Consider the following 72,089-nt stretch of genomic DNA (forward strand, 5'->3'; position numbering starts at 1 on the left):
AGCATTTATTGCCATTGCCCCTCATTCTGCTGTGTACATATACTGCTCCTGCTGTTATTCTCAAGTTTGTGCACAAGTTTTCCTTCCTCAACTAGAAAGTTAAACTAAGAAAGAAACCAAGAGAAACCATGGGCCATGCCTTTTGTATTTAGTAAGCAAGCTCAGAATTTATACTTAAGTATATGAGAGCTTAATAATAATGAGTTCCCCATACCTCGATACCCAATGTAGATTACAGCCTTTGCTCTGGAACCAATGAATCTTGTCATGTTAACTTAAGAAGGACAAGGGTAAATCTCTTGCCCCTCCATACCAAAAATATAAATCTTTTATATTTACGAATTAAAAAAGAAAACTGAGCTGAGGCCAGTGGTCTTAGGAAACCCTGAAATGCAAAAAAGCTTCATAGAAGCTTGGAATGGCTGATACATTAAGAAAGAAAAAAAAATTTAATGCCTTAAAAGTCATTGTTGATGATGTAGAGTAGATATAATTCTTGCTACGTTCCTAAAGACTAGAGAATATATTTCCAAAATATGTAAACAGTTTTTATGCTTTCCCTTAAAATATTATAATCAGCAGCATATCATACAAATTCACTAAAAAGGAGTCAGAACTACTGAGGTTACTCCACCAGTTGGGGATTAGTTTATTGCTGAGTGTTAAAGAAACTTGTATAGCAAAGGACTGAGTTATTGGGTTTTCTGTTTGGGGACCACTTAGCTCTTATAGTTTAAACTGAAGCTGACATTTTAAGTGAATTTATTAGTCTCACTTCATTCCAGGACCAGATGGTAGTCCAGCTCACACACATGGACACCTTGGGTTATATAACTTAATCCAAAAGGGACATATAAGTATAACATCTCTTTCTCAGATGGTGAGCTTTCTAAGGCCAGTTCCTTAATTTGATGTCATATTCTTGCTTGCAACTGAAACTTCCTCTTATACCACCCAGGAATCAAATATGTTTTACCAGTAAAATATCATTCTGCAAATTGTACATTATAGCCTTCAGGGTGAGATTAAGATACTGAGTTTCTGGTAACCTGTGATAAAAAGAAATGTTCACATATTGAGGTATGGGCAAGTCATTCTGGCTTATACATGAGTTAACCTGCATTTTATGCTAACTAAAATAGCCTGTTTGTGGCCTATCAAACATACATTGTACATCTGCTTTAATTATTAAAGAAAAGTGTGCATTGACCAGAAGTAAAGAATGTCCATGTTAAAAATAAAGATTAAATGCCTCCCTTCCTGGGATGCCAATGCTGGTACTCCTTCCAAACTAAGACTCCCTTCCCAGGTGCCAAGGCCATACTGACTAGCTGTGCATGAGCTGATCTGTTTTTTTTAAACCTTGAAGGAATGTATCCCTGACTTGCTTGATGTTCTTTGTTCTCACAAGACATAAAACTGTACTGAAAACCAGGCTTCTCTAGAGCAGTTTCTCAAAGTAATCTGGGAAGCTGGCTTCCAAGCTACAGTCCTCAGTTTGGCTCAAATAAAACTTTTTTCTATTCCTATTGTAAAAAAAAAAAAGGAAAGAAGACCAGCCCTCCAAGGCTCTGCAGAGGGTTTTCCAGCTTACTCAGTCCTAGAACTAAATATTTAAAGTAAGAATGAAGTTCTCCCAGAGGGCTAAGAAAATCAAGTTAACAAGATTATATAGTAGAGAATAAATTAGGAAAGATTAAGAGGAAATACTATAGTTGGTAGCTTTTTTAATACAAATTTTCATTTCATTCATTCTAAGATACACAATTAATGATATCTTATAATTGCTAGTAGCCAGGCTATTGTCATACTATAATTGCCATTACCTCATACAAACCAAATTGGTTATTTTTCCTGGTGGTATAACTATCAGCCAGCAAACTATTTAAGGATGATTTGATGAAGAAATGCGAATCCTGACTGTTAACTGAAAATCTTCCCTTGATATTGGCTCATAAGATCCAGAGAGTTTACATGTTGCATCAAGGTTTACAGAATAGGTGTCATTGGAAGAGAATTTCAGAAACAGCAGAGGAATATTCTTAAGAAATGCTGTGCTACCAACATTCTTAATGGCACAGATGATGATATTGTTGGAAAAGCACTAACGTCAATGCCTCCAAGTCAAAAAGTATTTCTGAAGAGATGTTATGTGAAAGCATCTTAAGAATAAACAATTTAGTTGGCATATGTTCTTTTTACCTATGCTAAATAATGACATGTGATAAAAAATACATCTTTAGATATAAAAGAACTATTTTAATGACTATAAAATAAAAATTCTAGGTTATAAGAGAGCATTACTACATAGTTCAATTGGTAGGGTTTCTCTGTTGTAGTACATAAAACAATGGATCTTCTTCCAATTGACTTCGTCTTAGATTAAATGATATACAATATCTTCAGATTATTGGGCACAAAAGCAAGATTCAAGCCAGAAGACCCCCTTAGGAATTCTTTCCCTTTCATCCAAAGCATGCAACCCTCTAAAAAGGTTTTTCTGCCCTCTGGTTGTCCTTGTGTAAGGGAGTCTGAGACTGTTGATGGGATTACAGAAGAAAAAATATCCTTACAATAGGGCTAAAGGCATCACAATGAACATCTCAAAAATGTAGTCTCCTGAACACATCACCTCAGATTTTATAAATCCAAGTGCCGAAAAGTGTCTTATCACTTTAATTACATTATATAATTTTAGAGATCACATCTATCATTATATCACAACTGGAAGTTTTGTTGAGAAAAATGCATTTAGCACCATAGCCATATTTTGTTCAAACTGTGCAGCACTGCACGGTTCTGTGAATGATGTTCCTTTTATCATTAAGTTGTACCATTTTATAAAGTGTTCTCAAGCAGCTACTATTTTCCACTTGAGAACTGAAAGCATCTACACTCATACGTCTTACTGTTTTCATCAACAGGACTTTACTATTCCAGGAATATAAATGTTTATTTGCCCAGAATATAGAAGTTGCAAATCACTTTATTTTTCATTCCAAGATCTTCCTGAAATACCCATCAAATCTTCAATAGAAAGAACCAAAAGAAAATTTATAGCCCAAAACTCTTTGAAACCCTTATTTCAAAATCTTTGCTATACACAACAGAACTAAACAATTATATTATGATTCTTACCCAATCACAACCAAGTTCCTGCACTGAAAGACCTGCCTTAAACCAGAGTTCAAAAATCTCACAAATATCTCAATTTTGTCCTCCTCAATCTGAGATACTAACAAGGTTCTCTCAAAGTAGTGTTCTCTTTTCCAAAGTAAGAATAAACTCAGCTTTGGTTTATCAACCATTTGATGATATTTTGGTGGAGCTGCCATTCAACACAATATTTTATATGAATTCTCAATAGATTTAGGATTCAGGAACTTGGGTCTAACTTGTAAAGATTTTGCTTTCTTCAGCAAACCCATACCAGTAGTAGTGGAAGCAGTACTTACTAGTAAAATAAACATAGTTCTGCCTTGCGTCTTCCGCATATGATTGAGGAAGAAAATTAAATGAATTTATTACAATATATAAAGGCAACTTAAAAATTTGTTTCCAGTAATTTCTTGGACTAAAGATTCCAAAATCCTCCTGAAGTATATCACCAAAAAAAATGCCAGGAAAATAAAACTTTTGAAATAAGAAGAGCATACAAGGAAGTAAGAGAAATCACATCTCATTAAGGTGAAACCACTGCTCCAGGAATGAGAACTGTCCCATACCCTAAGGACATCATCAGAGCCTGGTGGTCTGGTGGTCAGAGGGCTTGGGTAGGTGGTAGAGAGGTCTGGAGTACTGCCAACTAAGCCTTGGATCTGGGTAGAGCAGAGAACCAGACTAATGACAACCCTACATAAAGCTGAGGCTGAAGGAGAGCCACACCCTAGAAAAAATAATGAAAAAGAAGAAAAACTGTACAACAGAGATAGAAAGAAAAGAAAGTCAACCATTTCTTCAAAATCCAAAAAACAAAGCCACCCACCATGGCATAAATGTACACTATGTGCTATGCAGAAACCCAGGGTGAGAATTTTAGTTAAAAATGGACACCAGTTGATGGTACCCCTGGGTATTCCATAGGAACAAGGGCAATTCCTTTCTAAATAAAATTACCTTTCACCCAAACCTCACAGGATTCCCAGAGGTGGTTACAATAAGCATATGCTCACATTAAAAAAAAAAATCAGAAGTAATCCAAAGTAATAAACTATGTTCAGTGAAAATCAGTTGTAACACCAAAGCATATCCATAAAGATCTGAGATATTAGATAAAGAGCATAAAGTAACTATGTATAAACAAATATGTGTAAGGAATAATAAATGTGTGTAAGGAAATCAAATATATGTAAGGAAATATGTGCAAGGAAGTCAAAGGGATTGAAGCAAAACTATAAAAATGACAAAGAAGATTTGAAAAATAAAGAATTTCTAGAAGTGAAAAATATAGTAATTACAATTTAAAACAACACAAATGTAAAGCAGAAGAATAGACAAAGTTGAAAAGGGAATCAGTGAGTTGGATGATACATCTGAAAAAATTATATGGAAAATATGAAGTTAAAAAACATGGAGAAAAGTGTAAGAAAGTCTTAATATATCTATTCTGAGCTCTAGAGGTAAATTATAGGGAAAATGGGGAAGGGCAATACTCAAAAAGATGATGGCTGAGTTTTCTCCCAAAGTTTTGAAAGACATGATTCCTCAGGTAAAGGAAGTCCAATGAATGTCAAATAGAATAAACACTAATATAACTATACTGAGAAGAGGGAAGAAAGCACAAGACACAGTATAAGAGAGTTCAATCCTGTGTCACCATAATATCCAGTAAGTAGATATTCCCTAAAATTCATGGATTATAACATGGCAGGATACACACATTATTTATAACAATAGAGATGCACAAATTCCAGGAGAAGCAATTAGAAAATAGAGTTAAATAATTGCCTCTGGGAAAGAGGATATGGGAGCAATAAAAAGGTATGAAACAGAAATAGTACATACGTAAACCTTTCCCTTTTCACTATAAAGCTTTCCCAGTCACCTGATAGCCTTTGAGTATCTACCAAACACAAGCAATGGTCGATGACTCCTTTGCTATGGCAAACACTGAATAAATGACCTCTCTTCATTCTCATTTGGGTGGTCTTCCTTTATTTCCACAATGTATATGGTTCATCTTACAATGGGATTCTATGTCACTGGTAAAAATAATGGAGTAGATTTGTGTTCACATACATGTAAAACTCTCCAAGATATATTATTTTTTTAATGTAAGTTTCAGAACATTGTATTATATACTCTCTTTTGGGTAATAAAAATGACATATACATTGCTAATAGTAGATAATATTGGAGAGCCACCTGGGGGTGGGTAAAGTGTCCTTTACTTTTTAATTTTTTACCTCTCCATACTGCATGAATTTTCTACTCATATAGATGTTCTCTTGCAACATCAGTTTTATTTCTAACATAGGTCAGTTTTATTTCTTTTAATAATATATTAGGACTATTCCTAGATGGCGGAAGTTTTTCTCTTTTAGCTTTATACATCCCTAGAAGTTTCCTAGGCTTCTTGGAATGTTTCATTTAGAATTCCAGGGAGCCAAACAACCTTTTCAAACATGAGAGTCTCTGCAATTAAGATATAGGCAAAGATATCCTAGAATTTAAAAACTTGAAGGTAGTTAAGGTCTTAAATGTTTCTATTTGTAGGACGAGATAAAGGCATCTCAAACTGATAACCTGATCAATCTTTGTTTGATGGTGTAGGAAAATGTGTTACATGTAAAGCTACTCATCCTTTAGAGCACAACCTTCTGTTATCTGATTCTGATTCTAAGGAAGCTCTTGATCTTTCATTGCCTTTAGTAGATAACTGATGGTGATGCAAATAATTCTTGTCTATAGACATGCAAACAAATTCTCTCATTTGAAGAGACAACTCTCCCCACATCCAAAAGAGATCCAGTTTTGCAAAGATTTGCAATTCATTTCAGTATTTCTGATTCATAAATATCTCTGCTATTTTACTTTTTCTTTGAACTAGTTGTATCTTCTGCCTGGGACCCTCATTAATAATGAGATAAATAAAAATCTTTAACATGTGTTCATTTTATATCTGTATGAGAGTCAAGATTTTAACTTTTTAGAATGTTTTCAATGACCTGTGCTACCAATTGATGGTGAAAAGAAACAAATGTTTTCTCTGGACACTGCCATTAAACATTGAGAGCCTGGGTTATGATTCCATATACAAGTGGAAATATAACTTATCTGAATCTCATTTTGTACCTTCTCTATCAACTGAGAATAACATTTCCCTCAGGAATTCTTGTAGTGATTAAACGAGATAAAATTCATTCAATGAGAGAATTGAATGAGGCTGATATTAGAGCAGCATTGCTTACAGATAAAGAGCATTTGCTGACAAGATGACTCCTGGTGGGTCCCCAAATAGTTTTAGGATGGGGGTGGGCTATGTCATGCCATAAAGACCAAACATGCAATTGGAGGGTTGGGCCTTTCAGCCAGATAACTTCTGACCAACCTCCAGGGAGGAAAAAGAGCTAGAGGTTGAGTTCAATTGTGTGGCTAATTATTTCATCAATCACACCTAGATAATGAAATCCAGATAAAAACTCTAGACATCAGAGCTTGGCTGAGCTTCCTGATTGGTGATATACATGTGCCAGGATGGTGATATGTCATGATGACATGGAAGTTTTATGTTTGGGACCCTCCAGACCTTGTCCTGTGCATCTCTTCATTTCACTGGTCCACTTTATTTGTATCTTTATAATAAAGTTGCAGTCATAAGTATAGTGCTTTCCTGAGTTCTGTGAAACCCCAGATTTGTAGCCATTTGTCAAAAGCATGAGTAGCCTGAGAATCCCCAGAGCTTGCAGCTGGTAAATAAAGTAAAGGCAGTCTGTTTAAAGATTGTGCCCTTAACCTGTGAAGTCTGCACTAACTCTGGGTAGTTAGTGTAGAAATGTACACACTTACCCTTTCTATGGCTCTCAATTTTCCCACATATGAAGTGGAAGTAATGATGCTACTTACCACTCATATTGTTGCTATGAGGTTCAAATGTGTTAACATTTGTAAAGCATGTTAAATTATGCCTGGCAACTACTAAGCATTATATAGATGGGTTTTTTAAAAATAATAATAATAACCTTTAATGTCCTTTCTAATATTAGCATTCTATAACTCTATGTCTGTCAGTATAATTGTTAAAGTATGTGCTATAACACAGCTCTATAAACACCAGACATAAATTAGGAAATGTTTTTTAAAGATATACTAGAAAGAGGGACCTTCAAGATGGCAGAGGAGTAAGAGGTGTAGATCACCATCCTCCCCACAAGTACATCTACATGTGGAACAACTCCTAAAGAAAACCAACGGAATTCTGACAGAAGACCTCAGACTCCCCAAAAGGCAAACAACTCCCCACGTACATAGGTAGAGCAAAAGAAAAAAGTAAAAACAGAGAAAAAAGAATAGGAACAGGACCTGCACATCTGGGAGGGAGTTGCAAAGGAGGAAAAGTTTCCACACACTAGGAAACCCCTTCACTGGTGGAGATGGGGGGTGGGCGGGGGGGGGAGCTTCAGAGCCACCGAGGAGAGCGCAGCAACAGGGGTGCAGAGGGCAAAGTGGAGAGATTCCCACACAGAGAATTGGTGCCAACCAGCACTCACCAGCCTGAGAGACTTGTCTGCTCACCTGCCAAGGTGGGGGAGGGCTGGGAGCTGAGGCTCCAGCTTTGGAGTTCAGATCCCAGAGAGAGGACAGGGGTTGGCTGCATGAAAACAGCCTGAAGGGGGCTAGTGCACCACAGCTAGCCGGGACACAGTCCAGGAAAAAGTCTGGAACTGCCTAAAAGGCAAGAGACCATTGTTTTGGGGTGTATGAGGGGAGGGGATCCAGAGCAATGCCTAAACAAGCTCCAGAGATGGGTGCGAGCTGCTGCTACCAGCGCAGACACCAGAGACGGGCATGAAATGCTAAGGCTGCTGCTGCAGCCACCAAGAAGCCTGTGTGCAAGCACAGGTCACTATCCATGCCTCCCCTCCAAGGAGTCTGTGCAGCCCGCCACTGCCAGGGTCCCGTGATCCAGGGACAACTTCACTGGGAGAACACAGGGCGTACCTCATGCTGTTGCAACATCACACTGGCCTCTGCTGCTGCAGGCTCGCCCCGCATTCCGTACACCTCCCTCCCCCCAGCCTGAGTGAGCCACAGCCCCTAATCAGCTGCTCCTTTAACCCCGTCCTGTCTGGGCAGGAACAGATGCCCTCAGGTGACTTACACGCAGAGGTGGGGCCAATCCAAAGCTGAACCCCAGGAGCTGTGCGAACAAAGAAGAGAAAGGGAAATTTCTCCCAGCAACCTCAGGAGCAGCGGATTAAATCTCCACAATCACTTGATGTACCCTGCATCTGTGGAATACCTGAATAGACGACTCATTCCAAAATTGAGGCGGTGAACTCTGGGAGCAACTGTAGACTTAGGGTTGGCTTTCTGCATCTAATTTGTTCCTGGTTTTATGTTTTAGTTTAGTATTTAGAGCTTATTATCATTGATAGATTTGTTTATTGGTTTGGTTGCTTTCTTCCTTTTTTTTAATATATATTTTTTTCCTTTTTCTCTTTTTGTGAGTGTGTATGAGTATTCTTTTTTGTGTGATTTTCTCTATATAGCTTTGCTTTTGTCCAAGGGGTCTGTCCATCCATCTTTTTGTGTTTTTTTCATAAACTTTTTAGTGCTTGTTATAATGGGTGGATTTGTTTTAAGGTTTGCTTGCTCTCTTCTTTCTTTTTTTTAATTACTTTTTTATTTCCTTATCTTTAATACTTTTTAAATTTTTTATTTCAATAACTTTATTTGATTTGATTTTTATTTTATTTTAATTTATTCTTCCCTTTCTTTCTTTCTTTCTTTCTTTCTTTCTTTCTTTCCTTCCTTCTTTCTTTCATTCTCCCTTTTCTTCTGAGCCAAGTGGCTGACAGGGTCTCGGCCTGGGGTCAGGCTTGAGCCTCTGAGGTGGGAGAGCCGAGTTCAGCACATTGGTCCACCAGAGACCTCCAGGCCCCACATAATATCAATTGATGAAAGCTCTCCCAGAGATCTCCATCTCAACAATTACACTCAGCTCCACTCAACAACCAGCAAGCTACAGTGCTGGACACCCTATGCCAAACAACTAACAAGACAGGAATACAACCCCACCCATTAGCAGAGAGGCAGCCTAAAATCATAAGAAGGTCACAGACACCCAAAACATAACAACAGACGTAGTCCTGCCCACCAGAAAGACAAGATCCTGCCTCATCAACCAGGACACAAGCACCAGTCCCCTTAACCAAGAAGCCTACACAACCCACTGAAACAACCTTACCCACTGGGGGCAGACACCAAAAACAATGGGAACTATGAACTTTCAGCCTGAGAAAAGGAGACCCCAAACACAGTAAGTTAAGGAAAATGAGAAGACAGAGAAATACACAGCAGATGAATGAGTAAGGTAAAAATCCAGCAGCCCTAAAAAATGAAGAGGAAATAGGCAGGCTACCTGAAAAAGAATTCAGACTAATGATAGTAAAGATGATCCAAAATCTTGGAAATAGAATGGAGAATATACAAGAAACGTTTAAAAAGGACTTAGAGGGGCTTCCCTGGTGGTGCAGTGGTTGAGAATCTGCCTGCCAATGCAGGGGACACGGGCTCGAGCCCTGGTCCGGGAAGATCCCACGTGCCGTGGAGCAACTGGGCCCATGAGCCACAGCTACTGAGCCTGCGCGTCTGGAGCCTGTGGTCCGCAACAAGAGAGGCCGCGATAGTGAGAGGCCCACGCACCACGATGAAGAGTGGCCCCCGCTTGCCGCAACTAGAGAAAGCCCTCGTACAGAAATGAAGGCCCAACACAGCCAAAAATAAATTAATTAATTAAAAAAAAAAGGACTTAGAAGAGCTAAAGTGCAAACGAATAATGATGAACAGCACAATAAATGAAATTTAAAATTCTCTAGAAGGATTCAATAGCAGATAACTGAGGCAGAAGAACGGATGAGTGACCTGAAAGATAAAATAGTGGAAATAACTACCACAGAGCAGAATAAAGAAAAAAGAATGAAAAGAATTGAGGACAGTCTCAGAGACCTCTGGAAAACATTAAACACAATAACATTCGAATTATAGGGGTCCCAGAAGAAGAAGAGAAAAAGAAAGGGATGAGAAAATATTTGAAAAGATTATAGTTGAAAACTTCCCTAATATGGGAAAGGAAATAGTCAATCAAGTCCAGGAAGCACAGAGAGTCCTAAACACGGTAAATACAAGGGGAAATATAAGACACATATTAATCAAACTATCAAAAATTAAATACAAAGAAAAAATATTAAAAGCAGCAAGGAAAATGCAACAAATAGCATACAAGGGAATCCCCATAAGATTAACAGCTGATTTTTCACAGAAGCTCTGCAAGCCAGAAGGGAGTGGCAGGGCACATTTAAAGTGATAAAAGGGAAAAAACTACAACCAAGATTACTCTACCAGCAAGGATCTCATTCACATTCGACAGAGAAATTAAAACCTTTACAGGCAAGCAAAATCTAGAGAATTCAGGACAACCAAACCAGCTTTAAAACAAATGCTAAAGGAACTTCTCTAGGCAGGAAACATAAGAGAAGGAAAAGAACTACAATAACAAACCAGAAACAATTAAGAAAATGGTAAAAGGAACATACATATTGATAACTACCTCAAACGTAAATGGATTAAATGTTCTAACCAAAAGACATAGAGTGCTGAATGGATACAAAAACAAGACCCATATATATGCTGTCTACAAGAGACCCACTTCAGACCTAGGGACACATACAGACTGAAAGTGAGGGGATGGAAAACGGTATTCCACGCAAATGGAAATCAAAAGACAGCTGGAATAGCAATTCACATATCAGAAAAAACAGAGTTTAAAACGACTATTACAAGAGGCAAAGAAGGACACTACATAATGATCAACGGATCAGTCCAAGAAGAAGATATAACAATTGTAAATTTTTATGAACCCAACATAGAAGCACCTCAATACATAAGGCACATGCTAACAGCAATAAAAGGGGAAATTGACACTAACACATTAATTAACACCTCACTTTCACCAGTGGACAGATCATTCAAAATGAAAATAAATGAGGAAACACAAGCTATAAATGACACATTAAACAAGATGGACTTAATTGATATTTATAGGAAATTCTATTCAAAAACAACAGAACACACTTTCTTCTCAAGTGTTCATGGAACATTCTCCAGGATGAATCATATCTTGGGTCACAAATTAAGCCTTGGTAAAATTAGGAAAACTGAAATCCTATCAAATATCTTTTCCGATCACAATCTTATGAGACTAGATATCAATTACAGGAAAAGATCTGTAAAAGATAAAACACATGGAGGCTAAACAGCACACTACTAAATAATCAAGAAATCACTGAAGTAATCAAAGAGGAAATCAAAAAGTACCTAGAAACAAATGACAATGAAAACACGACCACACAAAACCTCTGAGATGCAGCAAAAGCTGTTCTAAGAGGGAAATTTATAGCAATACAATCCTACCCCAAGAAACAAGAAAAATCTGAAATAAAGCACATAAACTTACACCTAAAGCAACTAGAGAAAGAAGAACAAAAAAACCCCAAAGTTAGCAGAAGGAAAGAAATCATAAAGATCAGATCAGAAATAAATGAAAAAGAAACGAAGGAAATGATAGCATACATGAATAAAACTAAAAGCTCGTTCTTTGAGAAGATAAACAAAATTGATAAACCATTAGCCAGACTCATCAAGAAAAAAAGGGAGAAGACTCAAATCAAAGAAAATAGAAATGAAAAAGGAGAAGTAACAACTGACACTGCAGAAATACAAAGGATCATGGGAGATGAGTACTAGCAACTATATGCCAATAAAATGGAAAACCTGGAAGAAATGGACAAATTCTTAGCAAACCACAACCTACCAAGACTGAACCAGGAAGAAATAGAAAATATGAACAGACCAATCAAAAGCACTGAAATTGAAACTGTGATTAAAAATCTTCCAGCAAACAAAAACCCAGGACCAGATGGCTTCACAGATGAATTCAATCAGACATTTAGAGAAGAGCTAACACCTATCCCTCTCAAACGCTTCCAAAATATAGCAGAGTGAGGAACACTCCCTAACTCATTCTACGAGGCCACCCTCACCCTGACACCAAAACCAGACAAAGATGCCATAAAGAAATTAAACTACAGGCCAATATCACTGATGAACATAGATGCAAAAATCCTCAACAAAATACTAGCAAACAGAATCTAACAGCACATTAAAAGGATCATACACCATGATCAAGTGGGTTTATCCCAGGAATGCAAGCACTCTTCAACATATGCAAATCAATCAATGTGATACACTATATTAACAAACTGATGGATAAAAACCATATGATCATCTCAATAGATGCAGAAAAAGCTTTTGAGAAAATTCAACACAGATTATGATTAAAAACCCTCGAGAAAGTAGACATAGAGGGAACTTACCTCAACATAAGATAGGCCATATATGACAAACCGATAGCCAGCATCATTCTCAATGGTGAAAAACTGGAACTATTTCCTCTAACTTAAGAAACAAGACAAGGTTGTCCAGTCTCACTTCTATTATTCTACATAGTTTTGGAAGTTTTAGCCTCAGCAATCAGAGAAGAAAAAGAAATAAATGGAATCCAAATTAGAAAGGAAGAAGCAAAGCTGTCACTGTTTGCAGATGAAATGATAATATACATAGAGAACCCTAAAGATGTTACCAGAAAACTAATAGAGCTAATCAATGAATTTGGTAAAGTAGCAGGATACAAAATTAATGCACAGAAATATCTTGCATTCCTATACAGAAATGAAAAATCTGAAACAGAAATTAAGGAAACACTCCCATTTACCATTGCAACAAAAAGAATAAAATATCTAGGAATAAACTTACCTAAGGAGACAAAAGACCTGTATGCAGAAAACTATAAGACACTGATGAAAGAAATTAAAGATGATACAAACAGATGAAGAGATATACCATGTTCTTGGATTGGAAGGATCAACATTGTGAAAATGACTCTACTACCCAAAGCAATCTACAGATTCAATGCAATCCCTATCAAACTACCAATGGCATTTTTCGCAGAACTAGAACATAAAATTTCACAATTTGTATGGAAACACAAAAGACCCCGAATAGCCAAAGCAATCTTGAGAAAGAAAAACGGAGCTGAAGGAATCAGGCTCCCTGACTTCAGACTATACTACAAAGTGACAGTAATCAAGGCAGTATGGTACTGGCACAAAAACAGAAATATAGATAAGTGGAACAAAATAGAAAGCCCAGAGATAAACTCATGCACGTATGGTCACCTTATCTTTGATAATGGAGGCAAGAATATACAATGGAGAAAAGACAGTCCCTTCAATAAGTGGTGCTGGGAAAACTGGAGAGCTATATGTAAGAGAATGAATTTAGAACACTCCCAGACACCATACACAAAAATAAACTCAAATGGATTAAAGACCTAATTGTAAGGCCAGATACTATAAAACTCTTAGAGGAAAACATAGGCAGAACACTCTATGACATAAATCACAGCAAGATCCATTTTGACCCACCTCCTAAAGAAATGGAAATAAAATAAAAAATAAACAAATGGGACCTAATGAAACTTAAAACATTTTGCACACCAAAGGAAACCATAAAGAAGATGAACAGACAAGCTTCAGAATGGGAGAAAATATTTTCAAAAAAAGCAACTGACAAAGGATTAATCTCCAAAATATACAAGCAGCTCATGCAGCTCAATATAAAAAAAAATAAACAACCCAATCCAAAAATAGGCAAAAGGCCTAAATAGACATTTCTACAAAGAAAATATACAGATTGCCAACAAACATGAAAGGATGATCAACATCACTAATCATTAGAGAAATGCAAATCAAAGATGCAATGAGAACGTTACCAGGGAGAGTTTCAACATGGCGTAAGAGTAAGACGTGGAGATCACTTTCCTCCCCACAAATACATCAGAAATACATCTACATGTGGAACAACTCCTACAGAACACCTACTGAATGCTAGCAGAAGACCTCAGACCTCCCAAAAGGCAAGAAACTCCCCACGTACCTGGGTAGGGCAGAAGAAAAAAGAAAAAACAGAGACAAAAGAATAGGGAGGGGACCTGCACCACTGGGAGGGAGCTGTGAAGGAGGAAGTGTTTCCACACAGTAGGAAGCCCCTTCACAGGCGGAGACTGCTGGTGGAGGATGGGGGGAGCTTTGGAGCCATGGAGGAGAACACAGCAACAGGGGTGCGGAGGGGAAAGCGGAGAGATTCCCGCACAGAGGATCGGTGCTGACCAGCACTCACCAGCCCAAGAGGCTTGTCTGCTCACCCGCCGGGGTGGGTGGGGGTTGGGAGCTGAGGCTCGGGCTTCGAAGGTCGGATCCCAGGAAGAGGACTGGGGTTGGCTGCGTGAACACAGCCTGAAGGGGGCTAGTGATCCACAGCTAGCCGAGAGGGAGTCCAGGAAAAAGTCTGGACCTGCCTAAGAGGCAAGAGACAATTGTTTCGGGGTATGCGAGGAGAGGGGATTAAGAGCACCGCCTAAAGGAGCTCCAGAGACAGGCGCGAGCCGCGGCTATCAGCACGGACCGCAGAGACGGGCATGAGATGCTAAGGCTGCTGCTGCCGCCACAGAGAAGGCTGTGTGCAAGCGCAAGTCACTCTCCACACCTCCCCTGGATGGAGCCTGTGCAACCCGCCACTGCCAGGGTCCCGTGATCCAGGGATAACTTCCCCGGGAGAACACACGGCGCCACAGGCTGGTGCAACGTCACGCCGGCCTCTGCCGCCCCAGGCTCGTCCCGCATCTGTACCCCTCCCTCCCCCCGGCCGGAGTGAGCCAGAGCCCCCTAATCAGCTGTTCCTTTAACCCGGTCCTGTCTGGGCAGGAACAGACGCCCTCAGGCGACCTACACGCAGAGGCAGGTCCAAATCCAAAGCTGAACCCCGGGAGATGTGCGAACAAAGAAGAGAAAGGGAAATCTCTCCCAGCAGCCTCAGGAGCAGCGGATTAACTCTCCACAATCAACTTGATGTACCCTGCATCTGTGGAATACCTGAATAGACATTGAATCATCCCAAATTGAGGAGGTGGACTTTGGGAGTAACGATATATATTTTTTTCCCTTTTTGTCCGTTTATGACTGTGTATGTGTATGCTTCTCTGTGTGATTTTGTCTTCATAGCTTTGCTTTTACCATTTGTCCTAGGGTTCTGTCTGTCCTTTTTTTTTTTTTTTTAATTACTTTAAAAACTTTTTTTCTTAATAATTTTTTTTTTATTTTAAAAACTTTTTAATTTATTTTATTTTATTTTATCTTCTTTCTTTCTTTCTTTTTTTCCTCCCTTTTATTCTGAGCCGTGTGGAAGACAGGCTGTTGGTGCTCCAGCCAGGCATCAGGGCTGTGCCACTAAGGTGGGATAGCCAAGTTCAGGACACTGGTCCACAAGAGACCTCCCAGCTCCATGTAATATCAAATGGCAAAAATCTCCCAGATATCTCCATCTCAATGCAAAGACCCAACTCCACTCAAAAACCAGCAAGCTACAGTGCTGGACACCCTATGCCAAACAACTAGCAAGACAGGAACAAAACCCCATCCATTAGCACAGAGGCTGCCTAAAATCATGATAAGGCCACAGAGAGCCTAAAACACACCATCAGATGTGAACCTGCCCACCAGAAAAAAAGGATCCAGCCTCATCCACCATAGCACAGGCATTAGTCCCCTCCACCAGGAAGCCTACATGACCCACTGAAACAACCTAAGCCTCTGGGGACAGACACCAAAAACAACGGGAACTATGAACCTGCAGCCTGTGAAAAGGAGACCCCAAACACAGTAAGTTAAGAAAAATGAGAAGACAGAGAAACACACAGCAGATGAAAGAGCAAGGTGAAAACTCACCAGACCTAACAAATGAAGAGGAAATAGGCAGTCTACCTGAAAAAGAATTCAGAGTAATGATAGTAATGATGATCCAAAATCTTGGAAATAGAATGGAGAAAATACAAGAAACGTTTAACAAGGACTTAGAAGAACTAAAGAGCAAACAAACAGTGATGAACAACACAATAAATGAAATTATAAATTCTCCAGGAGGGATCAATAGCAGAATAACTGAGGCAGAAGAACAGATAAGTGACCTGGAAGATAAAATAGTGAAAATAACTATGGCAGAGCAGAATAAAGAAAAAAGAATAAAAAGAATTGAGGACAGACTCAGAGACCTCTGGGACAAAACTAAATGCACCAAATTTCGAAGTATAGGGGTCCCAGAAGAAGAAGAGAAAAAGAAAGGGACTGAGAAAATATTTGAAGAGATTATAGTAGAAAACTTCCCTAATATGGGAAAGGAAATAGTTAATCAAGTCCAGGAAGCACAGAGAGTCCCATACATGACAAATCCAAGGAGAAACACGCCAATACACATATTTATCAAACTATCAAATATTAAATACAAAGAACAAATATTGAAAGCAGCAAGGGAAAAACAACAAATAACACATAAGGGAATCCCCATAAAGTTAACAGCTGATTTTTCATCAGAAATTCTGCAGGCCAGAAGGGAGTGGCAGTACATATTTAAAGTGATGAAGGAGAAAACCCTACAACCAAGATTACTCTACGCAGCAAGGATCTCATTCAGATTTGATGGAGAAATTAAAACCTTTACAGACAAGCAAAAGCTAAGAGAATTCAGCACCACCAAGCCAACTTTACAACAAATGCTAAAGGAACTTCTCTAGGCAGGAAACACAAGAGAAGGAAAAGACCTACAAAAATAAACTGAAAACAATTAAGAAAATGGTAATAGGAACATACATATCGATAATTACCTTAAATGTAAATGGATTAAATGCTCCAACCAAAATACATAAATTGGCTGAATGGATACAAAAACAAGACCCATATATATGCAGTCTACAAGAGACCCACTTCAGACCTAGGGACACATACAGATTGAAAGTGAGGGGATGGAAAAAGATATCCCATGCAAATGGAAATCGAAAGAAAGCTGGAGTAGCAATTCTCATATCAGACAAAATAAACATTAAAACAAAGACTATTACAAGAGACAAAGAAGGACACTACATAATGATCAAGGGATCAATCCAAGAAAAAGATATAACAATTGTAAATATTTATGCACCCAACATAGGAGTACATCAATACATAAGGCAAATACTAACACCCATAAAAAGGGAAATCAACAGTAACACAATCATAGTAGGGGACTTTAACACTCCACTTTCACCAATGGACAGATCATCCAAAATGAAAATAAATAAGGAAACACAAGCTTTAAATGATACATTAAACAAGATGGACTTAATTGATATTTATAGGACATTCCATCCAAAAACAACAGAATACACATTCTGCTCAAGTGCTCATGGAACATTCTCCAGGATAGATCATATCTTGGGTCACAAATCAAACCTTGGTAAATTTAAGAAAATTGAAATCGTATCAAAGATCTTTTCCGACCACAATGCTATGAGACTAGATATCAATTACAGGAAAAAAAACCATAAGAAATACAAACACATGGAGGCTAAACAACACACTACTTAATAACCAAGCGATCACTGAAGAAATCAAAGAGGAAATCAAAAAATACCTAGAAACAAATGACAATGAAAACATGATGACCCAAAACCTATGGGATGCAGAAGAAGCAGTTCTAAGAGGGAAGTTTAGAGCAGTACAATCCTACTTTAAGAAACAAGAAACATCTCAAATAAACAACCTAACCTTACGCTTAAAGCAATTAGAGAAAGAAGAACAAAAAAAAACCCAAAGTTAGCAGAAGGAAAGAAATCATAAAGATCAGATCAGAAATAAATGAAAAAGAATGAAGGAAATGGTCCAAAGATCAATAAAACTAAAAGCTGGTTCTTTGAGAAGATAAACAAAATTGATAAACCATTAGCCAGACTCATCAAGAAAAAAAGGGAGAAGACTCAAATCAAAGAAAATAGAAATGAAAAAGGAGAAGTAACAACTGACACTGCAGAAATACAAAGGATCATGAGAGATTACTACAAGCAACTATATGCCAATAAAATGGACAATCTGGAAGAAATGGACAAATTCTTAGAAATGCACAACCTTCCGAGATTGAACCAGGAAGAAATAGAAAATATGAACAGACCAATCACAAGCACTGAAATTGAAACTGTGATTAAAAATCTTCCAACAAACAAAATCCTAGGACCAGATGGCTTCACAGGAGAATTCTATGAAATATTTAGAGAAAAGCTAACAGCTATCCTTCTCAAACTCATCCAAAATATAGCAGAGGGAGGAACACTCCCAAACTCATTCTACGAGGCCACCATTACTCTGATACCAAAACCAGACAAAGATGTCACAAAGAAAGAAAACTACAGGCCAATATCACTGATGAACATAGACGTAAAAATTCTCAACAAATTACTAGCAAACAGAATCCAACAGCACATTAAAAGCATCATACACTATGATCAAGTGGGGTTTATCGCAGGAATGCAAGGATTCTTCAATATATGCAAATCAATCAACGTGATACACCATATTAACAAATTGAAGGAGAAAAACCGTATGATCATCTCAATAGATGCAGAGAAAGCTTTCGACAAAATTCAACACCCATTTATGATACAAACCCTCCAGAATGTAGGCATAGAGGGAACTTTCCTCAACATAATAAAGGCCATATATGACAAACCCACAGCCAACATTCGTCCTCAATAGTGAAAACCTGAAACCATTTCCACTAAGATCAGGAACAAGACAAGGTTGCCCACTCTCACCACTATTATTCAACATAGGTTTGGAAGTTTTAGCCACAGAAATCAGAGAATAAAAAGAAATAAAATCAATCCAAATTGGAAAAGAAGAAGTAAAGCTGTCACTGTTTGCAGATGACATGATACTATGCATAGAGAATCCTAAAGATGTTACTGGAAAACTACTAGAGCTAATCAATGAATTTGGTAAAGTAGCAGAATACAAAATTAATACACAGAAATCTCTTGCATTCTTATACACTAATAATGAAAAATCTGAAAATGAAATTAAGAAAACACTCCCATTTACCATTGCAACAAAAAGAATAAAATATCTAGGAATAAACCTACCTAAGGAGACAAAAGACCTGTATGCAGAAAATTATAAGACACTGATGAAAGAAATTTAAGATGATACTTATAGATTGAGAGATATACCACATTCTTGGATTGGAAGACTCAACATTGTGAAAATGACTCTACTACCCAACGCAATCTACAGATTCAATGCAATCCCTATCAAACTACCAATGGCATTTTTCACAGAACTAGAACAAAAAATTTCACAGTTTGTATGGAAACACAAATGAACCCGAATAGCCAAAGCAATCTTTAGAAAGAAAAATGGAGCTGGAGGAATCAGGCTCCCTGACTTCAGACTACACTACAGAGCTACAGTAATCAAGACAGTATGGTACTGGCACAAAAACAGACATATAGATCAATGGAACAACATAGAAAGCCCAGAGATAAACCCATGCACATATGGTGACCTTATCTTTGATAAAGGAGGCAAGAATATACAGTGGAGAAAAGACAGCCTCTTCAATAAGTGGTGCTGGGAAAACTGGACAGTTACATGTAAAAAAATGAAATTAGAGCACTCCCTAACACCATACACAAAAATAAACTCAAAATGGATTAAAGACGTAAATATAAGGTCAGGCACCATCAAACTCTTAGAGGAAAACATGGACAGAACACTCTATGACATAAATCACAGCAAGATCCTTTTTGACCCACCTCCTAGACAAATGGAAATAAAAACAAAAATAAACAAATGGGACCTAATGAAACTTAAAAGCTTTTGCACAGCAAAGGAAACCATAAACAAGATGAAAAGACAACCCTCAGAATGGGAGAAAATATTTGCAAATGAAGCAACTGACAAAGGATTAATCTCCAAGATTTACAAGCAGCTCATGCAGCTCAACATTAAAAAAACGAACAACCCGATCCAAAAATGGGCAGAAGATCTAAATAGACATTTCTCCAAAGAAGACATAAAGATTGCCAACAGACACATGAAAGAATGCTCAACATCATTAATCATTAGAGAAATGCAAATCAAAACCACAATAAGGTATCACCTCATACCAGTCAGAATGGCCATCATCAAAATATCTACAAACAATAAATGCTGGAGAGGGTTTGGGGAAAAAGGAACCCTCTTGCACTGGTGGTGAGAATGTAAATTGATACAGCCACTATGGAGAACAGTATGGAGGTTCCTTAAAAAACTAAAAATAGAACTACCATATGACCCAGCAATCCCACTACTGGGCATATACCCTGAGAAAACCATAATTCAAAAAGAGTCATGTACCACAATGTTCATTGCAGCTCTATTTACAATAGCCAAGACATGGAAGCAACCTAAGTGTCCATCAACAGATGAATGGATAAAGAAGATGTGGCACATATATACAGTGAAGTATTACTCAGCCATAAAAAGGAATGAAACTGAGTTATTTGTAGTGAGGTGGATGGACCTAGATACTGTCATACAGAGTGAAGTAAGTCAGAAAGAGAAAAACAAATACCATATGCTAGCATATATATATGGAATCTAAAAAAAAAAAAAATGGTCGTGAAGAACCTAAGGGCAAGATTGGAATAAAGATGCAGACCTACTAGAGAATGGACTTGAGCATATGGGGAGGGGGAAGGGTAAGCTGGGACAAAGTGAGAGAGTGGCATGGACATATCTCTATAGCTTGAGAAAATGTTTAGGGAAAAAATCTTTAATGCTATCATATATTAAAAAAAAAATCTTAATGTGGCCATTTTTTAAACTTAGACCACTGTAATCTGACAAATTTAGGTTTCTTGGTGTGCTTCTGCTTACCACCTCTGTGACCTTGCATTAGTTATTTAACCTCTCTGAGCCTCATTGTTTTCATTTGCAAAATGAGAGTCTTTGGGGGACTGTGAAAACATAGATTTACCAAAATCTGTAGGCCTTGTAGGACCTCCTTCTCTCTAAGTTACAGTCAAAATTTCCATTAACTTTCCTCTGGTCACCCAAGTTGGAATTAATTGCTCCCTGACCATAAACTTAAGGAAGTTAATGGTTAGTTTGTTTGCACTTATTTTACTCTGTCTCATAGCACTTGTTATATTGCTTTTTCTCCCAGTAAGGTAGGTGTTTGTGCGTGTATCACTCTTTTTGCCAACAAGATAGAGCTGGTATTTACTGACCACATACTAAAAGCCAGGGTCTGAGCGCCTTGCTTGCATATCAAGACTTCACATCAACCCTGTGAAGTAGATTATCCTCAGTATTATTCTAGTTTTACAGATGAGCAAACCAGAATTCAGAGAGTTTAAATCATTTGCCCAAGGTCAACACTGGCTAAAGCATGAGCTGAGATTCAAACCCAGGCTCTCTGACTCCACAGCTCTTGCTCTGAACTATTCAAGCCATCTATTACCAAGCTTGATGCTTTTCATGTTAGAGACATTCAAGAAACTTGGGTTGTGTGCTAAATTGATTTATTATTATCTTACTCTAATCCTTATAATAGCTATGATTTATTGATATGGTGTATTAATAGATATGAAATTAATTGACTGATTTCTTTAAATCTATTCCTTAGTGGTACAGAAATAATGTGAAATTACTATTACAAATTGCTAGGACACTCACTGGTAGCATGTGACCTACAAAACTTTTTTACTACATGCATAACACTTCTTTCCTTCTGGCATGGATTATTCACCCTTCCTCTCCACAAGCTCCCAATTACGGTTACTAATGGGTGTGTGCAGACCCATCCATTTCTTTATAATTTACTGTTATCCCCAGTAAATGACATTTCCAACTATCCATGAATGCCAGTGGATTTGGATTTTTCTCATTAAAAAAAAAAAACCTTTATTTGCAGCCTAGCATCTCTTCACCTACTATATAATAGGTATTCCAGAAATCCAAAATGCAACTTGCTTGGAAACTCTTCTGAGCCCAAATAGATGAACAAATTGTCCAAGTTTTGTTGACTATCACAAGTTTCCTAGAGGTGATTCATCTGCCTGTGGCAATTAGATACGATCTACTTTGGTGTTCTCTGCATGCAGGATATGCAGAGGGAGCATTTCAGTCAAAGGATAAGGAAACTGTGATGTTGCGAGACAATTTCCATGCCAGCCCCAGATGTAGCTGGCAAGAAGATCAGGACTATTAAGTGCAGTGTGTACTCACTCTCTCCCATCCCAATGGACATCTGAGAGTAATATAAGCTTTTCAATAGCTGAAAGTTCACAGATCTCAAAACATCTCTTAGATCGTTGAAAGGTGGACTCACGAATTACGTGGCAAATAAAATTCTCGCATTGTAAACAGAGACTCTACTTTCTCGAAGTCATACTTAGACAAGGTGAACCAAATGTAGGAAGAACTCTGACTTTGTGTACCGTAAAAGCCTATCAAGCTTCTTGTCCACCCATTGCTTAACTCTGTGGGAAACTGCTACCCTCACACCACAGGCTCTGCCTAGGAAGCAACGCTAGGGGGTTCCTTACACATAGATGGCTTTGTTATGTAACATCCATTAACACATAGGTTTTCTGTAAGCCAACACACCCGGTTAAGCCAAAGCAGCAGGGCTGAGAATCTCAAGGCTTGCCATCACATCCAGTAGGTGACCTGAGATAAACAAAATTACATCCAACCAGAGATGATGATAATCAACTTAGTTGACTTGACTGATTTTTTTTCTTTTGGGGACAATTCAAACCAGAAATACAAAAGGAAAGTCAATCAATTGGTAGAAGATGAAGAAGCTGAAAAATATACAAAGAATGAGCAGCATAGACGCCATGATACAAAAAAAGCCATGGGTGAGAAAGAAGAAAAAGAGCTAAATGGGGGATGGAGGGAGTCACAGAATTTGGGAGAGAGATGTAATGTGGTAACAACAAGAGTGGTAGAGAGAGTCCAGCATCTTGGAAGAGCACCAAGTTCCTGTTGCTGAAGAAGCCAGAGCCTACGTCTATTAAAGTCACCACACTAGACACTTCGGCTTCCTGAACTAGGGCTGTCACCACAAGGGCTGGTGCTACAGCTCTTCCTCAGATCCCTTAAACCAGGCTGTGAAGCTGATTCCTGCTTTCTCTATCTCCATGTGACTCTTTATTTTAAAAACTTAAATTAAAAACATTAAAAATGCCTTGAGATAATCTGAAAGAGTTATCCTTGCCACTAAAAGAAATTGACACTGTCTGCTTTACTGGTAAATAGAGCTAATTTCTTCTATCATTATGCAAATGAGCATAATTATCTATGTCTACCTTAAGTAATTCATGAAGGAAAATTTTTCAATAATTACAATTTTAAATCTTGAAAAAATAAAATGATTATTTTGGGTTTTTTTCTCACTCAAATTTTTATTTTGAGAAACATGAAAACTTTGGAAAAGATAAAAGGCTTATGCAATGACCAGCATATACTCCTTACCTAGATTCACCAAGTGTTAAAATTATTCCACATTGGAAAGTAAGTTTGAGACAATGTGACATTTCACTGTAAATACTTAAGCAAATATTCATACTCATATATGAGATCATATAGATAAGAGCATCCACAGTACCATTCCTGCACCTAAGAACACAAGTAATATTTTACATATATATGTAATATTATACATATAACACATACAATATGCTAAAAAATATAATGACTTTCTTTTTCTTTTGTTCTTTTTTTTTAATCCAGGTTACAATTGAGTCATGTACTGAATACAGTTGACGTGTATCTTTTTATGTGGGACAGTCACCCAAAGAGTCTTGGCCAGTCATACAATATCCCACATACTGGATGTGTCCTCTTGTTTCAGTTTGGAGTTATTTGCTCCTCTATTTTTTGTGACCAGAAAGTTAGGTCTAGAGACTTGACTAAATGCAGGTGAACATTTTTTGAAACAATATTTCACGGGTAGGATTGTACAGTCCATGTTGCATCACTTCAGAAGACACATAATATCAAGTTATCCCACTAATAATGATATTGAATTTTATCACTTGATTAAATATCAACTTCATCTACTGTTACAGAGACACATATTTTTCTTTGCAATTGTGGGGTGATAGTTTAACACTGTGCCTCATGAATTTTTTTATATAACCCAATGATTATAATATCCACGTTGATACTTACCAAATTAACTATTTCACTGTCTAATGTCTCCCTACTTTTGTTCTTTAGAATATTTCCTTGATTTAAAAGTAAGTGCTTTTATTGCCCCTTCCTCCTTTTCTCTTTTATTGTGCCTAATTAGTGATGGATCTTTTAAAACTTTAGTGTATTATAATCAATACACTGTCAGTATTCTTTTTGGTGCTTTTTATTTTCCCAAAATTGGTCAATGGTATCCCCTCTAAGATGCCCGCATTTGAAGTGATCCCACTAGGCTTCAAGATTTTTCTTGTTTTCTGGCACATGGAGATGACCCAGGATCACCTTGAACTTGGCCCCAGACCAAAATCAATAACTTCTCCATAGTTATTTTTGTTTAACATTAAAAACAATATGACTAATTCTATAATATCACTTTGGACTTTTTACTAATCAGCTTGAAGCTGCAATTATAATAACTACCATTTCTGGAGCAATCCATAAATGCTGAGAGGTTTTCTTATAGTATCTCATGTAATCCTTGCAGATGAGTAACTAATATTTTATTCATTTTACAACTAAAAAAAAAAAATAGGGGAATAGGGAAATTAAGGAATTTGCTTAAGTCACAGAATTATGGCCAAATCTTACGTCCATACTCTCTTTGACTTTGCCAAGGTGTTCCTCTGAGATTTACAAAGAGGAACTACCCTAGGTGTTGACCTGGTCTGTAAAGCCTATATGTGTGAACGTTCAATGTCCAGTTATTGAGTAGGTGAGATGCTGAAACAATTAAACTTAACTTTTAATATCAAATTTCTAAAGTTCCTAAGTCATTCGCTCAAAGGGCTAAAGTCTCAACATATTATCCCCTTGTAACATACACTCCTACTTGAAAATTGTAGTGCTTCATGAGTACAAAAATAAGTTCCTTTCAAAGGTATCTAACTAGCATTTGATATATATTATAGTAAAAGTATACTGGTGAGAAAAATGTCTCATGCCTCATCTGAATTGAATAAGTGATACTTTTGACCATAATTAAATAGAAGAGTTTAAAAATTAGAGAATAAATTACACTAGGTAGTTTTCTAAAAATGATTTCAAAAGACATAATCAATGACCACATTATTTTGATTGAGGTGTCATTTCTCAGGCATGAAAAACCACCTAATTCATATTCCTATAATTAGAAATATTGACTTTAACCATCAAAGCCTAATCTTTTGAAAGTCATGACCACAGCAACCACCTCTGGTCAATTTCTTCATGTAGAGACCAATATGACCATTCCAGAAATGCAGAAACCAAAAACTCTCCCATGACCCTCATCACATGACTTGTCACTATATAGTTACTGATATTCTCCCACAAGCCTGTGTCTTTTATGCTATATTTCTACATAAAGCAAGTGCATTGCACTTAATAGGTGCTTTAAGAACATGTATCAAATTATTAAAAAGCAGCAGTTCAAATACTCATCATTGTAAATAGAACATTCATATTGTATTATTTGATAAAGCCATTAATTAAACAAATATTTATCAAAGCACTAGGGAGATACAAAGCAAATAAGAACCAGTCCATAGCTTTGAAAACCTTATGGTCTGCAAATTAAAACAATAACAAGATATCACTACACACCTATCCGAATGACCATAAACCAGACACTGACAACACCAAATTCCGGCAACAATTCATGGCTGGTGAGAATGCAAAATGGTACAACCACTTTGGAAGACAGCTTAGCCATTTCTTATAAAACTAAACATACTCTTACTATACTATCCAGCAATTACAATCTTTGATCTTTATCTGAATGAGGTGAACAAATGAGATGAACATTTGTGTCCAACAAAAATCTGCATACAGATGTTTATAGCAGCTTTATTCATAATTTCCAAAACTTAGAAGCAACCAAGCTGTCCTTTAGTAGGTGAATGGATAAATAAACTGTGGTACATCCAGACAATAGGATATTATTCAGCACTAAAAGGAAATAATCTCCCAAGCCATAAGAAGACATGGAGGAAGGTTAAATGCACATTACTAAGTGATAGACACCAAAATGAAAAGACTACATAACATATGATTCCAACTATAAAACATTCTGGAAAATGCAAAAAATATGGATTAAAAAGATCAGGGGTTGCCAGGGGAGCTGGGAGGCAGGTACAGATAAATAGAGCACAGAGGATTTTTAGGGCAATGAAAATACTCTGTATGATATTATAATGATGGGTATATATCATTTATACATTTGTCCAAACCCCTAGAATATAAGGCCATGTATTTATAGTGGCAGAAAGCACATTAAAAATAACAAATTAGTGCTATACCTAATGACTTGTAGTGATTTCCAACAAGGAATTTTTGAGTGAAAAGAGCAATTGTAAGATCCCCTGTTGTAAAATAACCAGCAATATTCATATATAGACATATTTCCATGTATATTTCTATATAGGGTTACACAGTCAGGGATTATTGAATAGACTAATGTGAGAAGTAAAGAGAAAGAGGATAGGCAGCTAAAGAAAATTTACAAAGGATGAATGCTAGCCACAAATGAGGATATTCAAAAATTGCAGGATATTGGCTGTGAATAAAACTGCCAATGAGGAATTTAAATAAGTGAAGCCTGTCAAATCAACCACCTTGAAGGATATATACTTTCTAATATGTATGTATATACATTATGTATATACGTATATAATTTTTGGTCATGTTTATTTATAGTCTCACATTTTTGGAAGTAGATATTATATAAACCATAAATACGCAATAGATTTTTAAAACTTTCTATTTCAAACAAGGAAGAGGCCTCTTCTAGCCAGAGCATTAAGGAAGGGCTCTTTGGGTAAAATGACATATTATTTGGGTTTAGTGGAATCTGGCTTGAATTTTGAAAGAAAAGATGTCAAAAGGTGGCATGAATAGAGGTACAGCAATTGGAAAGTAAAAGTCAGTTTTATATATGAAGACTTCATAATCCTACTGGAGGACAATGAGGAATACTGTATGTAGCAAAATTTCAGGGAACTATTCTAAAAATATAAAGAGCACACTTCTGTATGTGTTAAATAATGGGGTGAATTTGGAGAGGTTTAAAATAAACAGTTAATATCAGTTAACTTCTGACCATTGTGTACTTTCATTCAGGGAAATTATTTCTCAGTCTGATGGGAGACAATGTTTATTGAGCACTTAGTGCACACCAAGTTCTATTCATATGGCATTAATCACCACCTTCCAACACCATCTAGAAGATCAATACTGTCATTATCTCTATTTAAAGATGAAGCTTAGACAAGCTGTGTAATTTGGCCAAGGGCACACAGCTAGTAACTATCCAGGGATGCAAAGCCAGACAATCTTGGGGAGTGGCCAAGATGGCCAAGTAGGAAGACCCTGAACTCACCTCCTCCCATGGGCACACCAAAATTACAACTATTTACAGAGCAACTATCAAAGAGAATGACCTGAAGACTAGCAGAAAATTTCTTCTACAACTAAAGATATAAAGAATGAACCACAGTGAGTCATGTAGGAGGGGTGGAGATGTGGTAGAATCAAGACCCATACCCCTGGGTGGATGTCCCACAACTGGAAGGATAATCACAATTGCAGAGGTCCTCCCCAGAGAGCAAAGGTTCCAAGCCCCACTGGACTCCCCAGCACAAGGGTCTTGCACTGGGAGAAGAGCCCCCAGAACATTTGACTTTGCAGGCCACCAGGGCTTGGTTTCAGGAGGGCAGAAGGCTGTAGGAAACAGAGACTCCACCCTTAAACAGTGCATGCTAAATCACACACTCCAACACCCAGGGCAGAAGAAGTCATTTGAAAAGAGCCTGGGTCAGACCCACTCACTGATCTTGGAAAGCCTCCCAGTGACGCAGGAGGCAACTGGAACTCACCCTGGGGACAGAGACACTGGAAGCAGCCACTTGGGGAGCTCTTTTTACCACAAGGAGACTGGTGCTGGCAAAGGCCATTTTGGAGTCCTCTCTCTAGTTTATTAGCGCTGGGACCGGTCCCACCTACCAGCCGGTTGGCACCAGGCCTGTACTCCCCATGCCAAGCAGCTAGATGGGTGGGGACACAGCCCTACCCAACAGCAGGCCAGCTGCTATAGACCTCTCTGAGTCCCCAGCTGCCCCAGGACCCAGCCCTACCCACCAATGGGCTGACGTCAGCTTCCGGGACCCCTGGTCCCCAAAGCCAGGGGCTCCAGGGCCCACTTCCTCCCACCAGTGAGCCAACACTAACCCCAGGACCTGGCCTCACTCACCAGCAGGCTGGCACCAGTTCCAAGAGTCCCAGGCCCCACCCCAGAGACATGATTAATATAATTACCACTGTTGTATGTTATATATGAAAGTTGTTAAGAGTAGATCCTGAGCTGTCATTACAAGGAAAAACAAATTCTCGATTTCTTTTATTTTGTATCTGTATGAGATGATGGATGGTCACTAACTTTATTGTGGTCATCATTTCATGATGTATGTAAGTCAAATCATTATGCTGTACGCCTTGAACTTATACAGTGCTGTATGTAAACCATATCTCAATAAAACTGAAAGGAAAAAATAAGCAAATAAATAAACAAACCAGTCTTAAAACAACGAGATACCACTACAGACCTATTAGAATGGCTAAAATCCAAAAACTAACAATACCAATTGCTGACAAAGATAAGGAGCAACAGGAACGTGCGTTCGTTCCTGGGCAGAATAAAAAATGGTACAACCACTCTGGAAGACAGTTTGGAAGTTTCTTACAAAGCTAAACATAGTATTACCATATGACCCAGCCATCATGCTTCTAGATATTTACCTAACAGATGTGAAAAGTACTTCCACACAAAAACCTGCACGTAAATATTTATAACAATTTTACTTATAATTGCCAAACATTAGAAGCAACCAAGGTGTCTTTAAATAAGTGAACGGATAAGCAAACTGCAGTATATCCATACAATGGAATAAGTTATCAAGTCATGCAAAAATATCTTAAATAAATATTGTTAAGTGAAAGACACCAGTTTTAAAAGGCTATATACCATATGATTTGATTTATGTGAACTTCTGGAAAAGGCAAAACTTTAGAGTTGGTAGAGAGATTTTTACCAGTAGTTTCACTGTCATTTTTTAAGGCAGTGAAACTATTCTGTATGAGTCTGTAGTGGTGGATATATGACACTCTATATCTGTGAAAACTCAGAATTGTACTAGCAAAAGATTTTAATGTACGTAAATTTTTGTAAAACAATCTAAGAGGTCAAGGGATCCCATGATGTGGCAAAACAATCTAACTGTATTACAAGTATATAAAACAACATCACTGAAAGGGATGAGGAAGTAAGGTACTGATCTAAATAATTTTGGGAATGAATAAAGACTATAAGAATTTTAGGCAAAGTACTATGCACGTGCTTTAGTTAGTAAAGTAGTTTCTCATGGGTATATGGGCTAATTCAGTGGTTAATTCTGAAACCACTATTCATGTATACTGAAATTGAACAATTAAGTATTTGATGGTGGGTAGTGGGGGCCAGATTTCTCAATGTTGTCATAAAAGTTACAGACAAGCAAGGGGGAAATGCTGGAATGATCCCCGTGTATACTGGTAGAATTGGAAACATCCATATGAACTCATGCTTAGCTTAATATAAAGATGGATACATATAGAAATATTTATAGATATGCATAGATATATGGATTGGTATACAAGTATATTTCCTTCTCTGACAGTTGAGAGAATCTAGATGAAACAACACCCTAAAAGCAGTAGACATAGTGCCGACCTTAGTTTCTAATACCATTCTCCAATAAAAGGAACCAGGTCTTTTCCGATAGTAGTCCCTGTGATTATTGATAAGGTCAGAAAGAGCCCCAGTGGCAATAAAGATTGAAGGTAGTGGGAGATGGAATGTCAGAGTTTAGCACTTCAGAAATGATGGGTAAAGTTGCAGAGGATAACCAATCTGGTTTGTGTTCCTGGGGGTGGTGCAAGTGAAGGTGAAAGCAGATATAGATGACAGGATTAAGACACCATGAGGGTCACATGGCCCAGGGAATGCAAGTACAGGCAATACAGAGGCTGACTTCGAAACAAAGAAGTATCAATGGCCTTGATGATGGAGTAGTGTTCTCTGTGTCATTTCTTCTGCTGAGCTTGATAAATAGGTTATCATTGCCAGAGAACAAGAACAAATCACAATTTGAAGTATCATTTGGGGAAGGGATACCATATTCGTTTTCATGATCCTTATATTCTAGGCTTAGAAAGTGATTTGGTCTTATAACAACACAATTCCTTCTCCTTAAAAAAAAATGCAAATGGCTAATGTCAAAAAAAGAAATTCAAAATTTCTTGTGTGGTAGAATATGTGGTCTAGGCATCACAACACATCAGATATGATATTCTACCAGCAATATGTGGGAAAGGCTTACAGAGTTACTCAGAAATTTGATATGCTACCCCTACTTTTGGGGTTCAGGAGGGTGGATGGAGTCTGACCTCAGTGAGAAATTGTAGAGAGCTAAACTCTCCGCATGTACATTCCCTCTCATGAAATCAAGGACATTGCTCTAACAATTCTCCCTTCTGTCCTGCACCAATTATATATTTCCTTCTTCTGACACATTTCTATTTGCATACAAATATGCTATTATTTCTCCCACATTTAAAAAATAAGTTTCGTTCTATCTTAATCCTACTCTCTTTTCCAGCTACTGTGCGGTTTTCCTGTTCCCCTTTATAGAAAAACTCTCCAAGCTTACTCTCCACCAGCTTCTCTTCTCCCATTTGTTCTTGAACCCATTCCAATCAGTTTTTCCTCTTACCACTTCATCATACTCTTGTCAAGGTAATAGACCTCCATGTTGCTAAAACCAAAAATCAATGTTCTCATCTTAACTTCTTTGCAGTACTTGACATGGTTGAACACACCCTCCTTAAAATAGTTTTTAATTGGCTTCCAGAAGACTACACTTGATTCTGCCAGTTTCCTTTCCTACCTCACAGGATGTATTCAACCACCTTTGTAACTTTCTCTTCTTCTTCCCCTTCTAAGTGTTGAAGTGTTCCAGAACTTTGCCCTCTACTCACTGTACTCTCTCTCTCTTGATTCAGTCTCGTGGTTTTTAAAGTATCATCTATATGCTTATAACTCCCCAAAGTAGGTTTTTAATATGGCACTTTCACCTGAACGCTAGGCTCCAACTGCCTACTTGATTCCTCTACCTGGACACCTAACATGTCTAAAACCAAACTCCTGATCACCCCAGACCTCCACTTCCCATAATAATCCAGGTCTGTTAATGGCTACTCCATTCCTCTGGATGCTTAAGCCAAAAGTCTTGGAGTTATTCTTGACAGGTTTTTCTCAAACCAAATACCTAATCTTCCAGAATATTCTGTCAGCTCTACTTCAAAATATATTCATATGCACTGTTTCCCACCACTTTTGTGCTACCAAAGTGATCCAAGACACCAGTGCCACTTGCCTTGTCCCCTTCCTCCACCCCTATGCTGCACCATGGCCTATTCTACCAGAGTCTATACTCAACCCCGCAGCCAGAATGGTCCTGTCAAAACACGAGTCAGGTTGTGTCATCCAAGCACTCAGAGTAAACACCCAAATCTGCCAATGGCTTTCAAAGCCCTACACTTCCTGACCCAATCCTCAAACATGCTCAAGTTTTCTCTACTGTTGTTCCCTCTTCCTGGACTTGTTCTTTCCCTGGATAGCACATTTCTCAACCTCAGGTTTTTGAGGGTTTTGTTCAAATATCATCTTGCAATTGAGACCTTCTCTATCAATACATTCACTGTTTAAAATTGCACCACCCACCTCAGCCCCTGGCAATCTCCATCCCCTCCCCACTTTTTGTTTTCCCCCTTAGCACTTGTCACCTTCTGATATCTCTCTCTTCTTTGTTGAAATTTGTTGATGAATACTCTTCTTTTTTTAGTGTGTAAGGCCAGAGGAGCAGAGAGATTTCCTTTCCACTGCTACTTACCTAGTCCCAAGAACTGAAGCTGGCTCCGACTAAGTACTCAACAGACACTGAATTCATTGAATTAGTGATTGTTTGAAAATCAAAGAAGAGGGCAGCATGGCTGCTCATTTCATAATTGGCAGGCACACCATTAAACCCAGTCTTCAGACACTTCCTTCCATTACCTTGTCAGGAAGCAAGAAGTGTGAGGATCAAGGAACAGATACTCAACAGAACACTATGCTTCTAGTGAAGCATGCAATGTTTCCAATCTTGCATTGCCATCAAATAATGGCTTGTGCAAGTCCAATATTTTCTCTTTGTGGAGAGAATGTTGGCTTCCCAAAAAAGAAAACATTTTTTTTTCTTGATGCTCTTTTAAGTACAAAGGAAAAAGAGTATATTTGGACTTTTTTCTTCCTAGAAAACTGGACTTTATTGGTAACTTAAATTTGTGGGCTGTATCTTGTTAAAATTACTTTATTGTTCCATTGTACATATATTTATTGAAATCTTACAATGTATTTATTTATTTAATCATCAAATAGGTATTAGGTGCCTAATAGGTGACAAGGAATGTGCAAAACAACTCAATAAAATTGACAGATTTATTTTACTGGACTTAAAATTTTTCATTATAATAAAAATTATATAAAATAACAGAAACTTTTTACCCTTTGACCAGCATCTCCCTATTTCCCCCTCCCCTGAGTCCTTCAAAACCAGCATTTTATTCTTCGCTCCTATGAGTTTGACTATTTTAGATTACATGTTGCTATGGACTGAATGTTTCCATCCCCCTAAAATTCATATATTGAAACTCAACCCCACAATGTGATGGTGTTAGGAAGAGGGACTCTTGGGTTGTAGTTAGGATTAGATGAGGTCATGGGGCAGCACCCTCATGAATGGGATTATTGCTCTTCTAAGGGTTCAAAAAAAGCCTGCTTCTCTCTGCTCCCTGACATTTGGAGATGCAATGAGAAGTAGGCCATGTACAACCTGGAAGAGTTTCCTCACCAGAACCCAACCATGCTGGTTCTCCAATCTTGGACTTTCAGCCTCCAAAACTGTGAGAAACAAATTTCTGTTGTTTATGAGCCACTCAGTCTGTGTTATTTATTATGGCAGCCTGAATGGACTAAGACACACATTTAAGTGAGATCATGCAGCAAAGTTTCAGTTATGTGAGATAAGTTCTGGAGGTCTAATTAATGTACAACAATGTGACTATGGTTAACAATACTGTACTGTATACACGAGATTTGCTAAGAGGATACGATCTTAAGTGTTCCTACCACAAAAAAAGAAAAAGAAAGGAAGAGAAGAAGGGAGAGAAGAGAAAGAAGAAAAAAGAAAATGGTGGCTATGTGCGGTGACAGATATGTTTGGCTGTGGTGATTATTTCACAATGTACTTGTATATCAAAACATCAAGTTGTACACCTTAAATATAAATAAAGTTACATGTCAATTAAACCACAACAAAGCTGAAAAATTATATAAAATAGAATAATTAACATTTTAGAATTTAAAATCATTGTATTCCACATTTTGTTCACAGGTATTAATCCTGAAAGTGAATAATGGAGCACTGCATGCCATTCTAAGACTGTGTCTCTGGGTATCCGCTAGGCATCTCTTCATGTCCCCATGCTAAATTTTTACTGTGAATGGACAATTTACAACAACTACAGCCTGAAAAGGGAATAGTAATCAGGAGCTAGATAGCTCAGGAAGGAAAATCTGGGTCACATCAGAAGGCAAGCCCCCTAAGTCTGAAGAGAATGAGAGGAATCTTGGATGGGTAGTGAAGGAGATAATAGATATCAGTTATAGCCTTGGAACTAATCAGAGGAGAGGAATGACTAGAGTTCATCCCATTAACCCTCCAGCCACCATATTGAAATCGTGGCTGGATGCAGTGGACTTCATGCAGTACATCTGAGCCACAGAGGCGTGCCCCTCAGGGACACTTAGGGCTCCTCCCAGATCTCCTTGAGTTCCTTTCTGTTTCTGTTAGCCCCACCCCAACTTTGGTGCCTGTTTTCTCCCAGTGGCCAGCATTTGACACTGTTCTTTGAAGAACTGCCTTCAGGGGTTCCAGGTTTGCCTGTAGGCTTCCCAAGTACTGGGAAGCTTTCATCCCTTAGGTGCAGCATTAGCCAATGACTGCCAGGCAAGAGACTAAGAAAGCCCAGCTCCCTGGCCTCCAGCAGAGACAAACTGAGGCTAAGCCACACACCAGACTTCCCCTGCAGAATCAAGGGAATCCTCTGCTCTCCTCCACGATCTACTAGTTTCATCTCTTCCTCTGTCTTTCTTGTCCTGCCTTCTTACAGATTTCTCCTAGGAACACTTCCTTAATAAATCATTTACCACTAATACTTGTCTCAAAGTTCACTTTGGGGGAACCCAAACTAAGTCACCATTCTTGGTCTCACTTTCAAGCATACCCCAATAGACCGCCTTTTCTTATTCTATAGTAACATAGGCAACCCCTTAGTGACACTTAGCAAATGACAATATCGCTTTCCAGAATATAACCCCCAGAGCTTCCTCTCTTCCAAAATACTTTTATACTGAGGAAATATACACATGTGTTTGTGCAGGTTTTAAATTGCAGGGGGGAAATGAGATAAAACATTTTAATGCTCTGGAATATTAATTGCTTTTATTGAGATGTGATCTCCTTTTCATATTTCCTTCTCCATACTTGCATGACTCTGCAGCCTCAGGGCAGCTTTATTTGTCTCACTCTTTTGTTCTCTGAATGAGCTCATAGTGCCATATCACTCTCACTGTGGTGTTTAGTTTCAGCAGCTCAGTTGGAGCCTGCACTTGCAAAAAAAAAAAAAAAAATGTACTTTGCCTCTTGGTTCAAAGATGGGATGACAGCAATGCTGTCTTCATGGCAGGGCTCAGATTCCACCTGGTTCACTCCAAGATGCGTGTCTGCTCAGAGGACGGAGGTGAGCCCTGCAGGTGGCCTGTCTAAGCTCGTCAATACAGCAAGTTTCATTCACTCATCTGGTCCAGGCAGGCCGACTGCCACAGGGAGCAGTGCCCTTAGAAGTAAAGGATTCTGTGGCTGGAAGTTCATGTAAGCTATCCAGTCCAAGCCTTCACTTTCCGATGAGGAAACTGAGGCTGCTCAAGGTCACATGAGGTGTTGGTGCTGGCTCTTAGTTTAGAACTAGTGTGTCCATACTCCTTGGCCACCCCACTGCTGGAAAGGACTAAGTCTTTTTCCCTTGAAAAAGGCCCCTTCAAGTTTCTGCCTGTGACAGTAGTAATTTTTACCACTCCCTCTATGAGAAAGACAGATGGAGCTCTTCCAGATGAATCACAGCTTTGGCTTTTCATTCAACAAATGTCTACAATGAGTGAGGTTAGACACGTCTATTTTATACTATGCTGACCAGCGAGTGACCTGGTGTACAATAATGCTCAACAAGGAGGAGGAGATTGGTAGGCATTGCTACCCAAAGTTATAAAATGGAAAGCCTTGGACTGAGCCTTGGAACTAATCAGAGGAGAGGAATGACTAGAGTTCATCCCGTTAACCCTCCAGCCACCACATTGAAGTCGTGGCTGGATGCAGTGGGCTTCATTACAGTTACATGGCCAATTATACTCCTGTGCCCTGTACTAATGGCAATGTTATATTTTTTCTTTTACTATTGAAAGTGTCATTAAAAAAACTTTCATTAAAAAAACACATTTATAAACAGTAGACCACATTGATGATTTTCCTTATTCCAAGTTCTAGTGCTCTCTTGACTTTAAGTAGCCATTTTTATTAGTAATAAGTAGTTATTATTAATATTTATAAAATAAATAATAAGTATTGATTATTTAAATGGATCAAGTTCAAAGCAAAATGTGAGATTTCAATTTCAGCAGGATGTTAAACAGAAGTAGGGCTAAGAAAAGGGAATAAGCTGCATTTCTGGTCATTATAATTAATAGAATTTATCATTTATAAAGCACTCTGATGACTAATTTTATGTGTCAACTTGACTGGGCCAGAGGGTGCTCAGATGTTTGGTCAGATACTATTCTAGGTGTTTCTCTGAGGGTGTTTCTGGATGAGATTAACAATTGAATTGGTAGACTAAGTAAATTTTCCTCTCCAATGTGATGGGTCTTACCCAATCATTTGAAAGCCTGAACAGAAAAAAAAGGCTGACCTTTCCTCCAAAAAAGGGAACTCCTCCTGCCTGACTGCCTTGAGCTGAGACATGATTTTTTCCTGTCTTCAGACTCAGACTGAAACTTTGGCACTTTCAGGGTCTTCAGCTTGCAGATGACAGATCTTGGGACTTGTCAACTTCCATAATCACATGAGCCAATTCCATATATATAATATATAAATATCTATGTATATAGGATTGTCTCATGTGACATACAGATATAGATAGATATAGATAAATATCCTATTGTTCTCTTTCTCTGGAGAGTCCTAATACAGGCACGTACTACGTGCCAGGAATTATTGTTAATTTCACAAGAAAACAATAAGGTACATATTATTCTCCCTGTTTTGCACATGGGAAAACAGAAGCTATATAACTTTTAATGACTTATCTCAAGACTTCAAAGTAAAGAATATTTCCAGGTTTCAAACCCAGGTCTGTCTGCTGTCAAAGCCTGGACTCTATATACCAGTCCACCTCCCCAAAGCCTCACATGGTTTCCTTTCCAGTTCTGCACAGATCTTCCTGAAATGTCTTTGTCCTCTTTCCTGCTTTTGTGGTACACTGGAGTGATCAGAGTTGAAGGTTTCTTTGATGTGTTGGGACCACGACATGCCTCAGGACTGTTGTTCCTGAGCATGAATTTGTCTTGTACAGGTCTGTGCATGTAACTGCTTAAAGAGGAGAGGACTGTCCTAAATCTGTCCATACTGACCAGAGGATATGTCCTTGAATACATCCTTCCCCTTGATTTTTAGGCATAGATCATGCAGGATTGATCCACATGTTGATGCACTTATGTTAATGAAACACCCATAATTTTAAACATACAGACCTTGGTCTGCTCTTACTCATAGCCTCATCATCTCCACAGAGTGAAGGCAGGATTTCCATTTGGGAACCATGAGCTTTGCAAAGGAACTTTATTGTCATGTGGTAAAGTGCTGGATGTTTTGTCAGACACAAGACTTCACTGAGCTCAGTTGTACAGATATTAATGCTGAGTTTCAAAAACAATGGAAGTGGAAGATGGACAGACTGTTTCACTGTGTAGTGGTTTCATGGGAAGGGAGACTCTCTTTGAAGTCAAGGAGATGGATGCCTGCAACAGATATAGAGTGCAAAGTGCAGTCAAGAATGGTGCTCACGTGTCACTCTTACATACTTTCAACTTGGCTATTTTTAAGTCAAGTGTCTTCAAATATGTCAAAGACACTTGTTCTAATTAAGAATAAAGGCCATGGTGAGATGGGATTTTTTTTTTTTAACTAAGCTAATTTTTAAACACAGTTGAGTGCATCTGGAAGCTTTTTTTCAATTATAAAAACCACATTTTTCCCTCCTCATGAATGGCTAATCTAAATTTCCCCATGTTTAAATGTCTTAATGCATATATACATATATAAATATGTAATCTGTATATGTGTATATATGTAACAGTGTGAGTAAATGTATACACAATGTGTATGTTTATGTATGTATATATGCATATCAAAAACAAGTATGGGAAATGTTAATCCCAAGGTCAGTTTTACATGAAAAGTTCCAAATACTTCATTAGTAAGTACCATAACTAGAATATTTCTATTTCAATGCCAAAATAGAAAAGCAACAAAATTATGATAATTATGTTCTATTAAAGGTATTTACAATACTTTGGACAAAGAAAATTGTCATCTTGACTTATTAGTGACTTGTCAAGTATGATGAATTCTCTTTGGCCAACTTGTTAAAGCAAAATCTCCATGAAAACACACACATATGTACACTCACGTAACTTGTTTCAAGATTTAAAAAAAAAAAAGAAATTGCTTATCACCTTAGAAAGCAGTGTTGGATGTGCCAACTGGAATATCCAAAAATGTACAAATCTAGAAGGTAAACTTGGAGTTGTAAGAGATACACAAGAGATAGTATTTCAAAGCGGTTAGCCATTCAAATCCAAAACATGAGGAATTCATTCTGACCAGGGCTTTTAACTGGGTAAAACTGTGTGTGGATCAAGGACAAAGGTGGTGATGTCTGAAAAGGAGACATAGAGATCAAGGAAAGTATGATATATTCATGGAACAGTGAGAAAACCTTCTTGACTAGAAGCAAGTGTCCTGAGAAACATATGTCAATGAGTAGGAACCGGCCAGATTATGGAGGCTTTTAAACATATTCAGACTGGACTAGGGATCAAGGTTTAGTCAGTTTTTTAGTGTGAATGATATGGTATAAATGGTGTTTGAGGAAAACTGATGTCATCATTGCAGACCAGAAAGAGATCAGCTAGAAGATTTTCTGACAGTCGAGACTGGGTTCACCAGTGTATGCAAACATAGGACTCTGCTCCTCTTCATTATATTTACCAGGCTTCAACCCACTTCTCTGTCTACGTTTACCATTAGACTGTAAACTTCATGGAGGCAGGAACTATTTCTCTCTTATCACTGTAACCACTGAACCACCTGCCATATTACCTGGCAGAATAGTTGGGCAATACATAGCTCTGAATAAGAGAATAAATACATGAACAGAGCTGTTACTGAATACAGGCCCATGAGATAATGAGGATTTGAATGGCAACAATAGTTCAAACAGAAGATTTGATAGAGAAAGATACTGAAACATTGAAAGTTAGACTAGCATGATTTTATATAGAAAATGCAAACGGGGGATGAGACAAAAATATTAATAGTCTGCATTTGGACAGAATTTAAGAATTCACATAAGTGCTTTCACAAACAAATATTTTGAGCTACTCCGCCCCATATTTCCAATCCCAAATAGCCAAAATATGTCGATATCATTGACAAAACCTAAAACTTGAGTTGCACCATGGGTTTCAAAGATTTGATAAATCAGTTGTGGTCAAGTTGAGTTTGAAAAAAGGCAGAATACTGAAATGTAAATGTCTAGTATTCAATCAAACACATGGAACACTCAAGTGAAAGGGTGGGTCTAGAAGTATAAACGTACAGTCTTTAAGAATCATGAGAAGCTTTCAAGTGAAAACTAGGCCAGTTTAATAACATGTGTTCATTCTCTGATTATTAAAAATACACTTTAAGGTAGGTATCAGTTGCATATGTCAATTTGTATATCCAATAAACTAGAAACTATTAGTTTCAAGGCTAATACTATTTTTGACTAAAAGAAATGGAGTTAGTAATGTAGGCAATGTCCTCAAATCCATGTTGTAGTGCTCCGATGCTAGCTAAGCTTTCTTACTAGTATTTGCACTTCCATTGTAAAGCATCATTATAAAATTGCACTTTCTTCAGAAAGGAAGATATCCCTGACTTTCCTCCTGTGGACAAGTATTGACAATACAATGCAGTGTTTTCTTCACAGTGAAACATTTTCATGAAAAGCCAGCAAATTAATGCTTATTTTACACACACATTATGAGGCCCTTTTGACACAATGTGTATGGATGAAAGTAAAATTTGCAATATCTCTCTCTCTCTCTCTCTCTCTCTCTCTCTATATATATATATATATATATATATAAAGATATATATATATATAAAGAGATATATATATAAATATTTATATATATTTATATATATATATCTTTATATATATATATATATATATATATATATATAAAGATATATATATATATATCTTTCTCTCTCCAGGAATTGAATCCAAAATCATGATGCTATGTCCACAATTTTTTAAACAAGTCACATAACTGACTCAGAAAAGATGAATCATGAACAGTTTATAAAATCAAAACTACTTAAGATGTCAATTCTTATCTGTGAACTATGAACATATATATCCTTTAAACTATATTCAGATTCTCACAATCTTATTTTTTACAATTTCTATTATAGTGCTTTTACTTTTGTTTCAACTATTAGTGAAGGAGCTTATTTTTGGTCAAGATTGTTGCTTATAATTCACTTTTCTGGTTTTCACACACAGGAAACATATTGAAACCTGCCCATCAAACATTCTGCAATTTAACAAAACCTTGAAATGAAAAGTTTTCCAGAAGTTTTTAGAGTGAAAAATATGATCATGGCTTAAGACAAAGCCATGATATCAACTTGAGTTTTCACTATTTTCTTGGATTCTGAGGCTATTAAGAAAAACATGATAGGCAATTTGTTAAACTAAATGACATATTTTTTGGAAGAAAATGCCCTCAGATAAATTAGATTAGAGTAACATTTCACTGAAACATGAGACACTGGAATATGGAATTTAATAGGTGACATCTGACTTAAATCTCATCCAAGAAGTTGTTATCGGAAGTAGCATAAGTGTCTCCGCAGGGCACATGGCACAGCCTTACCTAGCGAGTTAGCTAATACAGAAGCCTCTAAAGACAGCATAAAAGTGATTCTCTTTTTGAGTTTTGAAAACACTTTTAGACAGTGAGTGATATTTTTCAATCTTGTAAGCATTGCTTTTTCAGTGAGGTATTTCCATCCTATACAGAATTCCATTTTAGAGCACAAAGTAACCAGCCTTTGCTAACTCCTTCCTAACCTTTGAGTGTTTCTCTGGAATACACAGTTTTGGAAGGCCTCTTTGTCTACAGGGACAGATCTTAAATGTGGAGTAAGCATGCCCTAGTATGGGGAGATGTAAGGGTGATAAAAGAGTCTTCTCCCTTTTCTCATTCAAAACTGGTTCTCCTATTGGCCACCTTAAATTCCCACCCAGAGTGATTGCATTCAGGTGACTTTTAGAAAAACCTGTAGGTCATGACCCAGAATGGAGCAGGAAGATGCTGGGAAGGAGGAAGGGTTAAAAAATATACTCTGCAGGATTTTACTAGAGTCATGGCTCCCTCTCCCCTCTTTTCCTCTCTCCCTCCTCTTCCTCCTTCATCTTTTCCTCTCCTCCTTCCTCTTCTTCCTCTTTATCTCCTTCCCTCTCCTCTTCTTCTCCCTCTCTCTTCCTCTCTCTCACTCCCTCTTCCCCTCTCTCCCTCAAACATTGAGATTAGAATGCAGGAATTAAAAGGAAATGTGGAGTCATAGTGCTGGAGACCATGGGCACTCCAGCATCAGCACTAAAGAGTCAGCAGGCGAACAGGAGTGGACTGAGCTCTAAAACTCTGCTCATTACAGTAAATATTTACCTCAAAAATGATGTAGAACTCAAAACACCCTTCAGGATGGTATCTACCCAGTGTGGCAGGGAGTAAATAATTGTCTTCCTTTCTCATTTATTTCACAAATATTAAACAAGAAACTACTATGTGCCAAGCACTTTTCAAAGCATTGGAGGTACAGTGATAACAAGATAGATAAACTCCTGCTCTCATAGAGGTTAGACTCCAGTCAGATGGCCACAGACAATTGGCTATTAAAAAAAATAAATAGACAAGAAAAATATGACATGGACATAAGAGCCAGGGAGAGAAGTACAGCAAGGAGATAACATGGAGAGTGACTTAGTGGCTAATTTTAATTGAGTCCAGAATAGCCTGGCTGAGGAAGGTTACATTTATGTTCAGATCTGGAAAAAGAACCTGTCAGGCAGAGGCACAACTTGTGCAAAGGCCATGAGGTAGGGAGTAGTTTAGCACTGAGGAATTGAAGAAAGGCAAGCAGGGCTAAATTAGAGGAAGAAGGGAGAACAACACAAAATGAGGCTGGAGAAACAAACAGGAACCAAATAATGAAGGCCCTTGTATGCCATGCTAAGAATATGTAATTTATGTTGATTTTATACTCAAGATCCTTAAGGGTGTCAAATAATTAACAAATCTCTCACTGCCTTCATTTCACATTCTATAACTATTAACTGCTGGGCTCTCAATCAGCCAATCATTGACCTAAGTTCTAGGAAGTGCCACCTCTAGTTACAATATTTCTCTCTGCACTACAAAGCATTTGATCATTGCCATATGGAGGCAGACAAAAGCCATTCCTCGTGATCCAGAGAATCTGTTGATTCATGTCACCCTAGCTGCCTATCAATGCCTGGACAAAATAGTATTTCTAAAGGTCTTAAATTAAAATTGTAGGCTGTTCCTGGAAATGGCAAAATAGAAAAGCCTAAGCAATGTCTAATATTCTATTATTTGAAATTCTTGAGTATCTTAAATACGAAAAGAATAAGAGGAAGAATAAAGCCAAGTGGCATCAAAATCAGAACAGGAATTTAAATTTTATAGTATCAGTGGTACAATAAGCATATTAAAATTAGTTTTGCTTGAAACGTCACTCAAGACTTTTAATCTCTCATAAGTCTTTCTCTCTGCCACCTCTCTTTTAAAAATAACATGTTCAGATTATCCTGACTTGCAACCCTATATCCACAAAAACAAAAATGTTTTTTGTTTGAACTTCTTACAAGAGGAATCTGCTGGCCTATTTTCTTATAATGACTGTGCACTCGTCCCTTGATTAATGGCTTATATGTTGATCCGTAATTCATAGTTTGTTTTATACTTCTAAATCATTCTCCACTATAAATAAAAGATTTGTGCCAAAATGCAACCTGGAATCTTATTTTGAATTGACTATTAGAAAAGCTAGGTTCTCTGGTTAAACGCTGGTGACTCACAAGTGAACCTCCTCTAACTGTATGTTTTGAATTGATCTACTTTTTCCCTAAAATTACTGTGTAAACTGATATGGTTGGAAAGACTAGTTTTAAATCTGTCAGTGATCCTATAAACACTGTCCCATAACTCATCCTTGCACTTGCGTGAGAACACTCCCCTTCAAGTGAGTACTTTTACTTTTTAACCATATATTGGCACACATCTCACTCAAGACTAGTGACCATTTTTAACACATGAGTATAACAGGGGAAAATTAGACTTCAGTGCTTAAAATTTCTGGGCTTAAGTGTATATATAATAATCATAAACTATCTTTCTGGTGGGGTATTTCATGTATACTGGTTATTATAAGCTGTGTCTCCCCAAAAATATTTATGTAAAGTCCTAGCCCCCAGCACCTCAGAATGTGACTGTATTTAACCATAGTGACTTTACAGAGGGAATTACATTAAAATGAAGCCATTATGGTGGGCCCTAATCTAGTATGACTGATATCTTGATAAGAAGAGGAAATTTGGACATAGACACATACAGAGGGAAGACCATGTGAAGACAGCCATCTATCAGCCAAGAAAGAGAGGCCTGGAACAGATCTTTTTCTCACAGCTCTCACAAGGAACCAACCTTGATTTCAGACTCCTAGCCTCCAGTCCTGTGAGAAAATGTATTTCTGTTATTTAAGCTACCCAGTCTGTTGTACCTTATTATGGCAGTCCTGGTAACCAATACACTGGTTTCAGATAAGCGTTTGTGAAGAAGACTAGAGATAGCTCATAGAATTTTATGTCTTATGAGAAGTCATTTTCTAGCTACATATATTTAAAAGCACATAAAGTAAATATCATAGGCAGCATAAAGAAATTGAGATAAATCAAGGCCAAAGTAAATCTACTACCGTTCTGTAAATTGACTTCACTTTCACCAAATCATATGATACTGTAAGAGATGACTTTTGTGAAACATTCATCTTACTACCCATTAGCATTCCTCCCAGCGATACTAACATAAACTTATAAAGGAGCTCTTACTCTTTCCTACCCATTGGCTACCCTTAAAATCTTCATTTTATCCCTACTCTTTTTTATTATACTTTGTCTCGGGGTCCTTTAAAACACTGCATGAACAGAGCATCTTATTACAAAAGGGCTGAAGAGACGAAGTATTGATTCAGTGCACTCCTTTCTTCTGCATCGCCAACGATAATTAATGTTCCTGAAGATGACAGAGGAGTAAGACGTGGAGATCACCTTCCTCCCCACAAATGCATCAGAAATACATCTACATGTGGAACAACTCCTACAGACACCTACTGAACGTTGGCAGAAGACCTCAGACATCCCAAAAGGCAAGAAACTTCCCACGTACCTGAGTAGGGCAAAAGAAAAAAGACAAAACAGAGACAAAAGAATAGGGATGGGACCTGCACCTCTGGGAGGGAGCTGTGAAGGAGGAAAAGTTTCCACACACTAGGAAGACCCTTTACTGGCGGAGACCGGGGGTTGGGGGAGAAGCTTCGGAGCCACAGAGGAGAGCACAGCAACAGGGGTGCAGAGAGCAAAGAGGAGAGATTCCCACACAGAGAATTGGTACTGACCAGCACTCACCAGCCCGAGATGCTTGTCTGCTCACCCGCCATGGTGGGTGGGGGCTGGGAGCTGAGGCTCAGGCTTCGGAGGTCAGATCCCAGGGAGACAACTGGGGTTGGCTGCATGAACACAGCCTGAAGGGGTCTAGTGCACCACAGTTAGCCGGGAGGGAGTCCGGGAAAAAGTCTGGAACTGCCTAAGAGGGAAGAGACCATTGTTTCGGGGTGCGTGAGGAGAGGGGATTCAGAGCACCACCTAAACAAGCTCCAGAGATGGACGCAAGGCACGGCTATCAGCTCCGACACCAGAGATGGACATGAAATGTTAAGGCTGCTGCTGCAGCCACCAAGAAGCCTGTGTGAAAGCACAGGCATTATCCACACCTCCCCTCCCAGGACCCTGTGCAGCCTGCCACTGCCAGGGTCCCGTGATCCAGGGACAACTTCCCTGGGAGAACACAGGGCACACCTCAGGCTGTTGCAACATCAAGCCGGCCTCTGCGGGCCGCAGGCTCACATCGCATTCTGTACCCCTCCCTCCGCCAGGCCTGAGTGAGCCAGAGCCACTTAATCAGCTGCTTCTTTAACTCCATCCTGTCTGGGTGGGAACAGGTGCCCTCAGGCAACCTACACGCAGAGGAGGTGCCAATCCAAAGCTGAACCCCAGGAGCTGTGCGAACAAAGAAGAGAAAGGGAAATCTCTCCCAGCAACCTCAGGAGCAGCAGGTTAAATCTCCACCATCAACTTGATGTACCCTGCATCTCTGGAATACCAGAATAGACAACAGATCTTCCCAAAATTGAGGCGGAGGACTTAGGGAGCAACTGTAGACTTGGGGTTTGATTTCTGCATCTAATTTGTTTCTGGTTTTATGTTTATCTTAGTTTAGTATTTAGAGTTTATTATCATTGGTGGATTTGTTTCTTGATTGGGTTGCTCTCTTCATTTTTTTTTTAATATGTAGATATATAGTTTTTTTCCTTTTTCTCTTTTTGTGAGTGTCTATGTGTATGCTTCTTCATGTGATTTTTCTCTGTAGAGCTTTGCTTTTAGCATTTGTCCTAGGGTTCTTTCTGTCCGTTTTTTTGTTTTTTTTAGTATAGCTTTTAGCACTTGTTATCATTGGTGGATTTCTTTTTTGGTTTGTCTACTCTCTTCTACATTTCTTTATTTTTCTTTTTTTTCTCAATTATTTTATTTTTAATAATTTTTTATTTTTATAACGTTATTTTATTTTATTTATTTTTCCTTTCTTTCTTTTTATTCTCCCTTTTTTTCTGAGCCGTGTGGCTGACAGGGTCTTGGTGCTTGGGCCGAGTGTCAGGCTTGTGCCTCTAAGGTGGGAGTGCCGACTTCAGGACATTGGTCCACCAGAGACTTCCAGGTTCCACTTAAAAACAAATGGCGAAAGTTATCCCAGAGATCTCCTGATCAAGGCTAAGACCCAGCTCCACTCAAAGACCAGCAAGCTACAGTGCTAGAAACCCTATACCAAACAACTAGCAAGACAGGAACACAAGCCCACCCATTAGCAGAGACACTGCCTAAAGTCATAATAAGGTCACAGACACCCCAAAACACACCACCAGATGTGGCCCTGCCCATGAGAAAGACAAGATCCAGCCTCATCCACCAGAACACAGGCACCAGTCCCCTCCACCAGGAAACCTACACAATGCACTGAAGCAATCTTAGCCACTGGGGACAGACACGAAAAACAATGGGAACTACAAACCTGCAGCCTGTGAAAAGGAGACTCCAAACACAGTAATTTAAGCAAAATGAGAAAACAGAGAAATACACACCAGATGAAGGAGCAAGGTAAAAACCAACCAGACCAAACAAATGAAGAGGAAATAGGCAGGCTACCTGAAAAACAATACAGAATAACAGTAAAGATATCCAAAATCTTGGAAATAGAATGCAGAAAATACAAAAAATATTTAACAAGGACCCAGAAGAACTAAAGGGCAAACAAACAATGATGAAAAAGACAATAAATGAAATTAAAAATTCTCTATAAGGAATCAATAGCAGAATAACTGAGGCAGAAGAACAGGTAAGTGACCTGGAAAATAAAATAGTGGAAAGAACTACTGCAGAGCAGAATAAAGAAGAAAAAATGAAAAGAATTGAGGACACTCTCAGAGACCTCTGGGACAACATTAAATGCACAAACATTCGAATTATAGGGGTCTCAAAAAAGAAGAGAAAAAGAAAGGGACTGAGAAAATATTTGAAGAGATTATAGTTGAAAAATTCCCTAATATGGGAAAGGAAATAGTCGATCAATTTGAGGAAGCACAGAAAGTCCCATACAGGATAAATCCAAGGAGAAACACGCCAAGACACATATTAATCAAACTGTCAAAAATTAAATACAAAGAAAAAATATTAAAAGCATCAAAGGAAAAACAACAAATAATATACAAGGGAATCCCCATACCGTTGACAACTGATCTTTCAGCAGAAACCCTGCAAGCCAGAAGGGAGTGACAGGACATATTTAAAGTGATGAAAGGGAAAAACCTACAAACAAGATTATTCTCCCCAGCAAGGATCTGATTCAGACTCGACCGAGAAATTAAAATCTTTATAGACAAGCAAAAGCTAAGAGAATCCAGCACCACCAAACCAGCTTTACAACAAATGCTAAAGGAATTTCTCTAGACAGGAAGCACCAGAGAAGGAAAAGACCTACAAAAGCAAACCCAAAACAATTAAGAAAATGGTAATAGGAACATACATATTGATAATTACCTTAAATGTAAATAGATTAAATACTCCAACCAAAATACATAGATTGGTTGAATGGACACAAAAACAAGACCCGTATATATGCTGTCTACAACAGACCCACTTCAGAACTAGGGACACATAAACACTGAAAGTGAGGAAGTGGAAAAAGATATCCCATGCAAATGGAAATCAAAAGAAAGCTGGAGTAGCTATTCTCATATCAAAAAAAGTCGACTTTAAAATAAAGACTATTACAAGATACTAAGGACACTACATAATGATCAAGGGATCAATCCAAGAAGAAGATATAACAATTGTAAATATTTATGCACCCAACATAGGAGCACCTCAATACACAAGGTAAATGCTAACAGCCATAAAAGGGGAAATCGACAGTAATAAATCATAGTAGGGGACTTTAACACTCCACTTTCACCAATGGACAGATCATCCAAAATGAAAATAAATAAGGAAACACAAGCTTTAAATGATACATTAAACAAGATGGACTTAATTGATATTTATAGGACATTCCACCCAAAAACAACAGAATACACATTTTTCTCAAGTGCTCATGGAACATTCTCCAGGATAGATCATATCTTGGGTCACAAATCAAGCCTTGATAAATTTAAGAAAATTGAAATCGTATCAAGTATCTTTTCCGACCACAACGCTATGAGACTAGGTATCAATTACAGGAAAAGATCTGTAAAAAATACAAACACATGGGGCTTCCCCGGTGGCGCAGTGGTTGAGAATCTGCCTGCTAATGCAGGGGACACGGGTTCGAGCCCTGGTCTGGGAAGATCCCACATGCCGCGGAGCAGCTAGGCCCGTGAGCCACAGCTACTGAGCCTGCGCGTCTGGAGCCTGTGCTCCGCAACAAGAGAAGCCGCGATAGTGAGAGGCCCGCGCACCGCGATGAAGAGTGGCCCCCGCTTGCCACAACTAAAGAAAGCCCTCGCACAGAAAAGAAGACCCAACACAGCCAAAAATAAAATAAATAAATTAAAAAAAAAAATTAAAAAAAAAAAAATACAAACACATGGAGGCTACACAATACACTACTTAATAGCGAAGTGATCACTGAAGAAATCAAAGGGGAAATCAAAAAATACCTAGAAACAAATGACGATGGAGACACGATGACCCAAAACCTATGGGATGCAGGAAAAGCAGTGCTAAGAGGGAAGTTTATAGCAATACAAGCCTACATCAAGAAACAGGAAACATCTCGAATAAACAACCTAACCTTGCACCTAAAGCAATGAGAGAAAGAAGAGCAAAAAAACCCCAAAGCTAGCAGAAGGAAGGAAATCATAAAGATCAGATCAGAAATAAATGAAAAAGAAATGAAGGAAACAATAGCAAAAATCAATGAAACTAAAAGCTGGTTCTTCGGGAAGATAAACAAAATTGATAAACCATTAGCCAGACTCATCAAGAGAAAAGGGGAGAAGACTCAAATCAATAGAATTAGAAATGAAAAAGGAGAAGTAACCACTGACACTGCAGAAATACAAACGATCATGAGAGATTACTACAAGCAACTCTATGCCAATAAAATGGACAACCTGGAAGAAGTGGACAGATTCTTAGAAATGCACAACCTACCAAGACTGAACCAGGAAGAAATAGAAAATATGAACAGACCAATCACAAGCACTGAAATTGAAACTGCGATTAAAAATCTTCCAACAAACAAAAGCCCAGGACCAGATGGCTTCACAGGCGAATTCTATCAAACATTTAGAGAAGAGCTAACACCTATCCTTCTCAAACTCTTCCAAAATATTGCAGAGGGAGGAACACTCCCCAACTCATTCTATGAGGCCACCATCACCCTGATACCAAAACCAGACAAAGATGTCACAAAGAAAGAAAACTACAGGCCAATATCACTGATGAACATAGATGCAAAAATCCTCAACAAAATACTAGCAAACAGAATCCAACAGCACATTAAAAGGATTATACACCATGATCAAGTGGGGTTTATTCCAGGAATGCAAGGATTCTTCAATATACGCTAATCAATCAACGTGATACATCATATTAACAAATTGAAGGAGAAAAACCATATGCTCATCTCAATAGATGCAGAGAAAGCTTTCGACAAAATTCAACACCCATTTATGATAAAAGCCCTGCAGAAAGTAGGCATAGAGGGAACTTTCCTCAACATAATAAAGGCCATATATGACAAACTCACAGCCAACATCATTCTCAATGGTGAAAAACTGAAAACATTTCCTCTAAGATCAGGAACAAGACAAGGTTGCCCACTCTCACCACTCTTATTCAACTTAGTTTTGGAAGTTTTACCCACAGCAATCAGAAAAGAAAAAGAAATAAAAGGAATCCAAATCAGAAAAGAAGAAGTAAAGCTGTCACTGTTTACAGATGACATGATACTATACATAGAGAATCCTAAAGATGCTACCAGAAAACTACTAGAGCTAATCAATGAATTTGGTAAAGTAACAGGATACAAAATTAATGCACAGAAATCTCTTGCATCCCTATACACTAATGATGAAAAATCTGAAAGAGAAATTAAAGAAACACTCCTATTTACCATTGCAACAAAAAGAATAAGATACCTAGGAATAAACCTACCAAAGGAGACAAAAGACCTGTATGCAGAAAATTATAAGACACTGATGAAAGAAAATAAAGATGATACAAACAGATGGAGAGATATACCATGTTCCTGGATTGGAAGAATCAAAATTGTGAAAATGACTGTACTACCCAAAGCAATCTACAGATTCAATGCAACCCCTATCAAACGACCAATGGCATTTTTCACAGAACCAGAACAAAAAATTTCACAATTTGCATAGAAACAGAAAAGACCCCAGATAGCCAAAACAATCTTGAGAAAGAAAAATGGAGCTGGAGGAATCAGGCTCCCAGACTTCAGACGCTACTCCAAAGCTACAGTAATCAAGACCATATTGTACTGGCACAAAAACAGAAGTATAGATAAATGGAACAGACTAGAAAACCCAGAGATAAACCCACACACATGTGGTCACCTTATTTTTGATAAAGGAGGAGAGAATACACAATGGAGAAAAGGCAGCCTCTTCAATATGTGGTGCTGGGAAAACTGGACAGCTACAAGTAAAAGATTGAAATTAGAACACTCCCTAACACCATACACAATGATAAACTCAAAATGGATTAAAGATCTAAATGTAAGGCCAGACACTGTAAAACTCTTAGAGGAAAACATAGGCAGAACACTCTATGACATAAATCACAGCAAGATCCTTCCTGACCACCCCTTAGAGAAGTGGAAATAAAAACAAAAATAAACAAATGGGACCTAATGAAACTTAAAAGCTTTTGCACAACAAAGGAAACCATAAACAAGATGAAAAGACAACCCTCAGGATGGGAGAAAATATTTGTAAATGAAGCAACTGACAAAGGATTAATCTCCAAAATTTACAAGCAGCTCATGCAGCTCAATATCAAGAAAACAAACCACCCGATCCAAAAATGGGCAGAAGACCTAAATAGACATTTCTCCATAGAGGATATACAGATTGCCAACAAACACATGAAAGGATGCTCAACATCACTAAATCATTAGAGAAATGGAAATCAAAAACTACAATGAGGTATCACCTCACACCAGTCAGATTGGTCATCATCAAAAATGTACAAACAATAAATCCTGGAGAGGGTTTGGAGAAAAAGGAACCCTCTTGCACTGTTGGTGGGAATGTTAATTGATACAGCCACTATGGAGAACAGCATGGAGGTTCCTTAAAAAACTAAAAATAGGACTACCATACCACCCAGCAATCCCCCTACTGGGTATATACCCTGAGAAAACCATAATTCAAAAAGAGTCATGTACCACAATGTTCATTGCAGCTCTATTTACAATAGCCAGGACATGGAAGCAACCTAAGTTTCCATTGACAGATGAATGGATAAAGAAGATGTGACACCTATATACAATGGAATATTACTCAGCCATAAAAAGAAATGAAATTGAGTTATTTGTAGTGAGGTGGATGGACTTAGATTCTGTCATACAGAGTGAAGTAAGTCAGAAAGAGAAGAGCAAATACCATATGCTAACACATATATATGGAATCTAAAAAAAAAAACATGGTTCTGAAGAACCTAGGGGCAGGAGAGGAATAAAGATGCAGACGTAGAGAATGGACTTGAGGACACGGGGAGGGGGAAAGGTAAGCTGGGACAAAGTGAGAGAGTGGCATAGACTTATATATACTACCTACTGTAAAATAGATAGCTAGTGGGAAGCAGCCACATAACACAGGGAGATCAGCTCGGTGCGTTGTGACCACCTAGAGGGGTGGGATAGGGAGGGTGGAGGGAGACCCAAGAGGGAGAATATATGGTGATATATGTATATGTATAGCTGATTCACTTTGTTATACAGCAGAAACTAACACACCATTGTAAAGCAATAATACTCCAATAAAGGTGTTTTAAAAAATATTCGAAAATAGAAAAATATAAAGCAGAAAATGTTTTTTCTTATTTGAAAAAAATAATAATAAAATAAATAATTAATTTTCCTATTGAAGTAATATGGTTTTAATTCTTGTTTGGGTTGCTAAGAACTAAGGATAACATAAAAATCAATAGAACTTTAAGGAACTATGATTCCCACAGACCATAATCTGAAATAAACTCTGTATGTCCCAGGAAATCTAAGGAAATGTCCCTTAAAACTCTAATGCCAGCTTGCAGCGTCAAGCAAATTCCAGCAGTTTCAGACACATGAGAAGGGAAAAACTAGAATTCTGTAAAACTCAGAAAAAGTTATTGTCTTATCAGCAAACTATTTTAATTTGTGTTTGTTATCTGTATGAACTAAAATGTATGATCCTTCTTCCAAAAGGAAGCAAAAAATGACAACAGATTGTTCAGTTTTAGTTTTTGTAAAACCAAAAGTACGTAGGAAAAGTTACAGTAGGATTTTATCCAGGATTTTAAAGAAAGTATGTTAAAGTAAACTACAGGAATTCTCAATGCCACGATGAAGTAGCCTCTCCTGTCCATTAAAATGTCCCATCCTCTTACCCACCAATTTTGGTATTTGACACAGTTCTAAATTATGTCTCTCTATAAGACATAAGAAATCACATTCTTTCATTCCTATCTAATATAATGGATAATAAAGCACAGATACAAAACAAAGTTATGGGGTCTGTTTGTTGCTGACATCCAAGGGGACAAATCTAATTAAGGACGGGTGGCCACAGTGGTTTCTAGGCAGTAACCAAACTCACCATCATGTATCTGGTGACATCACCATTCCAAGACAATGATCTATTTTGTATCAAGCTCCTCACAAGTGACTATAATTATTTGGAATCTAGAGATTCCAAAGAAGAACTCTGGAAAGAGCTGGGGATACTATCAATTTCCCAACTCAATGGGCTAGAGTCCGGAACAGGGCCCTATAAGGACTAGGAACACTAACCAGGAACCCAAGGCAGAAAGTCAGCTATACCAACAGAAGCGACAAGAGGGTGTATGGGCTTTCTGCACCTGGGTCACTCACACTGGCTCATGATTCAGTGTGACTACACCAAGTACTGAAGTGACCAGCTATAGACCACACGGTGTGGAAAGTATGGGCTTCTCCTGTACTAAGCAGAATAAACCTGCAGATGCCAGGGGTCAGATGAACTGGAGAGGAAAGGCAGGATCTAGATTTTTTGTCTAATAGGTAAATTGATTTGTATTTATCATATTTTAGTTCATTATTAAAATGGGCCTTAGCCTTTTAGAAAGCCACTTGCTAAGCCATTCACCCAACTTACTAAAATCAAATGAAGAAGAGTGACATCACCACTGAGTTCTGGCCATACAACCATTAAAAAATAATAAGAAACATTAGACTGAAAAACAAAAAGGTAAGGTTTTTTATTTTTCGCAAAGCTGTCTTGTTTCCAGAATAAGGTTTATTTCAGGAAAAGGATTATTCCAGAATCTTCAATAAAGAAAAAATTTGGCTATTCCAAAAGAGAATGGTTCTTAACAGATACTTGTGGAACTCATATTAAAACAACCCCAGCAATAAAAACTTACTTTTGAAAGTTTTTTTTAAATATTACAACGTGTAGGAACCCTAAATATATTCCAGTTCAATTCATTCATTTTGCTCACGAGAAAACTGAAGTTCAAAGAGTGTCTTTCTATTATTTTGCCAAATAAATATAATTATACCATGATTATTAAATTTTTTAGAAGACTGAAAATATTACATAAACTTTAAAGCACTATACAAATATAAGGTATATTATTATTACTATCTATAATTAGAAATATAAATAGCTTGAGGGTGGTCAAATTGAAAAAGCACATGAAAAAGTACTTAAGAGATTTCCACTTCCAGCAAAGATAGAATTGTAGGGGCTAATTTATCCTCCAACCTGAAACAACAAAAAACAGAAAAATATGTGAAACAACAGTTTTTTAAGACCTGGCTATCAGGCAATGAGAGATGAGAAATGAAAGACAGCTGTCCCAGCTTACTGCCTTGAAAGATTGTTCTAAATCACATCACAGTGAGCTGGAACATAGCAGAAACCAGCAGACTTCCTGAGATGAGGACACAGATGAGAGTCTGAGAAGAGCAAAGCAGCTATTCCACACAACAAAGTATGGGATGCAATTAACAGCAAATTAGATATTACCGATGCAAAAATTAGTAAAGTTAAAGCCATACAGATAGAAATGACCAACATGAAACACAGAGAAAAGAATCCAACAAAAATTTAAAATGAACAGAGCATCAGTGAGATGAGGGAAAACTTTCAAGGGGCCTCATACTTGTGAAGTTGGAGACCTAGAAGTAAAAGAGAGTGAGAGGAGGATAGAAAAAAATATTTAAAGAGTGAATGGCCAAGTTTTTTTCCAAATTTGATAAAATCTATAAGCCAGCAGATCCAAAAAAAAAACTAAACAAACCTCAAGCACAAGAAAAATAAATAAATAAATACACCAAGACATATCATAATCACATTGCTCAAAACCAGTAATATTCAAAACATTTTTGAAAAGCAACCAGAGAAAAAAAAATACTGCATACAGAGGAACCAAAATAAAATTAGTATCAGATTTCTCTTCAGAGGGGAGAAAAGTGAGGAGAAACATCGTCACAGTACTGAACAAAAAAAATGTCAACCTACACTTGCGTAGCTATCAAAAATATCTTTCAAAGATGATGACTAAGTAAAGATGTGTTCAGAGATACAAAAGTGAAGTAATTCATCACCAGCAGACCCACACTAAAAGAAATGCTCTTGAGGTAGATCGAAAATGATACCAAATGGACATATGGATTTACACAGAGGAATGAAGAGCACAAGAAGTATAACTACAAGGGTAAGTATATCCATTGAAAATATCTTCTAAAAGCAAGGATCGAAAAAGGCATTTTAAGATAAACAAAAGCTGAAAGAATTTGTTAACACTAAACTGCACTAAAAGAAATGTCAGGGGGCTTCCCTGGTGGCGCAGTGGTTGAGAATCTGCCTGCCAATGCAGGGGACACAGGTTCGAGCCCTGGTCTGGTAAGATCCCACATGCTGTGGAGCAACTAGGCCCGTGAGCCACAACTACTGAGCCTGCGCGTCTGGAGCCTGTGCTCCGCCGCAAGAGAGGCCGCGATAGTGAGAGGCCCGCGCACCGCGATGAAGAGTGGCCCCCACTTGCCACAACTAGAGAAAAGCCCTCGCACAGAAACGAAGACCCAACACAGCCAAAAATAAATAAATAAATAAAAGAGCTTTTTAAAAAAAAAAAAAAAGAAATGTCAAAGGCTGTTCTTCAATCTGCAGGGGGAAAATATGATACAAGACAGATATTTAAATCTGCAAGAATTGAAGGCCACTGGATATGGTAAAAAAAAAAAAAAGTGATTAAATATGAAAGACTTTTTCATTGTTGTTCTTGTAACTTCCTTAAAAGATCACTGGCTATTTAAAGCAAAAATAATAGCATTCAAAGGGGAACTTTTTACTTTAGAAGTAAAAGGTACCATAAAATAGCACAAAGGATAGCACAATTATACTACTGTAAGGTTATTGCAAGGAGAAGTGGTAAGTGTTAACTAGGAACTGTGACATGTGAAATAGTACAACATTGATTCTAAATAGACTTAGATAAGTTTTAGGCCTAGAGCAACTACTAAAAATTAATAAAAACAAGTACTGCTAAGAAGCCAAGAGAGCACATAAAATAGATACTTTAGAAATATTTGGTTAATTCACTATTAAGAAAATAGTAAGAGAAGCCATGGACTGGAAGCAAATGTTTCTAATACATATAATTTTTTTTTTAAAAAAAGGGCATAAATATTAATATAAAGAACTCTTGCAACTTAGTGATAATCAGACAAACAATTCAAAAAAGAAATGGGTAAAATATTTGAACAGGCAAAAGAAGCAATACAAATGACCAACAAGCACATGAAAAGATGCTCAAGATCACTAGTTATCAGGAAAAAAAAAAAAAGGCAGTGGTAACTATCTAAGATGATGGATAGGTTAAGTAGCTTGAATGTGGTGATTATTTTATAATATACATGTTTATCAAATTGTACACTTTAAACATACATGTCTTAATCGTCAACTATATCTCAATTTTTTTAAATCTCAATGATATACCACTTCAAACCATTCATATACCTAATATGTGACCCCAAAATTCTGCTCCTAGGTACTTAAAAGAAAAGAAAATATATATCCACAGGAACACTTGCATGTGAATGATGATAGCTTTATTCATAATAACTGAAAACTACAAATAACCCACATATACATTAATGAGGGAATGGATAAGCCAATTGTGGTATATTCATTTAATAAAATACTGTTCAGCAATAAAAAAAAAAAATGAAATGTGCAGCAACAAGAATCAATCTCAGCAACATTATGCTGAATAAAAGAAGCACAAAAGAGCACATATTTTGCGATATCATTTATGTGAGATTCTAAAACAGGCAAAATTAATCTACAATGATAGACATTTGAGCAGCAGTTGTTTGGAGCTGAGGGTGCTGGTGACTGACTGCAAATAAGCACAAAGGAAATTACTGGGGTTGTGGAAATATTACACAGCTTGATAAAGATGGCGGTTACACAAATGGTTATATTTGTCAAACCTCATTGAACTGTACACTAAAAACATGTGCATTTTATAGCATGTAAATTATACTTTGATAAAGTTGATTTTAAAGTAAAAATGTGCCCTGAACCAGATATTTATAGTAACAATTCTTATCCATGCTCCAACAATAACTGCATCATTTTAGCCTCCTCAGGTTTCAGTGTCCTGATGTATAAAATGAAGCATCAATGATTTGTCCCTTCCATTTGGACAGTTTTGAACAGTTTCAAATGCTAAAATCAACTTAAGTATAGTCCATAAACTTCCTGTACCTAGAAGTTATCTGTGTACCTAGACATACATACACACACATGCACGCACATACACACAGAGTATAAGAAGCTGCCTTTTTATCTGACATGCTAACTTAATGGTATTTACATTTTAAAATACAAAAAAAGTTATTTCATAGTTTCGAGGCTGCCATAAAGTTAAGTGATCTTCACAACTACTGTGAGTTCAGAATTGCTTATTGTTACTGTGTTACTATTAATAAGACCAATTTGGGGTCCTCTAGTATCCTTATGAGTCCAAATGAGATCATACTTTCTGCAGAACAGTCTTCTTTTTTTAATTTATTTTATTGAAGTATAGTTGATTTACAATGTTGTGTTAATCTCTGCTGTACAGCAAGGTGATTCAGTTACACACATACATTCTTTTTCATATTCTTTTCCATTATGGTTTATCACAGGATATTGAATATAGTTCCTTGTGCTTTACAGTAGGACCTTGTTGCTTATCCATTCTCTATATAATAGTTTGCATCTGCCAATCCCAAACTCCCAATCCATCCCTCTCCCACTCCCTTCCCCCTTGGCAACCACAAGTCTGTTCTTTATGTCTGTGAGTCTGTTTCTGTTTTGCAGATAGGTTCATTTGTGTCATATTTTAGATTCCACAAATAAGTGATATCTTTTGGCATTTGTCTTTCTTTTTCTGACTTACTTCACTTAGTATGATAATCTCTAGGTGCATCCATGTTGCTGCAAGTGGCATTATCTCATTATTTTTTATGGCTGAGTAATATTCCATTGTATATACGTACCACATCTTTTTTATCCATTCATCTGTCAATGGACATTTAGGTTGTTTCCATGTCTTGGCTAGAACAATCTTCTTGAATAATCCTGCTGCTTAGAATAAGCAAGCACCACGTACTGCCATTGACTTTTCAGAATCACAAGAAACCTTTAGCACACTTCACCCTGGTACTTTGATGTTACATGTGTTCGCCACCATCACTAGTCTACCGAGGGCACAGAATTCATAAGACACCAGAATGAAATGAATCCTAGAACATTAAAGCAATGATGCCCGAACTTGTTTGTTTATAAGAATCACTTGCCCCCCACACACACAACAGACCTAGTGAATGGAAATCTCTGGAAATAAGGACTGGGACCTATATATTTAAGCAAAACCCTCCCTCACCCAACCTCCCACACAGAAACTGTAAATATCAGGCAAATGCAGGAAACAGTGGCTTATCGTGAGAAACCACAGAATTTACTTGAGTCTCGGCGGTTCACTTCTCAGAATATTTGACACATTTAGTGGGCTCAGATTTGGATTGTCTATTTCTCTCTAGCCTCACTGGTAATTAGAGAGGAGGAGATGGGTTGTAAACTATAACTAGATAGCCAGATTCTGGGGCCAAGGGTGAAGTTACCATGGTGTTGTCTTGTGTTACACATAAGTGTACCTGGGTCCATTTTTATCAAGCTATCACCTCCACATTGAGCAGATATTCCAACCTGGACCCTGAAAATCAAAATCAATCATGGTGAGACAGGCCTGGGACCTGGAACCCTTTGCTGCAGTGCTGCAATGCTTGTACCTGGACTCACCTCTCCTCAAGCAACAAAATACAAAGAAACTATATGGGGCTAAAAATAACTGTGTGCATGTGTAGTTGGGGCAAATTCTGGACCAAAAGATACAAAAACTAAACAAAAAACAAAAAACAAAAAAAAAACAAAAACTTGTCACTTCTGAAGAGCCAGGAGAAAAAAAAAAAGGTGTTGGGAGAAAAAGCAGTGTACTGAGCATGGCCCCGGCACTCAACACCACCTAAGGGGTGGGCAAAACATGTAAGCCACCCCTCTGGCCTGACCCCTGGACACACCCCTACCCTCACCCTGTATGAGGAACAAGCTTGCCCCTCCTCAGCCAGCCAGCGAGCAAGGGAACATGTTACTTGTTTTCACTCCCTCCTGCAGCCAGTGCGGGAGCCCCAGTAAAGCCTTGTCTGAATTTCTTGTCTGGCCTCTAGTCAATTTCTATTGATTGGGGAAGGCCAAGAACCCTGGTTGGTATCAATGGCATTTCTCACTCAAAATATCCAGAATGTGAGTTTCCAAAGCAAGGGTCCTAACGTGCTGGCAGACGTTGGGTGTGTATCTGATAGCCAAATGCTAGAGCTCTGCAAAGTAGCTACTGCAGGCTGAGTGACAGGTCCAGAAGATGGCTCATTTAAAACATGCTTAAAGGCTTAAAGACAAGACTCAAATCTGATAACGGTAGCTGTCATCTCTAATTTAAGAGGCAGGCAGTAATCTCATTTTCCAGCCCTCCTGTCATTTGAAGGTTGTTTATCTTTTCATAAATCAATGACCTAGCAGCATCCAGGTTTCCTCAGAGGTCTGGAAGGCATATTAGTGAGCAGATAAACCAAATCAGGGAGGGTCAAACTTAGTCCACTAGTCCAGTGAGAATCAATACAGCTTAGTCTCCCCAAAATCACCTGTAATCAGTTTCCTATGTCAGTTTACCAGTGAATAAGGAAACAGGAAGTCACTAGAAATTATTAAGTCTCTCCAAAGAAAATATATGTGCCATTCTGACCAGTGTCAGTGGGGTTGGAGTGCAGAAGGAAATTTAAATACTCTGAAACTGACATAGGAAAAATTTGACCACAATCCAAGCTCTCCCTCTTCCTGGTTTACAGATGGACTGTTTCAGAGGGGCCAGCTGGTCCAGTCCTGGGAAAACTTCAAAAACATCATACCAGGAAATGTAGACAATATCCAAAATATTATCTGTGGAATCAGCTGAGGCATTTTTATTATAAAAGTTCTGGAAATTCTTCAGTAAATGTGTTAGTGACATTTTTAAAAATATCTAAACCTGTTGAATTTTTCCTACTTCTGTAATCGTTGGTTAGTCAGAATTCTCTAATTCAATAATTTCCAAGCCTAACTGATTGCCAGATCTTTTTTAAAATATATATTCCAAGTCTCACCCTAATTCCGTGGTCTGGGATGAGATCCAGGAATATGTGTAATAAAAATCCTCTAACCTGACAAAATTATAACTGGCATTTGATTTGTTCAACACAAAAGTTGCAGAAGTCAAGGAATCAGAAAAGATATGGCAGGTGGACAGCTTTAAGGTACAACAGTTTAAAATGAAACTAAAATATATAAACATATCCATTTGCTACACCTGTGGTGTAAAGATATTTTTTCTCCTTTAGGTCTCCTGAATGAAGAGTAAAACCATCTTTCTTGCACATTTCACACCCACAAGACAGGGTGTACACTTTCTGGTTTTAGTTTCTTTAAAATAGAACAAGGACTTAAAGACATTTGGAAAGAAATCTGAACATAAGTCTTTAGATTGTTACAATATTTTCCATCACAATTTCCTTGTCCACATACAATAATAAACATTGTCACTCTCTCCTCAGTCACATTTTATCAGTTTACATTATTGGCACTGTATCATTAGTAGGATTAGGAACTAACAGCACAGCTCTGGAAAGGACGTACATCAAATGGCATGTGTGGAAAAGCTTTGGAATATTCGAGAATAGGTTACAAGCTGAGAGCAGTCAGCTTGCTGTGGTCACTAGCCAGGATGTTTTACTGAAGTAAATTAGAAAGTTTTTTAAACCAGAGAGTGAGGTGAGTAAAAACTCATTAACTGAATCTCTACAGTATTTCTTAAGAGCTCTACACACAGGTGATTAGGACAATTATCTGAGCTTGGGAAATCTCACCCTGAACCAGAGCTTCTCAAACTTGAATGTGCATCCAAATCCCCTGAGAGCCTTGCTAAAATGCAGATTCTGGTTCTGTATGTCTGGACTGGAGCCCAAGAATCTGAATTTCTAACAAGCTCCTAGCTTGTTGGCAATCTGAGGAGAGATGCTTTAAATGAGATTTTTATTATGTCACATGAAGTTTTGATGAATAGCAAAAAAAAAAAAAAGATAGATTCAATGTGGCAGCAAAACTGTAGTTGAAAGTGGATATTCTTACACTCTAATTTTTTAAATCTTGTTAAAAATATTAAATAACTTCTCTTAAACAGAAGAGCTTATGAACCAATCATTCTCAATATCATGATTTTTTTTCCCAACTATTGTGGGGGACTAAAGTTTCTGTTTAACAGAAAGAACTTTTAGAGAGCAGTAGCAAACTGCGTTTTCATTTTCTGTTGATGTCCACATTAACAATTCTCTTCTTCTGTCCCCACAGTGAAATAGAAATTCAACTCTTTGCTCTTGTAAGTTTTGGCTTATAGGCAAGGAAATTCTATTTATATAAAACTTCACCAGGATACCTTATTCTAACTGTCTTCCAATACTTGCTGTACAGTTTGGGTTTAACCAGTGAGAGTAGCTAACACAAAGCCAAAATCAGTGATTTCGTGGCAGTAAATATCTCCTTGATGAATCACCTTAGGAAAGAAAGCAGTGGAATTTAACAGTAGGATGAGGAAAGAAAGTAGAAGCAGGTTTGCTTTTACTGCAGGTGGTTTATTTCAACTGTCAATACCTCGCAAAAGAAATTTTTAATCAGAGTCCCATTTCCTCCCTCTGTATGGCTCCTACCATGATTGACACTTGATTGGACATATTTTTGGCAATCCGTGGCGTGACTCTAACACCAGCAAACATGCTCTAATCACGATATGTTCACACATTGGACAGGATTATGGGGACTGGTATCTCTACAGAAGGAGCATTTGCTCCATGTGACCTGAAGGGAAGCAAGTCTGAACCCACAGGCAGGGAGGGAGAGGTTGGTCTCTATAAAGCTGAGGAACGCAGCTCTTCATTATCAATAAGCCTTCTGGCAGCCCACGTGGTAACCGTGCAGAGCAGGTGAGCATAGCTGGGCTCTCATTATGAGCCAGAACGCTCAATGCCTCATCTGTAAAGGACATCATTTACTACTGAAAATCCACATCCAAGACTTTAAACTCCTACTTAGATGGAAAGTGTTACTCTAATAGTACACAGAGCAATTCCCTTCAAAATCATGGCAAGCATTTTAGGGAATAAAAGAGATGGAATAAGAAGTCTACAAGGGCTGTTATTGGTTAAGTGCAGCGTGACAGTCATGTCCACATTCTCACGCATTCTAAAAATATCCATACATGAGAACTTTGAGGTTTTTTATGTTGAGAGATGAAGATGCTATTTGCAATGGACCCTGCTACTTCAGCAGCGGTCCAGCTTTTAAAATTCTACTTCACTATAATTTGTAATAAAGGTTTCTCTGTGACCTCTTAAATGTGCAATTATCAAAATACAGTTCTAATCTTTTAGAGGCCAGAGATCCCCTTGAAAATATAATGGCATCTGTGGGCCGTTTTTCCCAGGACACAAAAATAACCTTCTGCATACAACTTTCAGGTGTTCATAAGATGCCCTCAAGATTTTTTTCCTGTACATGGCTACCAGGTTACTAATTCCCATTCTAATATAATATAGATATTCTCTGAGCCTTTCCAAAGAAAGCGATGCATATACTAAACCCTGTAAGCTCTGGGTAAGAAGTCCAGCAACTTCTATCTCACTCAAAAAACTGTCGGCTGTCAGCCCCCCACTCCAGGAAAACATTGGGGAGGTAACAGGAATCACCTACTGTGAAGTTCTGATAGCCACCGGCTTCCTGTGCTGGGGCCAATGGCCCGGGTTTCAGTTACCCAAGGCAGTTCGTTTGGTGCCAAAAACAGTACCCGTTTAATTGTTCAATGTCTCCACGTTCGGGAACTCCTTCTCAATCACTACCTGTGGCGTCACTGCCATTCTGAATCATGCAAATGAGGATGTCATATCCTCTGACTCAGAAGGCTTTATTTCATCAAAAATTATTTTAAGAACTGCAAACAGAGAATTGGTCTTTGCTTAGATGTGATTTCCAAAAGACATCACTTTGCCTTTTGTCACAGGGATCCACCTGATGTGGAGAGACACTGGGAAGTGTGCAGGGGGAGATCCTGTGGATCAGAGCTTGGAACCACAAACATGTGCCAGCAGGAGAATGCACCTCTGCTGAAAGGTTGTGATCCACAGTCCTTGCCAAATTTGGTGCAGCAGCTAATAGTACATTTCCGTGTATGTACTTTTCTCCCTATTTTCCCCAAGGAAAGGGCGAGTCAGGATATGCACACATAGCACACAGGACTGAAATAGCCTTGATTAAAGTAGTTCAGTAGCTATTCAGTGAAGTTAATTGGCTTTGTCCATTTCGAGCACCAAAATCTATTCTGCACTGGACAGGCAGTGTCTCCCTAGGCCAACAATCTTTGGACTCTTGTACTGTGTACTGAAACCCTAGGCAGTAAACATAGTGATTATGAAAAAACAACATTAAAAGTAAGATTTGAGTCCCAATGGGCTAGCTGTGTGAATTTAGGCAATATACCGAGACTCTCTGAACCTCAATTTGCCCAGTGACAAAATGGGGTGGTAATGGTACTTATCACAAAATTATTGTGAGGATTAAATGAATTAATATAGTACAAGTAAAATTCCTAGATCAGTGTGTCACATGTATTAAGTACTATGTGATGCTTAGCTGTTATTATTACATAAGTTATCTGTGAATCATCTCTTTAACTCAGATTTAAGCCAGAAGAAACATGCGTTGGTTTTAGTCTACAGAACAAAAGACAATACAGCATAGACTTTGGAGTCTGGTAGCTCATCATACTGGAAAATACTGTAGCAGTTCCAAGTCAGTCAAGTTCAAAAATTGTCTCTTAGCTGAGTGACCTTGAGCTCAGTGTCCTCAACTATTAAGTAATACTAACAGATTCTTCCTACTGGGATCTTATTGGCACTTAATTCAAGCAAAGCAGATAAAGCACTTAGCCCACAAGGAGTAAGTGTGCACTTAATGTTGACCATCATTATTACTAAAAAGTAACATAAGCATAAATGTATACAAACAAATGAATGTTTGTATACAAATGAATATAGGCAGTAGACACCCATGCATTTTAAAACTATTGATATTGCACTTACTCTGTGCCAGGTATGGTTCTTCACACTTTATTTTAAAAGAACTCTCTTGTTTAGTCCTCCAAACAACTCCAGGAAGCAAGTACTATTATTTCACCTTATTTTAAATATGAGGAAACAGAAGTCATGCCATTGCCAAGTTGCAGACTCAAAATTCAATACTAGGTTCCCAAGACAATGCTCTTCCAGAGCCATCCAGTAGAACTCTCCACAATAATGGAGCTGGTCTGTCTGTGCTGTCCAGTACTGGTACCACTGAGCCCATGTGGCGGTTGAGGCCTTGATGTGGTGAATGTGCCTGAGGAAAACAGGTTTTACTTTATGTAATTTAAATTAATTTAAATTAATGTTAAATAGCCACCTGTGACTAGTGGCTACCATATTGGAGAGCACAGCCTAGACCACCATGTTGCATTACTTTACTAAAGGGTTAATTCCACTAAAGAAGCTAGTGGAGACCCTTATCCACACTGGTTTTTTTCTACACTTATGTACACTGGCTGCAGTTCCTTAACTCAGAAGCTTTATTAAATATCTTCTTTTTTAAAAATTGAATTTTCTGATAACACTAATTATCCTCAGTAAATGGAGACACTGCCTCCAAAACATTCACTAATAATGGCTCATTGTTTACCTTCTTACCACTTACTCTGAGAAGGAGTTCTTGTTGTGCTTGCTCAATGCCAGCCACTAATCTTCAGCTACTCTGAGGACAGTTTTCTGCATGTGCCCATCCCCTGTTTCTCTAGGTAGGGTAGGAGTTCTATTTTGCTCTCTTTTGCAGAACTAGCAACTTCCTGATTGGTGTCTGAACTGAAAATGGAGAGCTAATGGACAGAAACAGACATCATGACTTTCTATGTAACATCACGAAATGTGGCTTTCCTTTGATCCTCCAAATTATGCTCTTGCTTTTGCTTCTATATCATAAAATCGGCTTCCCGGAACATGCCTGTCTGATTGCAAATGACCAGTCTTCACCTCCTCAACCTACACCTCTTTATCCCCACTGCTGTGATTTAGCCAAGTGTGACCTGTCCAAGTTCAGAGAGACTCAGAAAAAAATCAAAAAGAGGAGCACATCTTTCCCCTGAGTTAAATTTATATTGCAATGGAGAAAAAATTTCATTTCAATGATAATCTATGCATCTTGCTGCCCAGTCTTATTTTGGCTTCATCATTTTATTCAATTATCCGTACTCTATCCAAACAAGCACTATCCCATTTATAAGTTGGACAAAGAGTATGAATCTGTCACTTTTACCAAAATCCCTAGTATAGCACCACTCATAATTAGCATTTTCAAAACTGCATTTCCAAAAATCACTACTGGGATCACACATGACACAAACTTGAAATCCTAAACAAACTTTTAAAATATGGTTTTAATGGTTATCCAGTGATTTCTCAAACAGAAGTCAGTGGCATCTCCAGGTAGCTCAGCCTGCGTTGCTGTGCTCAGAATTGACAGAGCAGTTCATGAGCAAATCTCCTGCTAAGTCATTTCCTCTCTTTGTTTTCAGATTGGATATCCAAGCAGAATATTCATATCTTGTTCTGTAACACACTGACTCAGCCTTGCCACAGTTCTGTGGGCAAAGTGGGTACGTGTATTGTGGGTTTATCTTGCTTATTTTTTAATGATATCAGGGTGGTGATTTTGAGAGCTTTTCATTTCTCTTGTTTTCTCTGGATTCTCTCTTCTCTCCCACCTTCATTCCTATTGATGTGTTCATAGGTTATCATTTGCATGATTTTTGAGACACAATGAATCAGAAGGATTAACAGATCATTGTAATACACAAATTGTTTTCATTGATATAATAGAGGGCACTTGGGCTAGCACTTATCTGAAAGAAAAATAAATAAAATTAAATGAAAGTTTTAAAAAAACAAAAAATGAAGCTCACTGCTCAGCTCTCAAGATACCCGAGAACCCCATCATCAGTGTAATACTTGTCATCTGGCTGCCACCAAGCTCCTCTCATGCACACAAATGCCTCCCTCCTCTGCTTGAGGTTAGCAAAGACTTTCAGTCAAAACTTGCGTTTGCAACTCATAAATGTCAAAAGCTGATGAACCTTCCTGCTCGGTGGGTTTGTATGGGTAAGTAGAGGTGAACTTTAAAACACTGTAGAATTTGTCTGGGAAGCTAAACTAGGTGAACTCATCTAATGTGAGTTCAAAATTATGAAAAAGAAAGATACCAGTGTTACCCTCAAGTGTTTTAGTTTGAAGCATTTTAATGTAAGCATTATTGTTTATAATTACTGTTAGTGGAAAAAATTCCTCTGTGCTCTTGATCTAATTTGGTTTGTATCAGTACCCTCCATATCAATCAGAAAGCAACTCCTTGGGTAGGAGAGAAATAGAATTCAGAGATAGAAATTAATTGATTAAAAAACATGGATTTTTGTTATTGATCTCTAAGAAAAAGTAAAAAGTAGCCACAAGATTTGAGTGCTATTTTTTGCCATGTTTTACTTATTTTGATATTCCTGAAATCTAGAACATGTGTTCATTCAACAGGCAGGCAACCTGATAGGTAGCAGGAATACAAGAAAAAAAAATAGCTACAAACCTTGCCCTCAAGAAGCTCACAGTCTACTTATGAGGTGTAAACATACTTTTTTAAAGTCTTAAGTGCAATGATAGGGATAGGAATCAGAGAACACAGAGAGACATCTGACCCATCAGGCTTCTTGGAGGAAGTGGAATCTGATCTGTGATTGGAAGGCTACGTAGAAAGTAACGATGTGGAAAAGAGGTGGAGGGAGAGCACAGGCAAGTGAAGGAGGAGCATGGTGCACAAGGAGACTGAAAGCATTTCCTCTTTGCTGTAGGGGAAACTATAAAGTGGAGATACGCCTGAGAGGTCAGAAGAGGGGGCTAGATCTTGAGGGCCCTGTTTACAGTAGGTGATGGAAAACATTTTAGGATTCTAAGGAAAGGAAAATAAATGTCAAATTTGTTTAATTTTATTTTTTGTCAAATTCTTTTTCTGCATCTATTAAGGTGATCATGTGGCTATTAGCCTTTATTCTGTTAATGTGGTGCATTGCATTTATTGATTTGCATATGTTGAGCCATCCTTGCATCCCCGGGATAAATCCCACTTGGTCATGGTGCATGATCTTCTACAGGCAATTCTGGCTTCATAAAATGAGTGTGGGAAGTGTTCCCTTCTCTTCAATTTTTTGGAAGTGTCTGATAAGAATTGGTGTTAAGTCTTTTTAAATATTTGTTATAATTTACCAGTGAAGCCACACAGTCCTGAGCTTTTCTTTGTTGGGACGTAGTTGATTACTGATTCAACCTCCTTACTATTTATAGATCCGTACAGAGTTTCAATTTCTTCATGATTTTAATAATGTATCAGTTAGCTTGTGATGCACAACAAACAACCCCAAAACCTAGTTATTTAAAAGAATGACTATTTGGTTCATGATTCTGAGGGCAGTTCTTCTGGCCAAGCCAGCTCATCTGATTCTCCTTGGCTCTCCCATGTCTGTGAATTAGCTAGCAAGTTGACTGGCAGCTAGATGATCTAGGATGGCATCACTCACATGATGGATGGAGGCTATCTGCACATTCCTTGGTTTTCCTCCATGTGGATTCACATCCACCAGCCGACTAGCTTGGGCTCATTCACAAAGTGGTCTTAGGGTTCCCAGGGCAGCAAGAACAAAAGCTACCAGGCCATTTGAGTCTGAAGCACACAGTGTGGAAAATGACATGACTATTTCTAAGTTTTTCAGGTATCCAGAAAGGGAATTGTTTATGAAATGATTCATAGATTTGAGAAAGGGTTGAATCAGCATGTAGACCCTGGAAACCATTGGAATCGAGCTAAAGTGGAATCAAGGGCTGTCACCATCCAATGGAAACATATTCACTCTCAATTTAGTTCATGTATCTCAGGATCCATGATTTTGCAGAAATCTAGCTGCCTGGAATGTCTTCTCCCATCACTACAACTACCAAGCACTTCTGGGAGTCCCTAGCTGGTGTCTCATGAGGGCTCAAAAACAAATCCAATCAGCTAGAACTCACTTGGTATTCATTGGATATTTCTATTTTACCTGCCACAGCTGCCTCTGGTTTAAGTAACATGCTAGCCTCTAACACCCCTGCCTTTTATTCTGGGTACATCCATTTCTGATTAACATTTCAGCTTCTACCTGATATCTCCACTGGAGATTATAGCTTCTACCAAGGACAATCACAATGCCAAATATATATGGTGTTCTGACATAGAGTTGGGGAGGATATATCTCCATTTCTTTGATATGCTCAGGCGGATACTAAAGGATTTATACTCTACCTCCAAATATTGTACATTTTATTGAAAATATTTGTAACAGAATGTACTATTAAGAAAAACTGACTTGTTTGTACTATAAAGAAGAAAAACTGGGGGTGGAGTCAAGATGGCAGACTAGGAGGATGGGGAATTCACGTCTCCGCACAACTAGGGCACCTACCAGGCACCGGTGGGGGACCACAGACACCTAAGGGGACAGGAGGAACCCCCAGCGACTGGGTAGGATGTGGGGCATGGGGGGAGTGAAGGGGGAGGAGAAGGGATCCCACACCCGAAGGGGGAAATTAGGGGACCATTGGGAGGGCAGAGGATCAAAAGGGAGCATGGTCAGGTTTCCCCTGCCCACTTGGGCCCCCAGGAGCCTGCTGAGGTCATGGGCCTGATCCTCTGTCCACTGAGTCCCCCTCCAGCCACGTGGGTCCTGAAGGAGGGAGAGGGAGGGAAGGCGGAGCAAAAGTAAAGGCCAGACCTATGGGACCAGCACCCCTGAGGGGCGGCTGGGGGAAGGGAGGGGTTCCTACACCCAGCGGAACCCACCCACAGTTAGTGGTCCAGCGGGGATGGGGAAGACACTGGGGGAGACCCTGGAGGGGGGCGCAGAGGAATGGAAGGGAATGTGGCCAGCACTTTCCCTGTCCAGTTAGGCACCAGGGAGCGTGTTGGGCTCCTGAGCCTAATCCTCTGCCCTCAGAGCCACCATCCTGCCATGCGGAGCCCAAGCACCAACCCTACACCCATACCCAGGGCACTACCTCTACACTCAGAGACCCCCTCTGAGGCCCCCTCCAAAGTTCTGGGCCTAAATCCCACCCACACAACCTCACCCAGGGCCTTACCTCCAAACTCTGGAATTCCACACTCCAGAGGCTGCCCTTTGAATGTGCTGCCTCTCCCCTTCTGCGCAGGTCCTAAGCAGAGGCCCAGACACATGCTTGAACGTCAGGCCACCTAGGCCTCACCCCCAAAGCCTTTTCTGGCTGCATGGGTTCTGAGCCTAGGCCCTGCCCCACCCTAAACCCTGTCCCTGCCTAAGTTCCACCTCCGCCTAAATTCTGCCCCACATAGCCAAGGCTTTTTTTTTTTTTTTTTCCTCTTTTAGATTGGGATTCTGTTTTACTTTGTTGTTGATTCATTGTTGTTGATCCATTTATATTTTTTTCTAATAAATCATTTATTTTTCTAATTTTATTTTATTCTTCTTACTTTGTTATTGTTCTGCTCTTTTTGTCTTCTTGCCCTTTTTTTTCTGTTGTGGTTTTGTTTTACCTTCTTGCAGTTGTTTCAATTATATTTTTATTTTTCCTAATATATTTTTTATCTTTCTAATTTTGTATTGTTTTTTATTCTTTGTTATTATACTTCTCCTTTTTTTTTTTCTTTTTTCTTTTTACCACACCATGTGGCTTGCAGGATCTTGGTTCCCAAGCCAGAGGTCAGGCCCAAGCTTCTGTGGTGGGAGCTCCAAGATCAAACTGCTGGATTAACAGAGAACCTCAGAACCCAGGGAATATTAATCAGAGTGAGGGCACCCAGAGGTCCTCATCTTGGCACCAAGACCCAGCTTTATACAACTGCCTGCAAACTCCAGTGCTGGACGCCTCAAGCCAAAGAACCAGTAAGACAGGAATACAGCCCCACACATCAAATAAAAAAAAAAAAAAATGAAATGATAAAAAAATATGTTACAGATGAAGGAGGAAGGTAAAAACCTAAAAGAGCAAATAAATGAAGATGAAATAGGCAACCTATCTGAAAAAGAATTCAGAGTAATGAGAGTAAACATGATCCAAAATCTCAGGAACAGAATGGAGAAAATACAAGAAACATTTAACAAGGATCTAGAAGAATTAAAGAGCAAAAAAACAGTAATGAACAACATAATAACTGAAATTAAAGATATTCTAGAAGGAATCAATAACAGAATAACTGAGGCAGAAGAACAGATAAGTGAGCTGGAAGATAAAATGCTGGAAATAACTGCCAGGGAGCAGAATAAAGAAAAAAGAATGAAAAGAATTGAGGACAGTCTCAGAGACCTCTGGGACAACATAAAATGCACCAACATTCGAATTATAGGGGTCTCAGAAGAAGAAGAGAAAAAAAAAAAGGGTCTGAGAAAATATTTGAAGAGATTATAGTCAAAAACTTCCCTAACATAGGAAAGGAAATAGTCAATCAAGTCCAGGAAGCACAGAGAGTACCATTCAGGATAAACCCAAAGAAAAACCTGCCAAGACACATATTAATCAAAATATCAAAAATTAAAATACAAAGAAAAAATATTAAAAGCAACAAGGGAAAAGCAACAAATAACATAAAAGGGAATCCCCATAACGTTAACAGCTGATCTTCCAGGAGAAACTCTGAAAGCCAGAAGGGAGTGGCAGGACATATTTAAAGTGATGAAGGGGAAAAACCTACAACCAAGATTACTCTACCCAGCGAGGATCTCATTCAGATTCAATGGAGAAATTAAAATCTTTACAGACCAGCAAAAGCTACGAGAATTCAGCACCACAAAACCAGCTTTACAACAAATGCTAAAGGAACTTCTCTAAGCAGGAAACACAAGAGAAGAAAAAGACCAAAAAACCAAACCCAAATTAATTAAGAAAATGGTAATAGGCAAATAAATACATATTGATAATCACCAAGAATGTAAATGGATTAAATGCTCCAACCAAAAGACATAGACTGGCTGAAGGGGTACAAAAACAAGACCCTTATATATGCTGTCTACAAGAAACCCATGTCAGACCTAGGGACACATGCAGACCGAAAGTGAGGGGATTGAAAAAGATATTCCATGAAAATGGAAATCACAAGAAAGCTGGAGTAGCAATTCTCATATCAGATAAAATAGACTTTATAAGAAAGACTGTTACAAGAGATAAGGAACGACACTACATAATGATCAAGGGATCAATCCAAGAAGAAGACATAAAAATTATAAATATTTATGCACCCCACATAGGACCACCTCAACACATAGGCAAATGGTAACAGCCATAAAAGGAGAAATCGACAGTAACACAATAATAGTGGGGGACTTTAACACCCCACCTATACCAACAGACAGATCATCCAGATAGAAAATAAATAAGGAAACACAAGCTTTAAATGACACAATACACCAGATAGACTTAATTGATATTTTTAGGACACTTCACCCAAAAGCGGAAGAATACAATTACTTCTCTAGTGCACACGAAACGTTCTCCAGAAGAGATCACATCTTGGGTCACAAATCAAACCTTGAAAAATTTAAGAAAACTGAAATCTTATCAAACATCTTTTCCAAACACAATGCTAAGAGATTAGAAATCAATACACGAAAAAAACAGTAAAAAACACAAATACATGGAGGCTAAACAGTGCACTGCTAAATAACCAAGAGATCACTGAAGAAATCAAAGGGGAAATCAAAAAATACCTAGAAACAAATGACAACGAAAACATGGTGATCCAAAACCTATGTACACAACAAAAGCAGTTCTAAGAGGGAAATTCATAGCAATTCAAGCTCACCTCAAGAAACAAGAAAATCTCAAATAAACTATCTATGTTTACACCTAAAGCAACTAGACAAAGAAGAACAAAGGAAACCCAAAGTTAGGAGAAGGAAAGAAATCATAAAGATCAGAGCAGAAATAAATGAAATAGAAACAAAGAAAACAATAGCAAAAATCAATAAAACTAAAAGCTGGTTCTTTGAGAAGATAAACAAAATTGATAAACCTTTAACCAGACTCATCAAGACAAAAAAGGGAGAGATCTCAAATCAATATAATTAGAAATGAAAAAGGAGAGACTACAGCTGACACTGCAGAAATCCAAAAGATCATACAAGACTACTACAAGCAACTATATGTGAATAAAATGGACAAACTGGAAGAAATGGACAAATTATTGGAAAAGTGTTGAACCAGGATTGAACCAGGAAGAATTAGAAACTA

The sequence above is a fragment of the Eschrichtius robustus genome, chromosome 6 (assembly GCF_028021215.1).
Source record: "Eschrichtius robustus isolate mEscRob2 chromosome 6, mEscRob2.pri, whole genome shotgun sequence".
Classification (NCBI taxonomy): Eukaryota; Metazoa; Chordata; class Mammalia; order Artiodactyla; family Eschrichtiidae; genus Eschrichtius; species Eschrichtius robustus.